Consider the following 72,089-nt stretch of genomic DNA (forward strand, 5'->3'; position numbering starts at 1 on the left):
ATATTTGATGATAGCTACTTTGTTGAATTTGCTCCCACTACAATTAATAAGAATGACTATGCTTATGTTGGGAGTAGTAATAATTTTATGCATGAGACTCATGATAAGAATGCTTTATGTGATAGTTATATAGTTGAGTTTGCTCATGATGCTACTGGACATTATTATGAGAGAGGAAAATATGGTTGTAGAAGTTTTCCTGTTACTAAAACACCTCTCTTTTTGCTGAAAATCTTGAAGCTGCACTTGTTTTATCTTTCTATGCTTGTTGCATTATGCTTCATGAACTTGTTTATTTACAAGATTCCCTTTCATAGGAAGCATGTTAGGCTTAAATTTGTTTTGAATTTGCCTCTTGATGCTCTCTTTTGCTTCAAATACTATTTCTTGCGAGTGCATCATTAAAACTGCTGAGCCCATCTTAATGGCAATAAAGAAAGAACTTCTTGGGAGATAACCCATGTTTTTATTTTGCTACAGTAATTTTGTTTTATATTTGTGTCTTGGAAGTTGTTACTACTGTAGCAACCTCTCCTTATCTTAGTTTTATTGCATTGTTGTGCCAAGTAAAATCTTTGATAGTAGAGTTGATACTAGATTTGGATTGCTGCGCAGTAACAGATTTCTTGCTGTCACGAATTTGGGTTGAATTCTCTGTAGGTAACTCAGAAAATTATGCAAATTTACGTGCGTGATCCTCAGATATGTACGCAACTTTCATTCAATTTGAGAATTTTCATCCGAGCAAGTCTGGTGCCTCTAAAAAATTCGTCTTTACGGACTGTTCTGTTTTGACAGATTCTGCCTTTTATTTCACATTGCCTCTTTTGCTGTGTTGGATGGATTTCTTTGTTCCATTGACTTTCAGTAGCTTTGTGCAATGTCCAGAAGTGTAAAGAATGATTGTGTCACCCCTGAATATGTAAATTTTGATTGTGCACTAACCCTCTAATGAGTTTGTTTTGAGTTTGGTGTGGAGGAAGTTTTCAAGGGTCAAGAGAGGAGGATGATATACTATGATCAAGAAGAGTGAAAAGTCTAAGCTTGGGGATGCCCCCGTGGTTCATCCCTGCATATTTCAAGAAGACTCAAGCATCTAAGCTTGGGGATGCCCAAGGCATCCCCTTCTTCATCGACAACTTATCAGGTCACTTCTCTTGAAACTATATTTTTATTCGATCACATCTTATGTACTTTACTTGGAGCGTCTGTTTGTTTTTGTTTTTGTTTTTGTTCGAATAAATGCTTGTGTGGGAGAGAGACACGCTCCGCTGTTGCATATGGACAAATATGTCCTTAGGCTTTACTCATAGTATTCATGGCGAAAGTTTCTTCTTCGTTAAATTGTTATATGGTTGGAATTGGAAAATGATACATGTAGTAATTGCTAAAATGTCTTGGATAATGTGATACTTGGCAATTGTTGTGCTCATGTTTAAGCTCTTGCATCATATACTTTGCACCTATTAATGAAGAAATACATAGAGCATGCTAAAATTTGGTTTGCATAATTGATCTCTCTAAGGTCTAGATAATTTCTAGTATTGAGTTTGAACAACAAGGAAGACGGTGTAGAGTCTTATAATGTTTACAATATGTATTTTATGTGAGTTTTGCTGCACCGCTTCATCCTTGTGTTTGTTTCAAATAAACCTTGCTAGCCTAAGCCTTGTATCGAGAGGGAATACTTCTCATGCATCCAAAATCCTTGAGCCAACCACTATGCCATTTGTGTCCACCATACCTACCTACTACATGGTATTTCTCCGCCATTCCAAAGTAAATTGCTTGAGTGCTAACTTTAAAATTTCCATTCTTCACCTTTACAATATATAGCTCATGGGACAAATAGCTTAAAAAACTATCGTGGTATTGAATATGTACTTATGCATCTTATCTCTTATAAGTTGCTTGTTGAGCGATAACCATGTTCCTGGGGACGCCATCAACTATTTCTTTGTTGAATATCATGTGAGTTGCTATGCATGTTCGTCTTGTCTGAAGTAAGGGTGATTTATCATGATCAAATGGTTTGAGTATGCATATTGTTAGAGAAGAACATTGGGCCGCTAACTAAAGCCATGATCCATGGTGGAAGTTTCAGTTTGGACAACAAACCTCAATCTCTTATGAGAATATTATTTGTTGCTGAATGCTTATGCATTAAAGAGGAGTCCATTATCTGTTGTCTATGTTGTCCCGGTATGGATGTCTAAGTTGAGAATAATCAAAAGCGAGAAATCCAATGCGAGCTTTCTCCTTAGACCTTTGTACATGCGGCATAGAGGTACCCCTTTGTGACACTTGGTTGAAACATGTGCTATGCTATGATAATCCATGTAAATCCAAGCTAATTAGGACAAGGTGCGGGCACTATTGGTATACTATGCATGAGGCTTGCAACTTGTAGGATATAATTTACATAATACATATACTTTATTACTACCGTTGACAAAATTGTTTCTTGTTTTCAAAATAAAAGCTCTAGCACAAATATAGCAATCGATGCTTTCCTCTTTGAAGGACCATTCTTTTACTTTTATGTTGAGTCAGTTCACCTATTTCTCTCCATCTCAAGAAGCAAACACTTGTGTGAACTGTGCATTGATTCCTACATATTTGCATATTGCACTTGTTATATTACTCTATGTTGACAATATCCATGAGATATACATGTTACAAGTTGAAAGCAACCGCTGAAACTTAATCTTCCTTTGTGTTGCTTCAATACCTTTACTTTGATTTATTGCTTTATGAGTTAACTCTTATGCAAGACTTATTGATGCTTGTCTTGAAAGTACTATTCATGAAAAGTCTTTGCTATATGATTCATTTGTTTACTCATGTCACTTACATTGTTTTGATCGCTGCATTCATTACATATGCTTTACAATAGTATGATCAAGGTTATGATGGCATGTCACTCCAGAAATTATCTTTGTTATCGTTTACCTACTCGGGACGAGCAGAAACTAAGCTTGGGGATGCTGATACGTCTCCGACGTATCGATAATTTCTTATGTTCCATGCCACATTATTGATGATATCTACATGTTTTATGCATACTTTATGTCATATTTATGCATTTTCCGGAACTAACCTATTGACGAGATGCCGAAGGGCCAGTTGCTATTTTCTGCTGTTTTTGGTTTCAGAAATCCTAGTAAGAAAAATATTCTCGGAATCGGACGAAATCAACGCCCAGCATCTTAGGATCACGCGAAGCTTCCAGAACACCCGAGAGAGGCCAGAGGGGGGCCACAGGCCCACCAGATGATACCCTGGCGCGGCCAAGGGGGGGCCCGCGCCCCCCTGTTGTGTCGTCGCCTCGTTGACCTTCTGACGCCGCCTCTTCGCCTATAAAAAGGTCCCTGACCTAAAACTTCGATACGAAAAGCCACGGTACGAGAAACCTTCCAGAGCCGCCGCCATCGCGAAGCCAAGATCTGGGGGACAGGAGTCTCTGTTCCGGCACGCCGCCGGGACGGGGAAGTGCCCCCGGAAGGCTTCTCCATCGACACCACCGCCATCTTCATCAACGCTGCTGTCTCCCATGAGGAGGGAGTAGTTCTCCATCGAGGCTCGGGGCTGTACCGGTGGCTATGTGGTTCATCTCTCTCCTATGTACTTCAATACAATAATATCATGAGCTGCCTTACATGATTGAGATTCATATGATGATGCTTGTAATCTACATGTCATTGTGCTAGTCAAGTGGATTTTACTTATGTGATCTCCGGAGACTCCTTGTCCCACGTGTGTAAAGGTGACAGTGTGTGCACCGTGTGGGTCTCTTAGGCTATATTTCACAGAATACTTATTCACTGTTATGAATGGCATAGTGAAGTGCTTATTTATATCCCTTTATGATTGCAATGTGTTTTGTATCACTATTCATCTATGTGCTACTCTAGTGATGTTATTAAAGTAGTTTATTCCTCCTGCACGGTGTAATGGTGACAGTGTGTGCATCGTGTAGTACTTGGCGTAGGCTATGATTGTGATCTCTTGTAGATTATGAAGTTAACTATTGCTATGATGGTATTGATGTGATCTATGCCTCCTTTCGTAGCGTGAAGGTGACAGTGTGCATGCTATGTTAGTACTTGGTTTGGTTATGTTGATCTGTCATGCACTCTAAGGTTATTTAAATATGAACATCGAATATTGTGGAGCTTGTTAACTCCGGCATTGAGGGTTCGTGTAATCCTACACAGTTAGTGGTGTTCATCATCCAACAAGAGGGTGTAGAGCCTAGCATCTATCTATTTATTCTGTTATATGATCAATGTTGAGAGTGTCCACTAGTGAAAGTATGATCCCTAGGCCTTGTTTCCAAATACTGCTATCGCTGCTTGTTTACTGTTTTACTGCATCTGTACTGCCTGCAATATTACCACCATCATCCACACGCCAGTCCTGGATAGCAAAGCACTTTTCTGGTGCCGTTGCTACTGCTCATATTTATTCATACCACCTGTATTTCACTATCTCTTCGCCGAACTAGTGCACCTATTAGGTGTGTTGGGGACACAAGAGACTTCTTGCTTTGTGTTTGCAGGGTTGCATGAGAGGGATATCTTTGACCTCTTCCTCCCTGAGTTCGATAAACCTTGGGTGATCCACTTAAGGGAAACTTGCTGCTGTTCTACAAACCTCTGCTCTTGGAGGCCCAACACTGTCTACAGGAAAAGGAGGGGGCGTAGACATCACCGGTCGAGCGACCGGCGGAGCAAAAAGTAAACCAATCTACGGATTGGAAAAAAAGACTCGAGGGCAGCGGATCAACGGATCGGCGGACGAACCCTCATACGGATTGCGCGGCCCCTGGAGTAGGCCATGGAGATTGACCTCCCCGGGGGCAGCGCGGGCGGAAGCGCGGGCGGCGGCTAGGTCAAGGAGCGTGCTGCTCTGATACCATGTAGAAGGATAGAGAGGGAGAGAGATATGCGGAATATATTGGATGTATTATTGAGCCTCATGGGCGAGTATATATAGGCGTACAGGGATCATCTTGGAGTGCAAGACAAGACACAAGATCTATCTCTATCCTAGACTACCTAAATCGTACGTATACCAAATATATCTCTAACACAAAGTATCGTTTAGGAACAAGTTCAGCAGTTGTTTAAGTAGCTTCGCACGAGCCCTTGTCATAGGTCCAATCCTAACTTCATTGGACTTGAGCTTCACAGCAGCTTCATCTTCATCTTGTAATGACAGAGGTAGTAGTGTGATAGGGATGTCCTCATCAGGTTACACTTACCGGTGCGATGATCTGCGTGACGACCGGTGCAACGACCGATACATATCTGAAGCTCAAAATGCCAGGCAACAATGGAACCACAATCACCATCCATGGAAGTTTCATACGATCCGAAAATTGTGATAGGGATTTCTAGAAGATCGCCTCCAAGTTCGGGATTAAGGAAGAGCCTAATGCACCAGATATACTCACCAACCACAAGCAGCCACCTACTGACAATCGGAACACAGAAACCGATGAGTCTGACGCCACCATAGAATCTAAGAAAAAGCAAGTGCATACCTTCAACCCGAAGGAGACAGTAAATAGATCGGCTGATCTCTCTATCGCATAAGATCTTTTTTGTTTTACTTCATTCAATAAGGCTTCTCATCCTAGCAAGACCACGTGTACGCTAGTTAAATTTTATCAATAAATTTATAGTTCGGCCATACTACTACTACTACTCTATTCACTAGGACACGCCCGAAGTTACTCAGGAGCGCCTGTAAAGGTCTTCGGCAACAACATTTACTCATATCAAAGCACCGATCTTCAGAATAAACATTGTACACACGATAAAGACATCAAGAAACTTTTGAAATTATTGATGCAGTAAGCACGCTCGAACACTCGGAGGCTGCAATGGATAAACTCCTATTCAAAGTGTATAGCTCCAAACGATATATCGTACTCACGATAAAACAAGCATAAAGAAGTCCGTCGAAGCGCACCCGATGCTTCGGGGTTGTTGCCGATGAAAAACACATAAAAAATACGTCTCCGTGCAAACACATCATTGGCACGATAACTGAGCCTCGAGTCCGTTGAAAGTTATAGCGCACCTCAACTCTCGGGGCCTATCTTCGATGAAACTTACATATAAATAACGTCTCATGCCAGAACATCGTTATCACGGTACTTGGGCTACGTGTCCGTCGCACATATCTTACCTGATAATTCAGAAGTTGTTGCCGATGTAATTACAAAAATAAAGTACGGCTCCACATGATATATCGTTCACACAATAAAAAAATTACGGGCCCGCCGAGCTCGCAACATGAATTGATCACTCAGAAGTTGCCGCTAATGTCATATAAACAAAACCACAACTCTGTGCCAAAAACATCGTTCTCACGGTACTTGAGCCACGAGCCCGTCGAGCCTATGGCTCGCTCGATCACTTGGGAGCGACTGCCGACACTTACAAGATATATCAAGAAACAACTCCATACATCGTCCACACGATAAGTTTTTACCACGAGTGAATCAATAGTACAATTTGTCCGTTTTCACGGGCATCGCCACCAACAAAGTTTTTCAACAAAAATATTAAGCTCATCGGCTACACGATGAAGATTGCTTTGAGTTTACGGCATACTCGAATATTGTGGCTACACAAGACGACGAAGTTCTATTACACACAAAAGATACATCACCTGCACGATCAATTGGTACCCTAAGTTGACCCTTCTTCTCTTTGGTTGGCTCGAGCCTCCAAATCAGCCCTGGTGTCCGCTTCTAGCCTGGCAATTATAATCGAAGCAGGGCATCTGGCAATAGGATAGTACTAATGCAATTCGACATCTTCCTTCGCGATCAACTCCAAATCAAGCTTCGGGTAACGAGCCAATACAAAGGCAAAAGCAAGCTCGGTCCCGGCAAGGAGTTGGTTTTTTTAGTAGAGTTCTAAAACTCGCGGCATTTCTGAATTTCACCATTAAACCAGGCAAAGTCAAAGGAACCGGATCGAGGGGAAACATGGTTTTCCATACCATAGCCAAATTCCTGCAGCACTTATTGAAGAATTGTGCACCTGCTCTACCCGATCCTGGAGCTTGGCAATAGATGCAGCCTTGGATCTACTAGTTCAGATCGTGCCATGTGGTTGTTGTTGGAGCTATGCCCAAGAGGCAATAATAAAGTGGTTATTAATATATCTTTGTGTTTATGATAAATTTTACATCCCATGCTATAATAGTATTAACCGGAAACAATAATACTTGTGTGTTTTGTAAACATAAAAGAGTCCCTAGTAAGCCTGTTGTTAAACTAGCTTGTTGATTAATAGATGATCATAGTTTAATGATCATGAACATTGGATGTTATTAACAACAATATCATATCATTAAGTGAATTATGTGATAGACACACACCCATAGTAAGCATAGCATATGATCAAGTCATTTAGTTTGTTTTGCTACAAGCTTTAAGATACATAGTAACCTAATCATTCGACCATGAAATCGTGTTAATCACCTACACCATATGAATACTTTGATGACACCAAACACTACTTCGTAAATGGATAGTTATAAAAGTGGCATCAAGTATTCGGAAAGTGTATGTTGAAGCACGTGGATCAATAGTGGGATTTGTTCATCCAAATGACGGATAGATATACTCTGGGTCCACTCAGTGGAATTCCATCCTATTAGCTTGCAAGCATGTTACTAGGTCACAGGGATCTCATATCACGGTACAAGTAAAGAGTACTTAACGGTGACGAGGTTGAACTAGGTATAGAGGTACCGATGATCATACCTTGGGTAAGTAAAGTATCGCGCGACAATGGGAATCGATATCGTATGTTAATGGTTCTTTTGATCACGAAGTCATTGTTGAATATATATGGGAGATATTATGGATCACCAGGTCCCACTATTATTTATTGATCGGAGAAGTGTCGCGATCATGTCCACATAGTTCGCGAACCTTAGGGTGACACACTTAAGGTTTTGATGTCGTTTTAAGTGGATATGGAATATGGAATGGAGTTTGAATATAGCTCGAAGTCTTAGATGGGATCCAAGACATCACGAGGAGTTCTGGAATGGTCTGGAAAATAAGAATCATATATGGGAAGTCATATTCCAAAATTGGGAATGATCCGGTGAACTTATGGAAGGTTCTAGAATCATCCAGAATATTTAAATATTTCAGGTGGAGTTCCGGAGGGACTCCACCAGCCCTAGCCGACCCAGCAAGAGGGAAGGTGGAGTCCATGGTGGACTCCACAACCTTGGACGGCCATAGCACATGGAAAGGGAGGAATCCCACCTTGACTAGGTTTCCCTATATGGTAGGTTTTCAATTGGACTCCCATGTGGAGTAGGATTGGACCCTAGGGTTTTCCACCTATATAAAGAGGAGGAGAGGGGAGGGGGCAGCCACCATACCAGCCGCACCACCCAGGGGAGGGGGTAGGAATTTTTTGTTTTCTATGCTACAAATCCCTACAGTTGTAACAGATCAGTCAGAGCATCAATCTTCTGGTGCACACGCTTGTTCTCTTCCACTATGTCGCAACACCTGTCAAAGAAAATAAAGATCAATTCGTGAAGCAACAACGCACCCGAAGGTTTGAGAAGACAAGAAATGTCGGTTGCTTATAGTTTAGGCTTTCAATGGCTTTCTGCAGATCATCCAGCGCATTCTATTCTGTTGTAGCTACTAGTTCTCCTTTCTTCTTCACTACTGCCGCCATGTCATGGTGCCTACCAAGTCTTTCTCCATCCAAGAAATTTTGCTTCGCATCTGCTGCACAAGACCAAATTCATCGCCAGTCACAGGACCTTAAGAACTTTCAGAATAAGGATTAATTGGTGCCACCTGCAATAAAATATCAAGAGGGCATATTCTGAAAATCAGAAGTAAACAATTCAAGGATTTAAAACTCCCATCGGGAGCCCCAATAAAGTGGCATTCTATTACAAAGTAAAATACTGGCAAATTACAAATAGGCAGTTCATGCCATTTAAAAAGTATCAACAAATTACAACTAAGAGATAGCAAAGTTAAAGGATATGGGTTTGCATGGAGGAGCTTGGGGCAATTTCGGTTGTTGTCAGCTCCTTGTGCGCTTCCACTAGTTCAAGAGGGTGGCGCGTGCACTTGAGTTCTGGTTTGTTGTAAACACTAAGATCAACAACAGCGCCATCATTCTCCTTTTTGGCAGCTCCTTCGTGAACCGTTCCATATCGGCTTCGAACCCGTATCCCATCAAAAGATGGAACACAAGGGCCGCCCCATAGAGACGCGAATTGCGTTTCAGTACCTCAATGGTGTTGTCGGTAGCTATGAAGAACACATTCACCAACTCCCCCAGGGCCTTGTTCTGATCCAGCTTTGGAAACATCAAGGAAAACAACCTTGCTAAAGCTGCCTTGGTCTTCGACACCAGCATCTGAACTTGCTCACTTGAGTCCACAACAAAGGAGATGGCATCAGACATGGAGTTGACCCAAAGCTTGTTCAAATGGTCGACAAGCATATCAGCAGCACCTAAGTCATGCGAAGATACAATCGACGAGCTAAAACAGTCTAAAGAGAAAAAGGATAATGAAGATGTCGAAGTAACCTACCAAACAGAGTCTCGGTGGATCTACGGAGGCTACCCTCCTTTTCATCTGCTTGAGTTTGAGCCTCTATTCTTTGGTTTTCCTCCTCTAGCTTCGCCTTCGCCTGGCCCGGCTCTTTCTTCAGCCTTTCGACTTCTCGTCGAGCATTGGTGGCCAGTTTGTTAGCCTTTTCAAGCTGATCGGTTGAAGACTTGGCGGCCTCCCGGAGTTGGGCATTTTTGGCTTCTAGGCTGATGAAATGGGCGACGAACTCCTTAACCATAGCCACCATGGCTTGGATAGGCTATAAAAAAATAACAAAAAACATCAACTAAAACATTCGAATGTCCATCAAGCCAACACTCGGCTGCAAACAGCCAAGTGCAGGCTTGGGGGCTACTCGGGTAAGGATCATCGTAAGAAGAAAAATGCAACGACACTTACGTGTCCTTCGGTAGTCGAGGGCGAGGGAGCAGTAGTCAAAGAATCTTTCTTCTTCAACGTCCTCTTCAGCAGCGGAGGGATAACTGGCGCCTCCTCTAGCGGAATTGGTTCTTCAGTCCTCGCTACCGCCACCTTCTCAGAGCTGATCTTCGCCTCTTCGAGGCTGCAACTTTAGTCCCTGCCTGAAGCCTTGCTTCGGCCAGTCACTCGGGGGCTACTGATGTAGGAATTACCCTTCGGCTAACCGACATTAGTGTACCTCCTCCGGCCCAACAAGGGGCCCACGAAGATCACCGCAACCCATAAAGGATCAACACGTAGGTTGAAGCGATGAGAATAAGGAAGGAGGCAGATTCTTGACGGACAAAGCAAGAGGATGTTGTCTAAGGAATAGATAGATTAGATCTTGTACTAATCTAGTCGAGCCCGTGTAGGACTCTCGGAACCTGGCCTCCTATATAAAGGCCAGGAGAGGGCGTACCGGGGACACACACAATCCTTCATACACCAAACCCTAGAAACCTTACCTCTCGACGAGACCACCACCACGCAGTCCATCGGCTGCCCCATTGTAACTTTTTTCGCCAATAATCAAGATCAGACAAGCAGGAGTAAGGGTTTTACTTTATCGAGGGCCCTGAACCTTTGTAAAATCTCGTCTTCTGTTCGTTTGGTATGCGATGTCTCGTGCTAATTTGCAGGATTTCATCAACCCTAAGCCCCTCATGGTGAGCATTGCCAAGGAGTCCCCTCGACAAGTAGCGCACCTCTCAAGTGTGTATAAAACATGTCTTGATACTCCTGTTATGGAAAAGAACCGCGATCACGGAGGAAAATGAACTCTGTGAACTTATCACAACCCGTGAAGGTAGACGTACATATATTTTCTAAACTAAAACATGATTTTTGGAAAATCAAGTTTCAAAAACTGCATAAGCATAGGATCCTTAAATCGACAATTGTAGATAGTGCATCAAACACCCGCAAAGTAAAACTTGATGAGTATGCCCGTATTAAGTCTATCTTCTTATCTCTTTCTATTCTCCAGAGAAGCCAAAATATATCCTCCAAACCCAACAAGACAACAAGGGGCACTACTAAGATGAGCTGAAGTTAGACAATGGGAGCACAATAGTCAGGAACTGCAATTGTAGACAATAGAAACAAAAATGGAGGGTAGGAGGGGACCAATTTCCATACCATAGAACCTATGTGCATAGAGTTTTTTGTAGCATCAATCACAAGACCATTAGTATCATGATCTTGTCATGGAGTAGTCAAGGAGTTGCTTCTTTTGGATCTTGATTTCATTAGAAACTTACCTAGCAAACCTACCAACAATGTTCCGAAGATCTTTTGTAAAAAAAATATTTGTTATGAAATACTATAGCTAGACATCTCTGGACATGCATGGTTTTTATTATACCACTCTACTAGGTGTAATATTCGTGGAACGGTGTTTCGTGAGTGTTATGCCAACAACTAGCGCAATGCAACATGCAATGGTGTGTTGGGCCAGAACATGGCCTCACCACGATATTACTCCTGACCACCATTGCCGACAACGAGAGTAGGGAGATTGCCAGCTGGCCATCGCTTCCACCTTCACCGACGACCACCAGGGCCGACCTACCCGTGTATGTCCTCCCTTGACAAACTTTGGTTTGCCTCTACCAAGGTCGATGGCGGTCAAAATCTACGCTGCTGAACTTTGCCACGGTCGATGATCCCGGTCATCCTCCGCCACCGCCTTAACCTCGTCTTCCCCCTCAACCTCACTGTTTCATCATCATGGGGAGATGCACTGCCAAGGTAGACCACATGCTAGTCCTACAAGGTTTCTATCGTTGCCAATGCTGCGACACTTTTCATGGCTGCTACTGTGTGACGCCCTAGAACCGGTACCATGAGGATCCCAGCGAATTTGCCAAAATCCGCACGATATCGATTCTGAGACGCCCTCCGACACAACATGCACGACGGATCACACACGTGATGCCAGAGGAATTAACACGAGCGGTAACATTACAACAGGATTACAATAGAGCCCACAAGAACATATATTACAACAACGACTCCAACGAGTCAAGATACAAATATACAATAAAAAGATCCAAATTATACGGAAGATCAAATACGTCCGAGTACGGACAAGATACAAATTGGACTAAGAGTCCTAAGGATAACCAGTGACGTGCATAACCCTGCCCAGGCCATGCCGGAAGGGTAACCTTGCTAGCGTCGTTCTTCTTCGTACCAATCTTCATACCTTCCCGGTTATGTCCCAAAGAAGCAGCAGTATGTACGGGTTCGTACTTAGCAAGACTTCAAGATGTATAAGCATTCGTCAACCAGTCGTCTTTTGTACTTGAGGCACGTAGGGGACTTAGAGGACGCAAGAGGAACGTCATAGGCAATACTGTGGGGTTTAGCGGCAGCACGCAAGCACTAAAAACCTATAGAGACACTCTATGCGTCTATAGAGAAGGTGAGAGAGCGTATAAACTAACAGTTCTATACTCTGCAAACAAAACACAGCCGATGTGATCCCCCTTCGCAAAAAAGTACTTACAAAGGCACTCACACGGTTGTCAAGTTTTAAACATTTATTATTTAAGTTGTGCTAACTTACTACGCAAGTTATTATTAATGAACAACAGGTGTAAGTTGTCTATGGTCGAGTCATACAGCTCCAAGTCGTCCATAACCGCGGACACGGCTTATCGATAAGATTTAACCCTGCAGGGATGCCCAAATGTGCCCACACGCACGCTCAACCCACTTGCAACAGGTGGATATCACGACTCGTACTCTCCTTCACTACAACAATGTCCAGGAAGCCACCTAACCAAGTTGAACCCATATCGAAGTCCAGCCGAATCTCCGAAGCGGACCTAGCTATTTGCGACCACGACTTCCAAGTGTCAAAACACACACTGGGGCGAATGACCCGCTTCAGCACGCGATAAACGCTCGTGCCGCACCTATACGTGCATACCAGAAAAAAGGGATACAAGGCACCCAGGGGCTTCCCAAGATAAATACGTAACAAGCTGGCATGCACGCAATAACCAAAGGAAAACATATAAACTAGTTGTGGCCACTGGACAAAGCTGTAGATTCCGGCAGTGGTCAAGGGGACACCCATAGGCATAACCACGTGTGGTTACAGCGCTCAGTTTCGGAACAGATAACAAGAACTCGGGGTCCTAAGATATTTAGGAAACACAAGTGAGCCCTCATAAAACAAACAGCTGACCCACCAATGCATCCGCTAACAACTACTAACAAGTAACCATGATACCCTCAACAGATATAACCACGTAGCATGATCCCCCAACAGATAACCCGATAAGATAGCGATAACGGTAACACGATATAAACACAACTAGCATGCACTACGACTCGCAAGGCAGACCCGATAACCAAACAACAGTTGTAGGAGGGTGGTGGAGGCAATATGGGCTGCTTGAGGTAACAGGTGGATAGGACACGTGACAAGAATGCAACTCAAGGATAGCATGAGGGAAAAGGCAAAATAAAATAGGTGAGCGACTCCTGCAGAGACAGGAGTTTAGGAAATGCTTGCCTGTTAAATCTTGCCGAGGAACATCCGGAGAACTCGTCGTATCTCGCAACACCACTTCGCGATCCTATCCGGGAAGAAGCAAATGCTGAACAAACAACGTATGCAAGTCTTACTACTACGGATAAAGAAGATCTAGCATGATCAAGCTGATATGCATGACATGGCATTTATGATGCGATGCAACTTATCCAATTTAAGCGGAGTCGGAACCCCGAACAAATAATTAAGGTTGGAGTTGCATTTGCTACCGACAAATTTAAACGTTGATTAGCATGGCATAACATGGCATGGGTGAGCTACGCAAAATTAAATGGAACCGGGATAAGAGGTATAGTCCTGCACAATTCCATATTTTATTTATTAGGTGAATCGCTATTTACCCGAACCCGCAAGATAAGCGATGCAATGCAACACATGTTGATATGATGAATGCAACAAGTTATAGATGGCACATTTATAAAATAGGATTGGCTTAGGATCGGGGTCTCATGGTATCAAAACAAGATGATCGCCGGGAAGAAGTGAAGTGGCGGAAGTCGCTGATGTCTTCGGGTGCGAAGAGTAAGAAGGCGCTTTCAGGAACGGGGACGGTCTTCGCATCCGTCAAGAAGAACATGAGGTTTTGGCTTCATTTGTCGGTGGCAAACTTGACCTTGCGCCGACGGTGCGGTCGAGGTCGCACTTGGTTTCGCGGGGAAGATGTCGAGAAGATCATTTTGCGTCGTGCAAGAGTACCACACCACAAGCATCGCAGCAACATCACCACATCGGAGTTGTAGCAACAGCTTCATCACTCCACACACCATCATGACATCACCAGCATCAGCACGTCACCAACTTCAACAGGAACTTCACCAGATCACATGAGCACTAACATGAGGCGTTGACAGCGCAGCATCAGACAAACATCGCCCGAGGCGCGTGCACTGGCGAGAGGCCAAACGGCGGGTCGATGCTTTCGATTACCAAAACAGAGGAGTGGCCAGGCTGCAGGACGGGGACAAGAAGAAACACGACCGGAGGAGGCGAGCAGGCGCACGGGGTGGCGTCGTTGAGGGAGGTAGCCAAGGCGGCGCAGAGAGGTGGAGGCCCGTACCCGTGGGGGCTCCTGGCGGCGCGGAGAGGCGACGGATGTAGCCACGGTCGAGCGGAGAGATGCGGGGCCGCTGGGTCGGGGTCGAGCGGCGCGCGACCAGAGGATGGGGCGGCGTGGAACATGGCGGCGGCAACCGACGTCGTTGGGAGGCGAGGCGCGCGGGGCGGCGGGGTGGAGGCGAGCTCGGGGCAAGGAGGAGCAAGGCGAGATGGAGTCATGGAGGCATCGGGTTCGGAGAGGAGAGACTGAGAGGAAGAGGTGGGAGGACCTAGGCAGCAAAAAAAAGACAGAGGGGGTTTTCTGCAAAGAGGGGTGGACTGCAAAAAAAACTGAGAGAGGCGGTGGGGCTTTTAGGTTTTGCCCAGGCTGGGCCAAGGTGGGCTGCGGCAGGTGGGCCGGTTGGGCTGAAGAAGGCCTGGCCGGTTGGGACTGTTATCTCTCCCTTTTGTTTTACTAAAACAGTTTTCTTTTTATTTATTTTCCTGTTTTGTTTTAAAACCATTTTCAAATAGTTTTTAGCAAAGAAAATTGAGCAGATAAAAGGAGGAGTTTAATTTGAAATAAAGAGAGTAAAGATTTTAGAACACAAAATAGTGTTTTAGTAAAGTAATTTTAGGGTTGAAAATATGCATGATGCCATGATTATGCACAAAAGGAAAATAATAAACAAATCTAATATGTGGATTTTCCTGGATCGCTACATACTGACCTTTGCCAACGGTGGTACAAAGGGCGGTTTTCGGTGCTACAAAGTTCTCGTCACTAGTCGATTGGTCTTTAACCACTTACTACAACCGTTGTGTGTTTCTCAACCCATGTTCTATGGATTTGCATCATAGGACTGAAGTTTTTGCTACAACCCTCCTATGGATATTACATCATAGCAAAAATGATTTGTTGTAGTTTTACGATATTGCGACAATACCTTTTTTTTTGCTACACTCGTTTCGTGGTTTTGTTACAATAATAAAAATTGTTGCTACGATATATTCGACACGAGTCTTCAGCAATGTCAGTTTTGCTAGAGTAACACAAATTTTTTTCTCCCGCAATCTTTTTTAAGAGATTGTTTTTGCTACCAAGGCTCCGGTGAGGAATTGGGACGATTCATCTTTTTCTTCTATTTCTCTGCAGGTGAACCTTTTTTTCCTAGATAGAAGGAAAAATAGGGATGTTTTCACGCTTCACTGAAGCAAACGCGGGATTTAGAGGAAATTGGTCACGTGTCAATAGGGAACCTGGAGGTCAGGAAATCAAATCCCCTGGGCAATGCTCAACAGTTATGGATGGATGAAGTAAGAAAATAGTCAATATTACAAAATTATCAAAATGTTTAGAAAATAGGCGAAAATGAATTGGGCTAGCTCTTCAGGCGCCCCCAATAACAGTCATCTATTGGAATTGATGGAGACCTATTAGAGGCGGCGATGGAGATGATTTTAGGGTCGACGCATCATCAATTGGCAGCTGAATGAGTACAGAGTATATGGAGCCAGTTCTACAGTGACTAAATAGGCTTGTCTCACACCATACACTACGGCACAACAGTGCTTTGCCGTGCAGCCGAAACGCACGGCAAAGGCCAAAATCTGCTCGGCAACGCCTTTGCCGTGCGGGCTTGCACGGCAAAGACTGCACGGCAACGAGCCGCCCGGCAAAGAGGACTTTGCCGTGCGCCGCGGGCAAGTGGCACGGCAAAGGCCTTTGCCGTGCAACCATGCTTTGCCGTGCGCTATCCCTACTTTGCCGTGCAGATTTCTTTGCCGTGCGTCTGAAATGGTTGCCGTGCGGCGTTCTTTGCCGTGCGCTCCGCCTCCAACCCGCACGGCACAGGGTCGGCTTTGCCGTGTGCTTCGCCAACACCCCGCACGGCAAAGAAACAGACCAGCACACAGGGCGCAGCGCAGTGCACAGCTGGAGGCTCTTTGCCGTGTGTGTGTGCACGGCAAAGAAGGCCTTTGCCGTGTGCCGTGTGTGTGTGCACGGCAAAGAAGGCCTTTGCCGTGTGCTTTTTTCTTTGCCGTGTGCATATGCACGGCAAAGATGCTGCCAAAATTCCAGAATTTCCCTGCTTCCCCATTAATCCCTGCATATGCAATTCACAAATAGCAATAATCATCCAGATACACATATAGCACAATATATAGAGTATTTGCATCATCAACAACAAAGTTCATACAAGAGTAGTCCATACAATAGTTCCAAATCACATAATTAGTTCATACAACAAGTAGTCCAACATCAACAACAAAGTCTCCAACATAGAATGCGGCAAGTCGCACAACAAGTTCATACACAAGCAACATCAACCTTCGCCACTTCCTTGTCCTTCTCCACTTCCTTGTCCTTCTCCACCTCCTTGTCCTCCTACAAGTTCATAGATGCATAAGTGGCATGGAATGGCTAAAATTGACATGTAAGAACTAGGATTGACATGGAAGAAGTAGAATTGACATGGAATGGCTAAAATTGACATGGAAGAACTAGAATTGACATGGAATGGCTAAAATTGACATGGAAGAACTAGAATTGACATGGAATGGCTAAAATTGAACATAATCGCTAGAATTTGGATGAAATGGCTAAAATTCAACATAATGGCTAAGGATGACATGGAATGGCTAAAATTAACATGGAATAGGTAAAATTGAACATACTGGCTAAAATTGACATGGTTGAATGGCTAAAATTCACAAGTGACATGGTATGGAAGAATTAGAAGTGTAGGAGAACTCACCTAGAAACTGCTGCAGGCTCCGGATGATGCCCGTATTGTTGACGGTCAAGCCAGGTGTCAGCGGGCTCTGACTTGGCGCTTGCTGGAGGAGCGCCATCACAGCCGGATCGGGCGTGGGGATCTGCAATATCCAAAGTTCGGTTAGACAACAAACAAGATTGAGACGGAGATATTAAGTTAACCACTTACAAAATGTGGGAACATAGGAGGACACGACGTGCTAGGACCACTACTCCCCGGTGGTGAAGTCAGCACGGTCTGGTTCATGAACATCTGCTGGAACATCTGCTGCTGTTGTTGCATCTGCTGCAACATCTGCTGCTGCATCTGCATGTTCTCCCTAAGCTGCTGCTGCATCTGCATCTGCTCCTCTTGGTGCCTCCGTTCCCTTTCTTCCATCTCCGCCTACGTTGTGTTGCCGCGATGTCAGTAACATTGCAATGGAAAACATGTAATGAAGCGTAGAGGATCGACGAAGAACTTACCCGTAACTTCTCGATAGCTAGGTCCGAAGCCCGTGGGCGGGTCTCTACCCGAGGCTGCTCGCTCGTACGCCCACGACGGATCTGGCGTAGAGATGGAATGGTACTTGGGTCGACTAACCCGTCAGCAATCCATAGGCGGCCACCCTTCTTGCCTTGTCCCGCAATTTGGACCTAGGATCGGGGGGGGGGGGAACGACCGCCGGAGCACCGGAATGCAACCAAAACTTGCATGTGGACCTAGGATATGTGTGGAAGTGTGGTGGAAGGTGTAAAGCTGCAAGAAATTGCACCAAATATGTGGGGGCGATAACACTTAGCAGACACCGAACCCCCGTTAATTTGCTCCGAAACCCTGATATGTTGGGGGGAGGGGTCGATGAAGATGTAGATTACTTGTTTTATCGGTATACAGATTGTATTAAGTAACACTAACAAACAGTCTACAAAAAGTAAAAACTAATTTTACTACAAATATAAGTACTAATATAAATATGAATACTACAAAAGAAGGAAAATAAATGAAACTGCCCTCTGTGCCGTGCAAAAACGCACGGCAAAGGGTTGCCACGCACGGCAAAGGCATCGTTGCCGTGCCCGCGGCTTTGCCGTGCGCCTTCGTGGCCTCTTTGCCGTGGGGGGTTACTTTGCCGTGCGCCGTCTGGCTGCTTTACCGTGCGGGTATGCTTTGCCGAGTGCCGAGCTGTATCTTTGCCGTGCGCCTTTTGTTTGCCGTGCGTCGTTCCCCTGCTGCACGGCAAAGCTGTCATTGCCGTGCGCGCGGCGCACGGCAAAGAGCTGCCACACGGCAAAGGGTCGAAGAGGCACACGGCAAAGAGGCGCGCACGGCAGTGAGACTTTTTCCTGTAGTGATACCCTAGTTAGCATAGAACGCCGGTTTTGATGGGGCAGAGAGAGATACGGTGTCGCTTCCCAGCATCACCACCACCGACGACATTAGAGGCCGGTCAGCAGGGTTTTCTTGAACGCACAGAAGTCCTACATGGATGCATCTTAGAACGCCACTCTTTGAGACGCTGGTGTTCAAGCACCGGTCCATCATGTCCAGCACTGTTCCAGCCGTCCAACGCTCCCATACCTGCGACATTTTGCAGTAGCCATGAGCGAAGCTGCACCCTGGCGTGCCCTCCTCCTCTAATGGGTTAATAATAGACTTAATAGTGACAGGATATCAATATATCATGCCTCACACATACCGCAGTCAAAAGATCTTGAGCTTCCCAGGATTTATGGTTGTTCTTCCTTCCTGTAACGATCTCCAAGACCAAGACGCCGAAGCTGAATGAGTCTGATTTCACAGAGTAGTTCCCACGTATCACATACTCCGGTGCCATGTACCCGCTGAAATAGAACATGATAAGGTCCTAGTTAGACTTAATAGAACCGATTGACTAGTTAAACTTGATTTGATTTGTGTGTGTTTCATGGTACTTACTTTGTGCCGACGACACGGTTTGTTATACCCTGGGTCTGGTCTTGCTCGAAGATTCTTGCGATTCCGAAGTCTGAAATCTTTGGGTTCATATCCATGTCAAGCAAAATGTTGGCAGCTTTGAGATCACGGTGGACAACTTTGAGCTCAGTGTTTTCATGGAGATATTCAAGACCTTGAGCGATTCCGTTAATGATCTGGTACCTCTTTACCCAATCCAGTTGTGTACTTTTCTCAGCTTCTGTTGTTTTGTTAAAAGAGAAACGAAAAATACTTACTATAGATCAATGTTGACGTGTAGAGAAAATGGAGATAACTGTGTTTAGCATGATTCCGTTATTACCGAAAAGGATGTTGTCAAGGCTCCCGTTAGAAACGAACTCGTAGACGAGCAGCCTCTCTTGTTGCTCCAAACAAACGCCAAGAAGTGTGACAAGGTTCTTGTGCTCAAGCTTTGCAACAGAAGCGAGTTCATTCTTAAGCTCCTCTACTCCTTGTCTCGAGCTCTTTGAGAGCCTTTTGACTGCTATTTCCTTGCCGTCTGGCAGAGTACCCTGACAAGTCCAACCAGATGAAAGCTCGGTTACGAAAATATCAAAGTGATAGGCAATTTGCTCCCAGATATGCTTGTTTAGTACCTTGTACACCGCACCAAATCCACCTTCACCAAGCTTGTTGCACTCTGCGAAATTCTCCGTCGCGGCCCGCAAAGTTGAAATGCCAATCAACATCGAGTCTATACCTTCAGTGACCTCTGCCGCACTTAAATAACTTGGATCTGTTTAAGAGTCGATTGATGTATTAACGACAAACAGATTAAGTTATGCCGAATAGGTCTTGTGAAATGTTCCATGATGTAAATTAGTGAACTCACTTGGCTGGTCTGCTTTAGCTTGTGGTTGCCGCCTCCTCCAGAAAAAGAAGCAAGCGACAAGGTTTATAGCAGCTATGGTAGGCAGCAGAACTATAAGAATCATGCCAGGAACGCTGTATTTTCTCCCTGTCAGTCCAACAAATGGAGTATGTGTTTGAAATAAGATTATGGCTGCTTAAATTTTTGCGGTTCCTCCGTGTGAAAGCGAAACTTCCATACCAAAAATCGCGAAGAGGAGCTAGGTGACTTACTCTATAGACGCCTAAAAGAAGAACCAATGAGGTTCATGTTTATGGGGCTTATTAAGTCGACAAATTGAGCCGAGTTCAAGAAGATATTCGCAAAAAATGAAGAGTTCAAGAAGATATGCAATTATATTTACAGTTATTTAACTCAGCTCGTCTACCAGAAACTCACCTCCTGTGGTTGTCGCCGCCGACGGTCTGACAACGGTGGGGACTGGCGCTGGCGCTGGTGCTCCAGTGCTCGGTAATGGTGCTGACCCTGGCAGCCGCACCAACGCAGGGCCATCAAAGAAGGAGTAGGTCTGGTAGCGGAAGCTGCATGTGACCCGAAGAGCTTTGCCCCCTGTACCGTCCGCGAACATCGGCAAGTATAACTTGGTGAGCTGGGCGAGGCAGTCCCGGCACCGCGCCGGCGTCAGGTCAGGCGTGCACTGCGCCCAGCTGTAGAGCTTGGGGAACTCCAGGTCGAAGTCGGCCTCCCCGGACGCGAACCGCCTCGCCGATTTGTACGCGGCGTAGTCGGCGGTGGCGTTCAGAAGCTTGGCCACCAAACTGTTGAATTGGCCGGTGTTGGAGGTGACATTCGTGTACTCCCAGTACCAGAACGTATTGTCCGGCACGTAGTCCTTGGAGGCGTTGGAGTAGTGGAGCATGCAGGAGCTGTAGTACATGGTGGCTTCCCTGGTGTCGTCGCAGACGTTGGGCAGGTCGCGGAAGGCCTGGGTGAGGCAGCTGAAGCAGGACGACGAGTTGGAGTCGCCGTGGCAGAGCGCTCGAGCCCAGACTTTGTCCGGGGCGGCGCCGGCCTCGGTAGTGGCGAAGAGGAACGGGGACGTCGAGGCGTTCTTCGGGAGGAAAGAAGCGATGAGGTTGATGTTGGCAAGGTAGTTGCTTCCTGGGGCCAAGGAGCTGTCGCTGCAAGCTTGCCATGGGTACCCCTCGGCGCAGGGGCCGAGCACGGCGGCGGCAACGGCGACGATGGCCACGTATAGGACGAGGTGGTGTTCCATCTTTGGGGCACGAGCAAGAGCAAGGTTGGAAGTGGTGTTTTGTGCGTTTAGATGGTTAAACTGGCTGATGACCCTTGTTGACCATGTCAATTGGCCGAGTAGGCCGTCCGTTTTTCAGTTGTGCAACTAGGTTTGCTACTTTTCTGCCATTTATTCATGGACAGTACTGGGCGTCCAGGGTATCTGATTTCTGAGCCCTCTCGTGACACGTGTCCATTTTCTGCCAGGCTTTTTTTTTTGTTTGCTTTAGTCTAGTAAAGGAGTGTTCACCCACGAAATAATAGAAAGATGCTGAGCTCGCCGGACAGATCCTAGAGACTCCTCGGAGAGCGTCGTAGCAAATAATTGTGCTATTGTAGCAAAAATGGATACGACGGAAACATCAATATGGAACTCGCCGGAGAACTCACCGAAGACCTTGCGAGAAACCCAGTAGCAAACATATTTTGCAATTGAAGCAAAACAGTAAAAATGTTGTAGCAAAAATTATTCACATGTTGCAAATCCACAGAATGGTCACCTCGTTGAGACATCGACGGAGACCTCGCCTACAGCCGACAGCAGCTGTGTCCAAAGGAAGCAACACCTAGAACCACTGGTAGCTACGTCGGACGACTAAGCTAACAAAGCCGGCGCCAACCTGTAGCAACACTGAACGCCTTAGGTAGCAAAACCGTCTGCCACCGGGAGCAACACCCGAGGAATAAGGTAGCAAAACCACCCTCCGTCGGTAGCAACATCGTGTGCCAAAGGTAGCAGCACCCTATAGCACCAACAGCCCCCTCCTTGGCAGCACCTCTGCCCACAAATGGCCGACGAGAAGATTGAGCATAACGACTGGCCGGCGGTGGAGGTTGAGGGGAGAGTACGGCGGTGCGGGCGTATTCACGAAGATGGATGTCATCGGCCGGGCGAGCTCACAGAGGTTGGGGCGAAGAGGATAGGTTCCCGTAGGGCGCGGCGGAGGAAGGCGAGGTTGAGGCGCCGTGGAGGCCTACGAGGTTGGGTGCACCGCGGCGGGGATCCATGGCACACTGGCAGGCGGCCGAGATGTGGAGCATCTGTGGAGAGCTCCGCTGTGGACGCGGTATGTCTCGTAGAACCTCCATTGACCACTGGCGTCAGCGGGTGCTCGGGATCCACTGTGCCGAGCACAATAAAGTCGTTTCTCTCCTTAATGGTAGGGACATATGCCACCAAATATTTGGCGCATGCGGCATTGCTTGGCAAAAGAGCACACTAGTACAAAAAATTGCCTTCACATAGTTAAAAGGCACGATTTACCCAACCGTCAATACGCTTAGGGTGGACGATGCACATATAGAAGCAAACACGGTTATTTTAGCAATGTGCACATGGTCTCTTTTTACCCTGTTTTGTTTCTATTTTTTTAAGACATAGGGTCATTACAAACAATTTGTTATACTTAGCAGTCAGTGGATTGTAAAAGCACATACAATGAATGTTTAACCAGGTGTATGTTTTAACTCAGGTGGCACACATTTGTTTCAAACCACTATATGCTCTTTGCATGCATCACTGATGTTTTATCTATGCAACAACATGCAATAAACCAGATGTAACCATCAACCCATAACTCAACATTGCATCCAAATATATTTAAAAACTTATTTTCATTTGATTTTACATTTCATACACAACACGTATACATGTATCTCAACATAGATTTAATTTCTAGCTATACAAATGAGAGAGCTGCAGATTTAGTTTTTTTTGTTACATCATCCTCTCCATGATAAGGTTCTGTTGGTAATCATGTTCCCCACTGCATCTGGTAATAGCCCTTGTTGAACCTTTGTTGAGATTCTCATCATCTGTGTGAAATTTTAGAAACACTCCATATGGCACACTTAAAAAAACGAATGATTTATACATTTACCCAAAACGTCACAACAACGATGGTTGGAGGCATATCCCGTGGATTCGAATCTAGCTCACACGATTTACACAGAAAAAAGGAAGTGAAGAATCGGTGACACGCTTTAAAAAAATTATCAATTTTGGTGTCTAAGCATAGATACTTATTGGCATCCTTATGGTTGTTGCATGTTAGAATATCAACCAATAAAAGCTAAAACTAAATAAATGCAAGTTCAAATGACTTGTATTCTTAATCGGAAGTGATTTCGCAAGGACCTCGCGGATGTCAAATTCTTATGCAATGTCACCAAAATGACATCCCTATTATAAGGTGATAACTAGAGTTAACTATGTGAAATAAATGGAGAAACTTGAAATGTATAGATAAAGCCATCATCAAGCTATACACAAGAAGATATAGATCTAACAATACAAAAAAAAAATCAAGCTATGTACAATAACATATATACACAACATCTATCATCATAACAATCAAATCATGTCATTCAACATAACATATAGATCAAGATAGATTATGTATCAAATAAGAACACACCCTTCCCTAACAATATTCTAATGAATCTGGGCTTCCTAATTAGTGTGTAAATTAATATAAAAATAGAACACACTGATCCTAATACAATATTATAATAGATCCAGCCTTGGTAATTGATTTTCAAAATAGATCCATACTATATTTAAGCTAAAATATATGGTAACAACGTACAATTTTGGCTAAGAGTAGCGTCACTACTAGGAAAACAACTACCGATGGCGCACCATTTTTCGCTATCACCGGAGCACCAGCGTATGCATGTGGGAACATGCCGGTGGTAACGGCAAAAAGCCAGATCTAGATATAGACCAGGTATGTAGGTCTGGTCATTGGGTTGTAAGTTTGGTCGTTGGGAACCATGGCCGGGTTGGCATCACATAGGAGTTGGTCGCCGAAGCATGGAGGAGGTAGTCACCGGAGCATGGAGGTAATGGTCGTTGGAGCATGGAGGAGGTGTTCGCCGGTGCAGGAGCATGGAGGACGTGGTTGGTTGATGTCTGAGTTCTTGTGATCTATAATAGTTATTGCAGAACTTGTAGCAGTAAATATTATTTATATAAGTTTGTCCCTTGGAAGCTGTAATATCCCAGGTTTAGAGGCTACAAAATGAGAGAACACCAAAGTGTGCATTGCATTCATGCATAGAAAATTCAGGAAAATTTCGCGCTTTCAAATAAAACTTGTCGCAGTAACTGAAGTTTCACTTGACTTGCTGGAATTGAAGTAGATCATCAAGTCAAGCGCTATAAACCTCAATGTGACCTTTCCTAAAATCTTGTTTTGGGTAGATATAATTTGATCCATAGGTTGGATCAAATGGAACTAGAACTATTACACAACATTTTAAATGAGGATCAAATACCAAATCCTTTAAAGGATCATAACATGGTAATCCTTACAACAACACATTCTTTAAGAATAAAACTCTAACTTATTAACACTTAAAAGTTAGCAACTACCTTTGTGTGTAATTTAATTCACTTCTAAACTTATTACCAAATAAGGTAAACCACATGGTCTAAAGTGCATAAAAGCCACACATTCTTATTTAAATCATAGCTTATTAAATATATGGGATATCATAAAACTAAATCCGTTTACACTACGAATTATAGTTCAAACTATTTGAATAAAATTAACTATGAGTATTTTGAAACTCATATGATCATGCCTTGGTGAAATCAAACACCAACTATCCAAAATTGAGAAATAACCCTAAACCTTGATCTTTTGACCAATATTATAATATAAATCCAATCATATATGATATGGTGCATTATTCACAAGTATAAAAGCATTCACAAGACATCTAGTTACAAATGCCACCTGGCTATCCAAAAACAAATCATATGAGAGGATAATATACATGCCAAATAGGATGAAAATATCTACATGACTTGCATTCCAAGCTATGCCACCTGGGAGTCCCATCTTTCACCCAGTCAACTTCTTGGTGAAAGTTCAGAGATGGTAAACCTAGAGGAGGGTGAATAGGTTTCTAAAAAATTTAATTCTTTCTTTGCAATATTAGGATTTGCAGAATATAAAGGTGAGCCTAATGCACACTAGGTGAGGCAACCTATATGATGATACAAGTAACTCAAGCACGAAGCCTCTCACAGGCAATTATATCACAAGTAAGGAGTTCGGTTAGAATAACCGATAGCACGCGGAGACGAGGATTTATTCCCATGTTCCCTTCCTTTGCAAGAAGGTATGTCACGTTTGGAGGGGTGGAGGTCCCACGAAGGATTCCCCAATGCCACGAAGGCTCACCCTATTCTCCAGAGCCTATCCCACGAAGGAATATCTCACTCACTTGTGGTAGACTTTGAGGTAGCCTCCAAACCTTCACAATCTTGTCAGGGGCAAATCCACAGCCCGGATGCTTCCGGACCAATCTTGCCCACCTAGGGTTTCTAAGGAACCCTAGATGGCAAGTATCTTGATGAATACAAGGGGAAACAAGATTTTGCTTGGTGGAACTATAGATCAAGACCTCCTCTAGCTTTTCCCCGGAGGGATTTGAGTTTGGGTGGAGGAGGAGGGAGATCCAAAGGATTTGGATATCAACAATGAAATATGAGAGAGAGAGAAATGTCTTGAGCTTTTGCACTGGTCTCCTTACCCCTTCAAGGAAGAAGAAGGGGCTTATATAGTCGTCCTGGAAAAGTAGCCGTTTTTCACTTCAGAGTCGAGCCACCCGGTGGTACCGTGCCACATACCGTACAGCCCGGCAAGCAGCACCCGGTGGACCGGGCTGACTGCCGGAATCTCCTGTGCTCTAGTTCCTCTTCGCAGTCCGGTAGCAGCACCCGGTACACCGGGCTGGCTGCCAACCTTGCCGGCAGCAGCACCCGGTGGACCGGGCTGTGTGCCGGGTTCTTCTGAGTTTCGGCTGGTTTCGGCAGTCCGGCAGTAGCACCCGGCGGATCGGGCTAGCTGCCCGACAGCAGCACTCGGTCCGCCGGGCTGTGTGCCGATTTTTCCTGGAGCTTCTTCGGAACATCCTCTTCTCCTCGGCATTTCTTCCTCTCAGCATTTTTGGTGTGAAGTTTATGTGTACATGTGACTTTGGCGAACTCCTCTCTAGACACCAATGGCCAACACAACGTCACAGGTTGAGAACAACAATTGGGGGTCTCTCATCACCTCATATCCTTGTATCCCGAGTGAAACCTTTGTCACCGCCTTGCATTCTCATATGTGGACTAAAACCTGTGTATATGCTCATAGATAACATTAGTCCACATAATAGCAACGGTGTAATTGTTAACCAAAACAATGGTTAAGGGTAAAATACCCTTACAATCTCCCCCTTTTTGGTTAACGATGACAAACCGAGCTAGAGTCATACAAAGATATGATGATGAATTTAAACAAGAGTTATCATAAAAGATATTAAGCAAGCTCCCCCATAATGTATGCACTCTGAGAATTTGCATTTGAATACAAAGTGCAACAATAGAGTATATGAGAAGCTCCCCCAATATCTTTAGAAAACAAGCATGGCATGGACAAGATAAAGCTAGGATATCTACGACATAAAGATATAGCATAGCATAGATAGCATAGATAGATATCCAAGATACATAGCATAATACATATTTGTCCATCACAAAAATTTAAAGCAAATTGTTCCAACTGAAAGCAAATAGTAGCATAAGCCAATAACAATCATGTGGAAAAGCCAAGGCTTGTGCATACGGAGAACCCCAGAACCCGGCGAGGAACCCGTAAACCTACTAAGACTCTACTCCCTTCTCCCCCTTTGGAATCGGAACACCAAAAAGGAGAGACGGGGTGAGATGGGTAAAAGCGCATCCCAAGTGATGAACAGCTACGTCGACGACCAAGGCAAAGACTAGGACTCCTCGGAAGTTTCCTCCTCTTCTTCTTCAATGTCAGCACCACTATATCCAGCAAACATGGCATCATCGAGAGGTAGCATATGATAGTTGAAGTGAGCAAGAGGGGCCATCTCAGGTGGATCCTCTGGCACTTCGAGCCCACGAGCACGGAAGTCCTCAACAATGAGCTCACGGTTGCTTTGAGCCAACCGAAGAGCCTTGGAATTCACATCATAGGAATGCTTGCACATCTGAAAGAGACTCTCAAAGAACTTGGCAGCCCCCTTCTTGGGCTTCACAGAGCTGGAGCTAGAGGCCATCAAGGGGTCATGAAAGCGCTTCTTGGCGGCCTCCGAGTAACCTGCAGTCGGGCGCATAGATGGAACCTCAGGAGTATCACGACGAAGTGGCAAGTCAAGAAGTGCATGCCGCTCACGAGCCCAGCCAACGCAGTGGCAGGAGCGGCCAGACCAAGCAAGCGCTGGACATAGGCAGCATAGCTGCGTAACATCATTTTCTCTACTGCCCTCTTCAGCTCATGGTAGATAAAATCTGGCACATCAATCTTCTGCTGATTATTTGGATGGGTGTAAAACATGAGATTCTTGGCATACCTACGGCAAGCCCCAAAGTCACCCCCTTGCTGACAATAGTGCAATGGTAAATCTTGGCCATGGTGTTGTAGAAGTAGTACATAGCAGTGATCTGTGGTATAGCAGAAACTGGAGCGGCTGATGGGTAGCAGAAGGCAATGGAGGCATCTTGCATAGACCCTTCACTATGAATGCGAAAGCCGCCACACAGATCTCCTGTGTATCCAAGGGCAGTCTGAAACTGGTCATAGGAGATAGAGAACTGATGTGTACCGGTCATCCAAGTAATGTGCCTCTGAGGTGTGGGGTGGAAGAAGGCTGTGCAGAAAAACTGGCTGACAAGGTCTGGTATATAATCTTGCTCCATGGTGACAAGCGTCCATAGATTCATCTTCTTCAGAGCCATTTGAACATACTTGAATTCATCATTCTTATGCATAACATGAAATGCAACATTGAGGCGTCTAGGCTTCACAGATGGTTTTGGCACAGCTGGCTCATAAAACTGTTCCCACATGGAAAATTGGGCTCTTTTCCAAAAACGTTTATCTTTGGTGAACGGTTGATCGTCATTCACATATGGGTTATCCTGCCGCAGGTTGGTCCAAATGTGCAGCTCACATGTCTTTAGATCAACCTAGGGAGCATAGTTGGGATCATACCGCTCAACTTCTTCAGCAAACTCTTCATATGCATCTTCCCCGGAACTAGCTCTAGGAGTCTCTGGAGGAACAAAGTCCGAGTCATTTGCCTCATCACCTGTGAACAAGAGACCATAGAGGAGCAGCAAGGATAAGTCTACATGCCCGAAAAACGGAGTCCAAAGACGAAGAAAGTTTGGCAAAAGTGAACGTTTGGAGATAATAGAGAAACTCGGCACGGGGTCCGGTAGGGCCGGACCAGATACTGGGTTACCCGGTAGCAGCACCCGGCAGGCCGGGTCAGGTACCGGGTAACTCGGCAGGTAGTCCGGTCCACCGGGTCACCTACCGAAAATTTCGAGGAAAAATCCCCAACTTGTATTTTCTCTTGTTTGCTCCAAATTTTTTTCAATACTTTTGCAAAACTAGCTCATGATGAAGTGGGGGTCATGAATAGAAGTGGTTGACTCCCTAATGGCATAAGTTCTAACCCTAAATCCTCAAGTTCATATGTTGGGTAACAAAAATAAGAACACTTGAGGAGGGGGATGAAGACAAGATGAAGTTACCCGAAGACATGCTCTCCTTGCCCTAAGTTGGCGGAGAAGAGCTTCTAATGGAGGAAGCTTTGGTGGGTGGAAATCCAAATTCCTCCCAAATGGCTTGACCAATCGTGAATCCCTTCGGTGGAGATGCTCCAAATGATGAGGGGAGCAAGGGGGGTGGCTAGATCTAGAGTTCCAAGGGTTGAATCAACCACTTGGAGAGGAGGGAGGTGTGGTAATGGTGGCTATGGTGGCTATGGTGGAGAGATGAGATGGGGAAGAAAGGGGGTCCAAGGGGTATCCCTAACTTTCCGGGGAGTAAGTACCCCCCTTTCCCGAACGAACCCGGTACTCAACCCGGTACCACCAGAACAGCTGCTGACCCACCCGGTACACAGCCCGGTGGACCGGTCTGGCTACCGGAAATTATGGTAACAGCACCCGGTCTGCCAGGCCAGATATCAAAATTTCAAAATTGACCTTTTTTTGCTAAAGTTTCAAGACGGGCATGCACATTCATAGATGAAGGATAAAGTAGGTTTGATTAGAGACAGTTTGGATTCTATACATGCTCATTGGTAGGAAAAAGAAGATCAAATTGCAACAATGAGCATGGCTTCGAATTAAGCATAAACCAAAGAGATAAGATATGTCACTTAAGATCATGTGACCTCAAAAGATGAGTAGGCTAAATAGCATAAGAGGCAAATAAAAGGGCGGGGGATTTATCCCCCTTATGTGAAAGCGCAAATGTCATGAGACCTCGAAGAGACATGCTTGGGTCCATATTTTGACATTGGTTCTATTAATGTTGCACACATAGGTATGCATCATACCAAGACATGGTAAGATGTATATCCCCATATGTGATGCACAACTAAGCTAAATAGCAAGTTAAATGCAAGAATATAGTGTAAGAAGTTATTCAATCTAAGTTTTTAGGATCAAGAATACCAAGTTCTCCTCTCAAGTTTACAAACCGGGCTTCATCCAAAGGCTTAGTGAAAATATCCGCTAATTGGTACGATGTTCCCACATGAGTGAGATCAATGTCCTCATTGGCAACATGGTCACGTAGGAAGTGATGGCGAATGTCAATGTGTTTGGTGCGACAGTGTTGAACTGGGTTATTGGCGATCTTTATTGCACTTTCATTGTCACATAGAACAGGCAACGTACCAAGAGACACACCATAGTCTTTCAAGGTTTGCTTCATCCATAACAACTGAGTGCAACAAGATGACACATATATGTATTCGGCTTCGGCGGTGGATAGGGCAGTGGAGTTTTGCTTCTTGGATGACCAACTCACCAATGACCGGCCAACAAATTGGCAATCCCCGGAGGTAGACTTCGGTCAACCTTATCACAGGCCCAATCGGAATCCGAATAGCCTATGAGTTCAAAGGTTGATCCCTTTGGAAACCACAGCCCGAGAGTAGGAGTAAGAACGAGGTATCTTAGAATCCGTTTGTCCGCCATCAAATGGCTCTCCTTAGGAGCAGATTGAAAATGATCACACATCCCTACACTTAATATGATATCCGGCCTAGAAGCCCAAATGTAGAGCAAGGATCCTATCATGGAACGGTATACCTTTATATCCACATCCTTCTCACCATCACATGAGCCAAGCTGCCCCTTCACGGCATGGGTGTCTTCATTGGGCTTGCATTGGTCATGTTAAACTTCTTGAGCATGTCCTTCACATACTTTTCTTGAGAGATGAAGGTGCCTTTTGCAAGTTGCCTCACTTGGAAGCCTAGGAAGAACTTCAACTCTCCCATCATGGACATCTCAAATTTCCTAGTCATCAATAGCTCAAAAGCTTTGTTATGATTGGGGTAAGTTCCACCAAACTTAATATCATCAACATATATTTGACATATAAATAAGCCACCCCCTTTAACCCGCTTGGTGAAATGGGTCGAATCGACCGTACCCATGCAAAACCCATCATGTAGTAAGAAATCCCTAAGGAACTCATACCAAGCACGTGGAGCTTGCTTGAGATTGTAGAGTGCCTTATGGAGTAAATACACATGGTTGGGTCGGCGTGGGTCTTCAAAACCAGGGGGTTGAGCCACATATGCTGTTTCTTTTAGGGGACCATTCAAAAATGCACTTTTCACATCCATTTGATATAGTTTGAAATTGTGAAAGATGCAAATGCAAGCAAAAGACGAATAGCTTCAAGACGGGCTACCGGCGCAAAGGTATCCTCAAAATCCATATCTTCTATTTGGGCAAACCCTTGCGCCACTAACCTTTCTTTATTTCTTATGACAATGCCATTATCATCTTGCTTGTTCTTGAATACCCATTTGGTCCCAATGACATTGATGCGATGATCCTTGGGTCTCTCAACTAGAGACCATACTTCATTACGAGTGAAACACTCCAATTATTCTTGCATGGCAATTACCCAATCCGGATCAACCAAGGCTTCATGTACCTTGAGTGGCTCAAAACTATACACAAAAGCATGGTGTTGATAATAAGTGATAAGTAATGCATGGTGTCTACGAGTTACCACTCCTTTTGAGATACTACCAAGGACTTGATCTACTTTCAGGTCACTTGCCCTTGTAGCAGCCTGATAACCCACAAGTATAGGGGATCGCGATAGTCTTCGAGGGAAGTAAAACCCAAATTTATTGATTCGACACAAGGGGAGGTAAAGAATACTTATAAGCCTTAACAACTGAGTTGTCAATTCAGCTGCACCTGGAAAAGCACTAGTAACAGGGGTGATGTGAAAGTAGCAGTGATATGAGAGCAATAGTAACAGTAACACAGCAGCAGTAATAGTAACACAGTGGCAATGGCACGAGAAAATAGTTGATACTACTTCCAATGACATAGAGAACAAGTATATGATAATGAGAGATGGACCGGGGTTCCCAGCTATCTTCACTAGTGGTAACTCTCCAATAACAAGTGTTGGGTGAACAAATTACAGTCGGGCAATTGATAGGATTGATAAAGCATTAAGAAAGAACATCAATTCATTCATCATGTAGGCATGTTTTCCAATTATAGTCGTACGTGCTCGCAATGAGAAACTTGCACAACATCTATTGTCCTACCAGCCGGTGGCAGCCGGGCCTCAAGGGAAACTACTGGATATTAAGGTACTCCTTTTAATAGAGTACCGGAGCAAAGCATTAACACTCCATGAAAACATGTGTCCCTCACATCACCGCCATCCCCTCCGGTTGTCCCGATTTCTGTCACTTCAGGGCCTTTGGTTCTGGACAGTGACATGTGCATACAACTTGTAGATACAATCTAAGCAATAAGTATAGAGCTCAAATCTAAGATCATGCCACTCGGGCCCTAGTGACAAGCATTAAACACAACAAGATTGCAGCAACAATAACTTCACAAACTTTATAGATAGACTAATCATAATGTAACAATCCATCGGATCCCGACAAACACAACACCGATTACATCAGATGAATCTCAATCATGTAAGGCAGCTCATGAGATCATTGTATTGAAGTACATGGGGGAGAGAATACCAACTAGCTACAGCTAGAACCCGTAGTCCATGGGGGAACTACTCACGGAGCATGATGGAGGCGATGGCGTTGATGGAGATGGCTTCCGGGGGCACTTCCCCGTCCCGGCAGGGTGCCGGGACAGAGACTTCTGTCCCCCGAATTGGAGTTTCGCGATGGCGGCGGCGCCTCAGTAACTTTTCTGGAGTTTCGTCAATTGGTACTGCGTTTTTAGGTCGAAAGGAGTTTTATAGGCGAAGAGGCGGCGCAGGAGGGTCGACAGGGTGGCCTCCCCCTAGGCCGGCGCGGCCAGGGTCTGGCCCGCGCGGCCCTATGGTGTGGGGGCCCCCTGGCTCTCCTCCGACTCCCCTTCGGTGTTCTGGAGCCTTCCGGGAAAAATAAGATATTTGGCGTTGATTTCGTCCAATTCCGAGAATATTGCCCGAACAGCCTTTCTGGAACCAAAAACAGCAGAAAAACAGGAACTGGCACTGTGGCATCTTGTTAATAGGTTAGTTCTGGAAAATGCATAAAAACATTATAAAGTGCAAGCAAAACATGTAAGTATTGTCATAAAACAAGCATGGAACGACAGAAATTATGGATACGTCGGGGACGTATCAGCATCCCCAAGCTTAGTTCCTGCTCGTCCCGAGCAGGTAAACGATAAAAAGAATAATTTCTGTAGTGACATGCTACTTACATAACCTTTGATCATACTATTATAAAGCATATGAGATGAATGAAGTGACTCAAGGCAATGATCTATAGTTGCTAACAAATAGATAACATATAGCAAAATTTTTCATGAATAGTACTTTCAAGACAAGCATCAAAAGTCTTGCATAAGAGTTAACTCATAAAGCAATAAATTCAGAGTAAAGGCATCGAAGCAACACAAAGGAAGATATAAGTTTCAGCAGTTGCTTTCAACTTTCAACATGTATATCTCATGGATAATTGTCAACACAAAGTAATATGATGAATGCAAATAAGCAAGTATGTAAGAATCAATGCACAGTTGACACAAGTGTTTGCTTCTAAGATGGAAGGAAGTAGGTAAACTGACTCAACATAAAGTAAAAGAATGGCCCTTCGCAGAGGGAAGCAGGGATTAAATCATGTGCTAGAGCTTTTTAAGTTTTGAAATCATATAGAGAGCATAAAAGTAAAGTTTTGAGAGGTGTTTGTTGTTGTCAACGAATGGTAGTGGGCACTCTAACCCCCTTGCTAAACAGACTTTCAAAGAGCGGCTCCCATGATGGACGTTATCTCTACCAGCAAGGTAGATCATCCCTCTTCTCTTTTGTTTACACATGTACTTTAGTTTTTATTTATGGGTGACACTCCTCCCAACCTTTGCTTACACAAGCCATGGCTAACCGAATCCTCGGTTGCCTTCCAACAATCTCATACCATGGAGGAGTGTCTATTTGCAAAATTAAGTTGCTTACTGATGAATCAGAGCAAAACATGTGAAGAGAATTATTAATGAAGTTAATTAATTGGGGGCTGGGAACCCCGCGCCAGCTCTTTTTGCAAAATTATTGGATAAGCGGATGAAGCCACTAGTCCATTGGTGAAAGCTGCCCAACAAGATTGAAAGATAAAACACCATATACTTCCTCATGAGCTATAAAACATTGACACAAATAAGAGATAGTAAATTTTGAATTGTTTAAAGGTAGCACATGAAGTATTTACTTGGAATGGTAGAAAATACCACATAGTAGGTAGGTATGGTGGACACAAATGGCATAGTGGTTGGCTCAAGTATTTTGGATGCATGAGAAGTATTCCTTCTCGATACAAGGTTTAGGCTAGCAAGGTTGTTTGAAGCAAACACAAGTATGAACCGGTACAGCAAAACTTACATAAGAACATATTGCAAGCATTATAATACTCTACACTGTCTTCCTTGTTGCTCAAACACTTTTACCAGAAAATATCTAGACCTTAAGAGAGATCAATTATGCAAACCAATTTTAACAAGCTTTACGGTAGTTCTCCACTAATAGGTTTAAACTACATGAAAAAACTTAATCTACTTGAGAGCTCAAAACAATTGCCAAGTGTCAAATTATCCAATACATATGAGGCATTTTCTTTTTCCAACCAAATAACCATAAGTATTGTAGCTTCCAACTTTTATCATTGAACATTAAAAGTAAAACGAAGAACAAGTGTTCATATGCAAAAGCGGAGCGTGTCTCTCTCCCAAACAAGGATTGCTAGGATCCGATCTTATTCAAACAAAAACAAACGAAAATAAAAGCACACAGACGCTCCAAGTAAAACACATATGATGTGACCGAATAAAAATATAGTTTCAGGGGAGGAACCTGATAAGTTGATGAAGAAGGGGATGCCTTGGGCATCCCCAAGCTTAGATGCTTGACTCTTCTTAAAATATGCAGGGATGAACCACGGGGGCATCCCCAAGCTTAGACTTTTCACTCTTCTTGATCATATATCATCCTCCTCTCTTGACCCTTGAAAACTTCCTTCACACCAAACTTCTCATAAACTTCATTAGAGGGTTAGTACTCAAAAAATTTGAATCCACCTTGGTCCTGTAGTGGCACATTGCAAGAACTCAATAAAACATTAGCTACAGCTCTCTATGTCTAGAAAAGCTCGCTTAAAGTCCACAAGAGACAATGCAAAAAACAGAGACAGAATCTGCCAAAACAGAACAGCCAGTAAAGACGAATTTTAATAAAATACTTCCGTTGCTCAAATCAGAAAACTCAAAACTAATGAAAGTTGCGTACATATCTGAGGAACACGCACGTAAATTGGCATATTTTTCTGAGTTACCTACAGATAAAACAGCCCAGATTCGTGACAGATAGAAATCTGTTTCTGCGCAGAAATCCAAATCTAGTATCAACCTTCGATTTGAGGCTTCACTTGGCACAACAAAACACAAAACTAAGATAAGGAGAGGTTGCTACAGTATTAAACAACTTCCAAGACACAAATATAAAACAAAGTACTGTAGCAAAATAACACATGGGTTATCTCCCAAGAAGTTCTTTCTTTATAGCCATTAAGATGGGCTCAGCAGTTTTAATGATGCACTCACAAGAAACAAGAGTAGAGGTAAAAGAGAGCATCAAAAAGCAAATACAAAACACATTTAAACCTAACATGCTTCCTATGTAAAGGAATCTTGTAAATAAACAAGTTCATGAAAAGCAAAGTAACAAGCATAGGAAGATAAAACAAGTGTAACTTCAAAATTTTAAGCATATAGAGAGGTGTTTTAGTACCATGCAAAATTTCTACAACCATATTTTCCTCTCTCATAATAATTTTCAGTAGCTTCATGAACAAACTCAACAATATAACTATCACATGCAGCATACTTTTCATGATTCCCAAACACATAATTTTTATCAAACTCAAAAATAGTGGGATCCAAACTTCCAAACTCACTTTTATCAATAATATAACAAGGTGATCGATCAATCTCAAGAGATATGGGACTCTTAAATAAAGTCAATACTTTTCCAATCCCATTTTCATTAGTAGTACAATTAATATTATCAAGTAACATAGGACCATCATCTAGAGCTTTATCATAAACATTTGCCAAGCAAAATTCTTTAGTACCATGCATTTCGACATCAGGCACAAACAAAGCATTATCATAAGATTTATCAAAGTAGCATGGATTATCATATATAACAGTAGCATAATTATTCTCACAAGTTTTACTCATAGGTAATATTTCAAGAGAATCCACAGGAACATAACATTCAACCTCTTTCGGTAAGCATGGAGGACAATCAAATAGTGTAAGAGATAAAGAGTTACTCTCATTAGAAGGTTGGCATGGGTAGCTAATCCATTCTTCCCCTTTTTGTTCGTCGCTCTCCTCTTCTTTTTCATCCAATGAGCTTTCAGGTTCGTCAATTTCCTCCTCTTTTTCATCCAATGAGCTTTCAGGTTCATCAATTTCTTCTTCCACCGGTTCCTGCAAATTGTGAGTGCATTCTTGTGCATTAATGTGTCTCTCTTTATAATCAAGGATATAAGGATTCCTACTGTAGCATTCTATGCAAGAATTAAGGATAGTAGAGACATAATATTTAAGGTCCTTACAAATAGCACAAGTTTCATAATTCTCAACCATGAAGGATTCTATCTCGGAGGCTCCCATAAATAAGACAAATTGTTCTACCTCTTCGAACCCATAATGAATATAGCAATTCCGATTATAGCTCTTAATAAAAAATTCCTCACTAAAGCCACATTGAAATTTAAGATGTTTAGTATCCTGTTGAGAGCAACAGTTTATATCATGGCGTCTAAGCAAGATTTTAGCAATTGTATTCAATTTTTCTATCATAGCACTCATTAATTTACCAGTTCTTGATTCTCTATAACAATTATAACATTCCATAAGCTCCAAGTAGGTTGTTGGTTCTCCCATGACAGCAGTTTTTAATTTTTCGGTTTTTCAAATTTTTATGGATTTTTGGGTATATGAGGAAAATAAAACAAAACTGAAATAAACTAGACAAAAGCAAACTAAGCAAAGTAATACTAGACAGAAATAAACTAAGCACGAGTAAACTAGGAAAAAGTAAACTATGCAAAACAAAATAAAACAAAATAAAAGCAGAGAGAGAGGTAGAGTGTGCTCCCCAGGTGAACTTATGAGTAGAGCTATGCCTCCCCGGCAACGGCGCCAGAAAACAGTCTTGATAACCCACAAGTATAGGGGATCGCGATAGTCTTCGAGGGAAGTAAAACCCAAATTTATTGATTCGACACAAGGGGAGGTAAAGAATACTTATAAGCCTTAACAACTGAGTTGTCAATTCAGCTGCACCTGGAAAAGCACTAGTAACAGGGGTGATGTGAAAGTAGCAGTGATATGAGAGCAATAGTAACAAGAATAACAAGAAAGAATAGTAACACAGTGGCAATGGCACGAGAAAATAGTTGATACTACTTCCAATGACATAGGGAACAAGTATATGATAATGAGAGATGGACCAGGGTTCCCAGCTATCTTCACTAGTGGTAACTCTCCAATAACAAGTGTTGGGTGAACAAATTATAGTCGGGCAATTGATAGGATTGATAAAGCATTAAGAAAGAACATCAATTCATTCATCATGTAGGGATGTTTTCCAATTATAGTCGTACGTGCTCGCAATGAGAAACTTGCACAGCATCTATTGTCCTACCAGCCGGTGGCAGCCGGGCCTCAAGGTAAACTACTGGATATTAAGGTACTCCTTTTAATAGAGTACCGGAGCAAAGCATTAACACTCCGTGAAAACATGTGTCCCTCACATCACCGCCATCCCCTCCGGTTGTCCCGATTTCTGTCACTTCGGGGCCTTTGGTTCCGGACAGTGACATGTGCATACAACTTGTAGATACAATCTAAGCAATAAGTATAGAGCTCAAATCTAAGATCATGCCACTCGGGCCCTAGTGACAAGCATTAAACACAACAAGATTGCAGCAACAATAACTTCACAAACTTTATAGATAGACTAATCATAATGTAACAATCCATTGGATCCCGACAAACACAACACCGATTACATCAGATGAATCTCAATCATGTAAGGCAGCTCATGAGATCATTGTATTGAAGTACATGGGGGAGAGAATACCAACTAGCTACAGCTAGAACCCGTAGTCCATGGGGGAACTACTCACGGAGCATGATGGAGGCGATGGCGTTGATGGAGATGGCTTCCGGGGGCACTTCCCCGTCCCGGCAGGGTGCCGGGACAGAGACTTCTGTCCCCCGAATTGGAGTTTCGCGATGGCGGCGGCGCCTCAGTAACTTTTCTGGAGTTTCGTCAATTGGTACTGCGTTTTTAGGTCGAAAGGGGTTTTATAGGCGAAGAGGCGGCGCAGGAGGGTCGACAGGGTGGCCTCCCCCTAGGCCGGCGCGGCCAGGGTCTGGCCCGCGCGGCCCTATGGTGTGGGGGCCCCCTGGCTCTCCTCCGACTCCCCTTCGGTGTTCTGGAGCCTTCCGGGAAAAATAAGATCTTTGGCGTTGATTTCGTCCAATTCCGAGAATATTGCCCGAACAGCCTTTCTGGAACCAAAAACAGCAGAAAACAGGAACTGGCACTGTGGCATCTTGTTAATAGGTTAGTTCCGGAAAATGCATAAAAACATTATAAAGTGCAAGCAAAACATGTAAGTATTGTCGTAAAACAAGCATGGAACGACAGAAATTATGGATACGTCGGGGACGTATCACAGCCTTGATCTTCCGAATGGTTCCTTCATGTTCAACAATTTCATCTCTTGCTAGTACTCGATCATGAGGGACAACTTGAGCTTAAACATGAGTTGGGGATGTTTCTTGATCACCATCATGGTCTTGCTCAGTGGGTTGAGGGCTTTCTTCTTGTTCTTCGGAATGTGGCTCATATTGAGTAGAGGATAAGTCACTTGATGGTTCAACTTGAGTTGACCTAGGCTCCACTTGGGCTGAGCTTGACACTTCTATTCCATCACTTTGATCATCAGTATGAACTTTTGTGGGCCTAATGTGTCCAATGACCATAAGCTTGATGGCCGTAGAAGGATCATCATCACATGCAGCACATGGAACAAGTTGCTCCACTTGGGAGCGATTATCCTCCAAGAACACCACGTCACAAGATACTTCAATAGCCCCAGTGGACTTGTTGTAGTATCTATAGGCGTGGTTGTTCTCCGCATATCCAACAAATAAAAATTGACGAAGGCAGAGATGCGGTACTATCGAGAGTAACGGCGTATCGGCAGAAACTTAAAAACTACCACAGCTGACGTTTACGGCCCAGATCATTTGAAGTCGGCGATCTAGTCCTTCAACTCAAGCAAGATGGACACGAGAAATTCGAGTCTCCATGGGTGGTACCATATATTATTACTGAAGTTATTCCAGGAGGAGCTTATCAACTAAAGGACAAGAAAACGTGCAAGGACGAACCGAACCCGTGGAACGTTGGTACAAACCATGTAAACATACATTGTATCTGAAGAGCTCGATAGTTTTCAGACGCACTCTTTTCCTTTCAGGGCACCGAGGGGAACTGAAAGGTTTTTAATGAGGCGGGCATGCGATGCTGCAATATAGCATGGTTGAAATAAAAATAGTGATGACATATACTTCTCTTTTTTCGGGCAACGCTCAGGGTCTTGAACCCGATAAACTTACAATATATTCGACTTTGGTACACTCATCAAATATACACGCCTTGGTTACACAAAAACCTCGCGAAAAATAAACATATTATGCCAAACAAGATACTCGAGGGTTCAAGGAAAGATCGTAACACAACAAGAAAAACTTGCCTTGACATCATACATGTCTCGCAAGAAATTTACAATATATACATACACAACTCTTCGTGTTGGTGCAAACCCAACGCATTGATAAAAAAGAAAAGGACTCATATATCAACTTGTCTATGTTCATGTTTTCTCTTGCAGCACGAACATTCTGTGTGGAATCGTCGTATCGATACTCCCTGAAGAAAGCGGTGTCTACCCTAAGAAGCTCATCAATCATTTTTTTGGCGACAGGAGTCACAGCCGAATTATGCTTTTCAATGTTTATCCTTCTCTTCGACGCTTTCAGGTAAAAAGTGTCAACAACCTTGCCAAAATGCAACTTTGAGTGGCAAATCTTCAACCAGATCAAGGGCAATTTGGCACCATCCACCATCTGAGCTTTCACAAAATCATGGATGTTACGTAAATCCTTAAACTTGCCCATAAGCTCGGTGAGATTATCGGGTTGAGGATTCCGAGGAAACATGGCATTATACACCATGGCCAAGGTACTATCGCAGTAGTCAAGAAATCCCCGAGTTTGCGTAGCTCGATCTTGAAATTGAATAATACGGCGAGTGCGACCTTCATCTGCCCAAAAATCAATTCCATGGGCCTTGGCAAGACAAAGAAGATTTTCAACTCGTGAATTTGCCCTCTGTTCTTCAGCGGCAACATCCACAAAGGCACCTATGAAAAGCAAATGAGAAAAGCATCAGAGTACAAGGAGAGGCACATAAAAGATAACAAAGAAGTAGTAGGACAGAAATAACATACCAGCCATATCTTGGCTTGCATCAATCATCAAATCGAGCATATAATTCTCGCGTTGTGCATATCGAGAGGAATTGGCAGTGGCGCTTTCTTTCAACTCAAGAGCCTCCTGCGCCTGCCGAAGGGCAGCCTATTCCTGATCCGTGGATTTGTAGACTGATCCAGAACCGTCATGATTTGTTTTTCAACGACTGCAACTGTTGTCGCAAATCAGCCATCTCTTGGTTAACTGATTCAGGACACGACGAAACATCCAAGGAAGCGTCGACATGTACTCTCGCGGAATGGGAAGTAGCAGGAGAAGCATGGGAAGGGCCAACCCCAATATAGTTGTCAAAAACCAACTGGAAGACAAGAAAATATCGATATCAATCATTCGGCAAGACACATTTTTTCATTCATAATTAGAGCATATTACATCAGCGCGTCTTTACAAAACATGGCTTATAAGAAGCCCACACAAATGAAAGTGAGCAGAAAAAGGCGGGACTATCTACAAAAGAGAAAAACAAAGGAAGTGCAAGTTGGTCTACTTGACCTCCGGTTGGGCAGCGCTAGCAGAGGCCGAAGACTTCGGGTCGAGGAAGGAGATAAGCTTCTTCGAGTAAAACTTGGCACCCTTCACAAAAGCCTTCGACTTATGAGCGTTCAAACCCTTGGGAGCAGCAGCTTTCACCCAGTTGACTGTTTGGCCGCTAGCCGCCACTAAAGCGATGGTCTCTTCGACTCCAATCTTCAAGCTGGCTTGACGATAGGCCAAAGCTGGATCATCTTCTGCCAGAAAATGATGGGTAAGCTGAGAGAAAACCTTGGGTTGAGCATCCTTCGGAAAGAAGCGGGGGAAGACGCGCTTCAACGAATTTCACGGGGAAGTTATGCATTTGCGCGCCAAGTCGTAGTTCAGCTCAAGAATCTCGAGAGTGTCTAGAAGACGGTCCTCCGATTCTTGGCTCAAAGTGTACTGCTCACCCATCTTACCTGCTGGGGAAAATCAGGATTTCGTCAACATCAAAGATAATGTTAGCACAAGGAAAAGCAGAAGGACAAAAGGAAAGATAGTAGTACTTGAGAATCTTCGAGATTGCGTCTCGAGGCGAGTGATTATATCAATGTCGCGCTCGACCTGCTTGGCCTCCTTGTCACCCAAAGTGTCTTCAGTGGCTTGAAGCCGTCGGTGCAGATCCTCGAGAGCAGAAGCATCCTTCTCAGCTTTCTTGCGAGCCTCCTCGCTGGCTTTGAGCTTGGCCTCCAGATCATCGACTTTGAGCTTGGCCTCCTCGCTAGCCTTGAGCTTGGCCTCCAGATCGTCAGCGCGTTCCTCAGCATGACGCAACACCTCTGGAACGTAAAGGTAAGAGAAGATGCAAAAATAATATAGGAACACACAAGATGCAAAGAGAGTTAAAAGCCTCACCTTTCAAAGTTGCAGCCTCGTCACGGAACCAGATGAAATGGGAAGCTAAGTCGACCATCTTCTTCATCAAGGGCTGCAGAAAAGTTGATAAGGAAAAATGTAGTCTCAAGAAGTACAAAATATTTCGAGTTAAACAAAACAAAAAGGGGCGACAACCAGGAAAAGAAAACTTACATCTTCAAGGAGAGGAATCGACATGCTCCCACTAACAAGCTCATGTTTGCCAGCAGCCTCGGTTCTAGCCTTTTCGGCTTCAGTGCTCGGGGGCTAGGCACTGGAGTCAGCACTTCCGGATTAACTTGCGGGGGACGCGACGCTTCAGGTGCGGCACGTCGATCCTCAGAGAGAACCAACATGTTGGACGTGCTCGTATTAGCTGGCCCATGAGTTTCGGGCTCTGTTTCTTCTTCGTCACCTCTTCCAATATAGCAGCAAGATAAGTATAAGGATATATATCTATTATATACTAAAAGCAAAATACGGATGCTTAAAATAGTGACACCACGTTAATTCACGTCATCATAATTATTTTAGTGGTTAGATCTAATTTTAATGGTTAAGATTTAAAGATTTTACATAACACGGCGGAGACGATATGTCATATTTAACACGTATGTGCCACCTCCCGTAGCAAAGAAAAAATAAAAATAAAGTGAGTCCGAAGGTTTACCCGGTCTAGAAAAACACAAATCTATTATATACTAAAAGCAAAATATGGATGCTTAAAATAGAGACACCACGTTAATTCACATCATCATAATTATTTTACTGGTTAGATCTAATGTTAATGGTTAAGATTTAAAGATTTTACATAACACGGCGGAGACGATTTGTCACATTTAACACGTATGTGCCACCTCCCGTAGCAAGGAAAAAATAAAAATAAAGTGAGTCCGAAGGTTTACCCGGTCTAGAAAAACACAAACGTGAATACTTTTTAAGAGAAAGAAACGTGGTAGAACCGAACGAATTTTTTTTTTCCGGAAGGTGAAGATATTATTAGACCATCGTTCTTACAGAAAGACCCAGAACAAAAAGGAAAATACAAGGAAACCCTCCTAGATCCCAACTCCGGCGACGAACTGGAGCCATCGGTGGCGCGCCGCTGCCGCTGCTCCGCCTCAAGCCTTGGATTAGAGCCAGCCCCGTGGCAGCCGGGAAGTCGCCGATCGCCGGATCCGTAGATCCTACTCGCTGGAATGCCGTCTTCGTCGCGATGGAGCCCAACACCATCTTCACCGTCATCTTCAACCTCCAGATCCTCCACCACGCCGGATCCGGCCGGGGCACGATGGGCGCGCCAAATCCGTAGATCAGCAGGCTCGGGGAAGTCAGCCGCCGCACGAAGGAGCTCTGGGGAGCGCCGCCGTGAAAGGGGAAGCAAGCCGACAACACAACCCGCACCGATGCCACCTTCTCCTCCATGGCGCCGCCGGCCGGGAACCTACCAAGCCCTACACTATATACAAGCCTGGATCCACGGTTTTCCCAACCTCCAGCCGCCGGAGCGGCCGCCGGAGGCGGAGGGAACCGCGGATCGCCGGTGAGTGAGGTGGGTTGACGGGAGGGTTCAGAAATCGCCTCTCTTCACTACAGAGGTGGGAGAGAGGAGGCATCCAAGTTGCGTATGTAAGTACTCGGCCAGAACCGAACGAAATTTTCTGGCAAAGAAGTCCATATTCTATACGGCACTTAGGCCACCTCTATTTGTAGGCTCTTTTATATTGTCCTGAGTCATTATCTTCTGTGTGGCCGCAAGATTTGTTAGCCGGTGCCGCCTACTAGCATGACGTGATAAGAATCCATGCTCCGATTGAGCAAGGGAAAACGGCCAGCAGCTGGATGGATGCATGACTGCACTTGATCGAGCGAGGGAAGCTAGCTCAGCTAGACGTGCAGGATAGAAATTTTCAATGTTGAGACTCTTGATAAATAACCTATGTAGAACATGGTCAGGTACGTATTGATTTTTTTTTTTTGACAGAAGGCACGTATTGATTATGAGTGCATAAAGCTACACCAAGCAATTTAAGTATTATCAACGGGGCATGATATTTTAAAATTTTGTATGTACATTTACATATATACTAATTACTCGCATTTTAGATCTACGTGAAGTCATGCTATTTTGATCCTACAAGAATATATTTTAAGTTTTTAATTTAGAAATAACAAAAGGATCGCGTGAAGCAATCATTTGCTATTTGGATGAGGAAAATATTTGGAAATAGATAAAAAAAACGGCGGACATGGATTTGGCTCAAAATATGATTGATTGTTATCAGAACATAATTAATTTCTATAATAACTTTTTCTACACACAAGTGGTATCATTACAAATAATTTTGGAAGATAGAGTTTGGTAGGCGAAGCCGATATCTGAAGTGATGAGTATCTGAAAACTTAAGAGTACCTATTTTCAGAGCAAATAAAATTAGTTGTCTGAAAAAATTACACGTTTGAAGGTGATTAAAGATACATTCCAATTTGATCCTGAGAAAATATACATGTGTGATTTTCGACGTATCCATTCTGAAGTATTGTTAAATAAATATTGGTAGTCCCAGCTTTTGTTCATGTTCCCAACAACATCTTCATTACGAAACAAAGAGAGTAGTTTGATACCAGAAAAACATTTGAGTTTGAAAAATTAAAGATGGATATACATGTTTCCTAGCCTAAGCGACAATATAATTTCTCTGAACGAATAATTCAGAAAAATGAAATGATCGATTAATTCCACATAATGGCAATACATATATCAGCTAAGTTTTAAATTTGAGCCTATATCTACATAGTACTTCTTCAAGCTTAAAGTCGAATAAAATGAAGAGGCTGCCCTCGCATTTGCGAGGGCCATGCTGCTAGTTAAAAGAAAGAAGATAGGAAGAAACAAATAAGAACAACTTATGAGCTAACAACGCCAGTCATAGCGTAGGGGTCGAAATTCTCTTGATCTTCGAAAGAAGATTCTTCGGCGGCTGGTTCAGCAAGTTTGGAGGCGCCGGAATCTTCTTCGTCATCGTCTCTTTTCCTCTTTCGTTTATGTGGAGAAGCAACAAGAGGAGGAGGAACGGATTGAGCAGAGTCAGAGCGCTGCTCTGATTCTGTTTCTTGATCAGTGTAACCCGCAGTTTTTTAAGATTCTGCGGGTTCGCTCTCAAGAACGGAGGACTCTTGCGAGTCGTCGTGAACAACGGCTCGCTCATCCACTTCACCACCTTCAGGCAGCGGAGGGAGAGAGGAAAGAATCTGATGGTTCTGCAGGCAAAAAAGTACGATAAGGAAAAATAAGGCTATCAAAACACGAAAGCACATGTGCAGTCAAAAAACGTGAATGCAACTCGAAGGAAAGTACTTACTTCGGGAAGGGCGTGGCTGCCACTAAATGGCTCCACCCGGCACGAAGAAGGGACTTCATGATTCTTGCTCAATGAAGTGAAGCGGCGGACAAGCTTCTCCAAGTCTTTCAAAGGAAGCTCGGTAGAGACCCTGTCGAATACATCCACATGTGATTTTTTTGGGCTTGGAGAGGCTGGATTCGGATGCGCAAGAAGTGGGCAATAATCTGCACACCCAACAATTCTGCCCCATCTGTGTTCTGAAGTTCTTGGATGCGCGCAATTAGAGCATTAGTGGCTGCCTTTTCTTCGGCTGAAGCCTCTGCATCCCAAGACTGGAGCCTCTGAATATCTCCGGAAGCGTCTAAAGGGGCAAGCCCGTATTCTTGAGCATCCGTAGATTCGTACTTGACATAAACCCACTTCCTGCGCCACCCTTGGACGGAGTCGGCGAATTTCACATCAAAATAGTCGACTTCTGGACGGACGCAGATGCAAATGCCACCTACATTGTAGATGACATTCTTCGAGTTGTTGCGCCGGAGATAAAAATATGTGTTTCCATAGGCCCCAGTGAGGGTGGATGCCTAGGAAACACTCGCAAAGAGTGATGAAAATGGAGATGTGAAGGAGAGAGTTGGGGTCAGCTGATGCAGCTAGATCCCGTAGATAAAGAGAAGGCCACGAACAAATTCGTGAACAGGAACAGAGAGGCCGCGAATGAGGAAATTGACAAAGGTTACCGGGAAACCGATAGGAGGATGAGGAGAACTCTCGTCTCCGAGCATCTTCATGGCCTCCTTATTGACCAGGCCCATCTTCTTCAGCATCTTGTGATCTTGCGCGCAGAGCTTCGACCTCTCCCAGCCAGAGATCTTGGCCTTCTCCACGTGCTCTTCGGTGCCTTGGGCACGGTTCTTGCACTGCTTGGAGCGTGGAGCCATGGTGTAAGGCTTAATGGAGCAGAGAGGGAGAGAAAGCAGAGCGCGGGCGCGAGGTGCTCGAGGAGGAAGAAGGGCAGAGAGAGAGGAATTGTGCGGCGTAGCGAAGGGGATAACTAAGGACAGGAGACCCACTTATAGGAAGAAGACGATGCGTTCAACCGGCGGATGAAGAGAGAAGGCTTCTGAACCCTACGTGTGTCCAAGGGTAGGATGGTCTTAGTGCTCCAATTTTACTGGAGGGAAGTTACCGCGCGTGTGCCGGGAATTCTGGAGGACGTGGGCGCCCCACTTATGCAACGTGTCGGAGGTGCAGAAATTTGGAACCATGGAACAGTAGTTTGCCAGGAGTCGTGGCTTCACAAGGTGGCTATACGTGGGTGTCGTCAGCAGCGACATCATTTTCAACAAAGCTTCGAGTGGTGAAGCAAAATATAGTGGGAAGAAAATTGCGAGATCTAAAGAAATGAACGGTCAAAAAGGAAAATTTGGGATCCTGTGTTCAGATGCAAGCACCTGTTCATATGCTCGGGGGCTACTCTTATCAAAAGTATTGCCTATACTTCTGATAAGATGATCAAAATAACAAAATTTGAGCCTACAACCAAGTGCAAACACTCGGCTGTAGCCTCGGGGGCTACTCCTATTGAGAGCGCTGGTCGTGCACCCGATGAAATATCAGGAAGAAGAAAGAAGAGAAAATAACAAGACAATATAGAATTGCAGACGAAGAATTTTTATCGTACATTTTCGAGTTACATATAACTCGTCATGTACTCCCATCAGGAGATCAAGATATTTTTTCACGAGTCAACTCAAATAAATACACAATTCCAGTAGCCGACAAAGGCACTCGACAATATATAATCAGAGCGCATCCGATGCAATAAAGAACTCTGAATGTCGTAATTCCAAAGAGATTACGAAGGTAAGTGACATAGGCATCCCCAATGGGCCTGCCAATGATAGTACCCGGGGTTTACTGAAGGCCCAACACCCGAAGAATAAGAAGACTCGGAAGCCCATAGATGCTGTTAAGGAAAGTTAGAGTTGTAATAAGAAGTGTTGTATGTAATCTTGCGGGACGGGTTAGAAACCTTCCCGGACTCTGTAACTTGTACAATACGAATCCCTCGGCTCCGCCTCATATATAAGGGGGAGTCGAGGGACGAGAAAGAGGATCGAATCATTGTTGAGCAAACCCTAGTTTTATTTCGTCGAGTATTATTCGGCTGATAACCTTCGAGATCTACTTGCCCTCTACATTACACGAAACCCTAGTCTACTATTCGTAGGCATTGACTAGTTAATACCTTGTCAATTGGCGCCGACCGTGGGGAAAAGAGGCAACAAGGAGCTGATCTCGATGGCACGTTCAGGATCGTCGACTTCATCGGCAGCAAGCAACATCTTGGACAGAGGTAAACAGATCGAAACTGGTCTCGTTGATTTTGTGCCTCACCCGCCCTCCCGTTTGGATGCATATACATATCCGGAGGAGCCCATGGAGATGACGTTCGGGGGGTTCCACTTTCGCGTCGGGAAGGAAGGAAGTTATCGTCTCCAAATTCCGACCTTCCCGAAGTTTTCTGTGGAACATACTGAATCTTCGAGCTCGGCATCATCGGTCGAGTCAGGCGACGGAGAAACATCTTCGCCACGCTTCGTCAGCATCAAGGCAAGCGAAAAACTCGCCAAGATCTTCAGCGACATGTCTTTCGAGTCGTCTGCGGACTCCTATATAAGCAGCGATTCTGAAAGCGTCGACAGCTTCGACTTCATCGACAAATCTATCACCATTGGAAAGGTCTTCACCAATCTCTATGATGGTGTCACCGAATCCAGCAAGACGCAGAATTCTAACTATCACCAAATCTACGTCATCGGAGAAGCAAGTCGTGAACAGGAGCAAACATCGGAGGCTTTCGACGATGTGGGAAATCCATACGTCGATCCTTCTGATTTAAGGCGAGGGTTAGGCAACAAATACGTCGGGCCTATACCACGTCTAAGGGTTCAGCTGCCGCAAGCAGCATGGGACAGAGCCGCAAGAGCCATGGATGGTTCAGAACCAATGGCGACGACGGCCACGGTCGAGGAATTGCAGGCATACCAATATAGACTTGCTCGAGCTGGAAGGGAATTAGAAAAACAAACAGAGGTTTTGAACAAAAGAAGGGAGGCAGCTTCCGCGTCAAGCAGGCGAAGGGCAGACCTTAGTCGACACTCAGGAACTTCGGGAGATAGTCACAGAGAAGCTCGGAACAGGGCAATGTCAAGGCTGCAAAATATACCAGAAGCAGAAAGAGAGAATCTAGTTCAAAACCTCGACATGTCCTTTATGTCAATAGATACGAGAGGAAACATTATTCCCAAAACACCGGAAGCTGGGTACATGGCGACACAAGCCTTTATCCTCGCATCCAGGCCACCTCCCGGAGATCCAAGAGAAGCATTATATAACATGGCCATGGCAGGAGTTGGAGCCATGGGAACAGCGTTCGCGTCGACGCCTCCCGAAGGATCAGCACGGCAAGATAGTCCACGACCTGCGGTTGCAGCAGCAGCTCCCGAGAGAACAGGCGAAGCAAGAGATGCAGAAACCCAGGCAAGGGTAGACAGGGCACGACAACATAGAAGGGAACATCGACACTCTCCAGACTTAGCCGAAGAGGATATGTGTGGACTACCATGCTTCACTAGAAGGGTCCGAAAAACTCGGGTGCCTTCAGGGTTTAAGCTACCCGATAATTTTAAGAAATTCGACGGACTGCAGGATCCTGAGGATTGGCTGGTAGATTACCTCGAGACAGTGAAACTAATAGGCGGCACAAGGGCAACGGCAATGCAGAGCATTCAAGTGCACTTGAGTGGAGCCGCAAGATCTTGGATAAAGAAGCTTCCAGTAGGCTCCATCGACAACTGGACTGATTTCGAGGAGATATTCATCAAGAATTTTCGGTCCACCTGCAAAAAGCCTGCAACACTCGAGGAGTTGAGATCATGCCGACAGAAACATGATGAATCAATGAGGAAGTATATCCAAAGATGGAATATTATCAAAAACTTGGCAGAAAACATATCTGACGAGAGAGCCATAGACGCGTTCGTTGCAGGAGTCCGGCGAGGAGATTTCGTGGAGGATCTGGGAAGAACCAACCCAAGAACAGTATCAGCATTGATGGAGATAGCAAACAAGTGGGCAGATGGTGAAGACGCTGTGCACAATAAGCGACACAGGTCACCAGAGGAGGACCGCAGCCGAAACTATCAGGGCAGGCGACGATTCTCTCGATTTTCGAGTTATGATCCACCTGGTCAAATTTCGGCTGGGTTTCGATCGGGTGCTGGAGGAAGCAACAGAGACAATTACCAACGAAGCAGTGAGCAGCGAAGTGACAACAGAGATGACCCACGAAATAATAGACCAAACAATGGACCTAGGAGGCCCTTTGTGACCCCTGAGGATATGATGAACGGCCCATGCCAGATGCACTTCTTCGTCGACAACAACGGAGTAAGGCAGTCAGGACATCTACAGAAGGACTGTTGAAATTTTCAAGCAATGATGAGGGTTGCCGCGCAAGCCCACGCTCAGGCAGCAAGTCGAAACCCCCAAGGACCTAGGAGTGAGATCCACCTACCACCTCCTCCCGCAATTACGGAAGAAAATCGGCACCAGCTCAGGATTGCGGCAGCACCAGCACCACCACCATATGTTGATCCCAACTCACATGGAGCGGTCTCGATGATTCAGAAAGGAAGACCATCCAATAGAGCTCAGAAAGTAATCTCGCGACAGGTGTTCATGGCAGAGAAGATGCCTCCACCAACAGTCGAGTATCTCAATTGGTCGGGACAGGACATCGGTTTCACAATTGCGGATCACCCGCAGCAAGTTCCTCGACCAGGGCAGTCAGCACTCATCTTGCCCGCAGTAATTGCAGGATTCGACGTGTCTCGAGTTTTCATCGACGGAGGAAGCAGTCTAAACCTTATGTATGCAGATACACTAAGGAAGATGAACATATCCTTGGCAAACCTCAAGCCAACGGACACACGTTTTCACGGCCTCACACCAGACAAGCCAAGTTACCCATTGGGGAAGATCAATCTCGACGTTCAGTTTGGCACCCGAGAAAACTATAGGATCGAGAGGTTGGAGTTCGAAGTCGTGGATTTCCCATCACAGTACCATGCTCTGTTGGGACGCCCAGCATACACTAGGTTCATGGCAGTACCACACTACACATACCTGTTGTGGAGGATGCCTGGACCAAAGGGGCCAATCACGATTAAAGGAAGCTTTTCGCTTGCCGATAAATGCGATAAGGATTTCCATCGACTATCAGAAACCTTCGGGATGCAAGCAGAATATATGGAGTCAAAGCTCACGACAGACTACGACGTACTACCAGATGTGGGGAGGCATAGCAAAGAGCCAACCTTCAACACAGCAAAGGATTCCAAGGAAGTACAGATCCACCCGACAGACCCGAAGAAAACGACATCCATCGCAAATAACATGGACCTCGCATAGGAAAGCGCGCTCGTCGAGTTCCTCCGTGAGCACTGGAAAATCTTCGCATGGTGTCCAGCTGACATGCCAGGAGTACCCTGGGAACTTGCCGAGCACCACCTACACTTGGATCCAATCGCGAAACCAATCAGACAACCTTTGCGGCGTTTTTCGGAACCAAACCGCAAGGCTATGCTGTCGGAAATTAACAGACTCGGAGAAGCAGGTTTCATCAAAGAAATACATACAGAGGCCACATGGGTAGCTAACCCAGTGTTGGTGCCGAAGAAAAACACGAAGGTACTTCGCATGTGCGTCGACTTCACGTGTCTTAATAAACACTGTCCAAAGGATCACTTTCCCCTCCCAAGGATCGATCAAATCATCGACTCCACGGCAGGATGTGAACGTCTTTCCTTCCTGGATGCTTATTCTGGTTATAACCAGATCAGATTGAAAGAAGATGATGAGGTGAAAACAGCGTTCATCACCCCTTACGGCGTGTTCTGCTATCGAACAATGCCCTTCGGGTTGAAAAACGCGGGAGCAACGTATCAGCGGATGATGCAGAAGTGCCTAGCAGAACAGATAGGGAAAAACGTACAAGTATACATCGACGATGTCGTCATAACATCCAAAAAAGGCGACACCTTAATTGAGGACCTGAAGGAAACCTTCGATAACCTCGACAAATTCTGCCTTAAGCTGAACCCGACAAATTGTTCTTTCGGCGTTCCTGCAGGGGAACTTCTCGGGTTCCTAGTATCAGCAAGAGGGATTGAAGCAAACCCCGAGAAAATACAGGCCATAGTAACAATGAGGAAGCCAACAAAGTTGAAAGAAGTACAGCAGCTAACCGGGCGAGTCGCAGCTTTAAGCAGATTCATTGCCAGGCTGGGAGAAAAGGCGTTACCATTTTACGCCTTGATCAAACAGGGAGACAAGTTCCAATGGAACGAAGAAGCAGACAGAGCTTTTGAGGACCTCAAGCGCAAAATCTCAACACCACCAATCTTGGTGGCGCCAAAAGAGAAGGAGCCTCTGTTGCTATATATCGCGGCCACACCTCAGGTGGTGAGCACGGTACTTGTCGTCGAAAGGGAGGAAGAAGGAAAACTCCACGGAGTGCAAAGGCCAGTATACTTCGTCAGCGAAGTTTTATCGCCTTCAAAACAAAGGTACCCTCAGTACCAAAAGCTAGCATATGGAGTATTCACAACAGCACGAAAATTGCGCCACTACTTTTCGGCACACCCGATCGTGGTGGTAAATGAAGCTCCCTTGTCAAATATACTAAATAATCCAGAAGCTACGGGTCGTGTCTCCCTTTGGGGAATATAACTTTCCCCTCGGGACATCACGTATGAAAAAAGAAAAGCAATCAAGTCGCAGATTTTGCCAGACTTCATCGCAGAGTGGATGGAGCTGCAAAACACAGGACCACCAGACCTATCGAGAATTTGGACCATGAACTTCGATGGATCCAAGAGATTGGAAGGAGCTGGTGCAGGTGTAATACTAGTATCACCAGAAGGTGACAAGTTAAAGTACGTTCTGAGGATGACGTTCCCAAACGCGTCTAACAATGAGGCAGAATATGAAGCCCTCATACACGGGATGAAGATAGCAAAAGCGTGCGGCGCTACTCGACTAAAAATCTTTGGCGACTCGCAATTGGTGGCTCAACAAGTCATGAACCAGTGCGACGCAGTCAACGATAGTATGATAGCATACAAGGAAGTCTACAACGAGCTCGAAAAGCTGTTCGATGGATGCGAAGTAAATCATATCAGCAGATTGAGCAATGACGAAGCCGATGTTCTTGCAAACATCGGATCGCAATGCCTTGCAGTCCCGCCAGGCGTGTTTTGGGAAGAAATAGCAGAGAGATCTACGAGGTCGACAAAACCAAAAAAGAAGGAGAAGAAACCCACAGGGGCTACCAAGGAAGAGCAAGAGGAAGAAGAAGAGGATCAGGAATTGGTCATGATGATACAGGTACCATGGATGCAGACGTACATAGCATACATCATGAAGAAGGAAATACCCGACGATCCAGTTGAAGCAAGGCGAGTTATTAGACGATCAAAAGCTTTTACTGTGGTCAAAGGGGAGCTATACAAGCGAAGTATTTCGGGAGTATTACAAAGGTGCGTCACACCCGAGGAAGGAAGGATGATTTTGAAGGATGTACATGAAGGAATTTGCGGTCACCACGCGAGTAGCAGAGCTATTGCCGCAAAAGTCTTTCGAGCTGGATTTTACTGGTTGACAGCGATAGAGAACGCAAAGGAGATAGTACGAACCTGTGATGCGTGCCAGAGGTTTGCCGCAAAACCTCACTCCCCAGCAGCAGAGCTGATGCCAATACCTCTGTCCTGGCCCTTTGCTCAATGGGGCCTCGATATGGTGGGCAAGCTACACAAGTCTTGGCCAGGAGGGAAGGAGTATATGTTGGTAGCTGTCGACAAATTTACAAAGAGGATAGAAGCGAAGCCGATAAACTCACCAGACGGGGCATCTGCAGTCAAATTCGTGAAAAGTCTCGTCTTCAGGTTTGGAGTACCTCACAGCATCGTCACGGATAACGGCAGTAACTTCACATCCAATGAGTTCAAAGGGTATTGCGAAGAAGTGGGGATCAAGCTAAACTTTGCGTCAGTTGCACACCCGCAAACGAACGGTCAAGTCGAGAAAGCCAACGGAATAATTTGCAACGGCATCAAGAAACGTTTACTAGGGCCGCTGGAGAAAGCTCGATATACCTGGCCAGAGGAGCTGCCCAGTGTATTATGGAGCATACGAACAACACCAAACACAGCGACACAAGAAACTCCGTTCTTCTTAGTTCATGGAGCAGAAGCAGTGTTACCAATTGAGGTAGAGCACGATTCTCCACGAGTCGTAGAATATGATGAAGAGGTGTCGAGAAAAGCGTTAGAAGATGACGTCGATGCACTCGACGAGGCTAGAGATGAAGTCCTCTCTCGAGTAACTAAGTATCAGCAGGACCTGAAGAATTATCATAGTCGACGTTTACGGCCAAGATCCTTTCAGGTGGGAGATCTAGTCCTTCGGCTCACGCAGAAAAGCCATGAAAAGCTCGAGTCACCATGGCTTGGGCCTTACATCGTCACAGAAGTAATCGGAGGAGGAGCATACAGGATAAAGGACAAGAAGACAGGGGTGGAGGAGCCAAACCCCTGGAACGTGGCGCAACTCAGGCGGTTCTACGCCTAGAGTCGAAATATCGTCCTTGTAAAACTTCAATGTACTGAAACGCCCGCGAGTTTTCAGACGCACTCTTTTCCTTTTTCGGGGCACCGAGTGGGGCCGGGAAAGGTTTTTAATGAGGCGGGCTCGCGGTGTTGCAATATAGTAAAGATAGTTGAGACATACGCTTCTTCGGCAGGCTCGGGGGCTTACGCCTCAGACTTGCGAAATATATTCTTGACAATATTTTCACCTTGGTATAAAATACCTCGCGAAATAAACAAAGACAAAAATAGCAATCAAAAAAGGCACGGGGGCTAACACCCGCAAACATAGCATGCTCATTACAAATTCCGACGCTCTGGTTTACAAACCTCGCGCATACAATAAATAAAGTCGACACCAAGACACTTGAGGTATCAACGAAGAAAAAATAGTTTATCCGCTATACATTACAGAAAGTGATCACAATATACAAGAAAGTTCTGATAAAAAATCAAGGAAAAAATTAATGATGGCCCAGTATGTTGTCTATGGTCATCCGATTTACAGGACGAGTACTATGTTCAGCATAACTGCCCTTAACGAAGAATTCGGAGTCCATCCGAAGAAGCTCGTCCATCATATCTTCGGCAACGGGAGTCACATGATCATCAATTTTACCGACATCCCGTTTCTTCTTCGCCATCTTGGCCAAACACTTGGAAACAATTTGGCTCATGTCAAATTTGGGATGGCAGATCTTGATCATCATCATAGCAAATCTAGCACCAGCAGAAAGCTGCGCCCGAACAAATCCATGGATTTTAGGAGCATCTCGAAATTTCTCCATCAAACCAAGAAGTGTATCAGGCGCTTCGTTGCGAGGAAACATTGTCTTGTAAACAAGAGACAAGGTCCTAGTGCAGAAGTCCAAGAAATCGCGAATCTGAGAGGCGCGGTCCTGAAACCTGACAATTTGTCGAGTCCGTTCTGGGGTAGCCCAGAACAGAGAACCATGGTCAAGGGAAAGGTTAACAAGGAGGTTCGTCCTAGCATTTACCCTTTCTTCTTCAGCAGCAGAATCAAGAAAGGAACCTATCAAGAAACAGTGCACGAGTTTTAAAGACAAAAACAGGAGAAACGGCGAGAAGACAGAAGGCGTCATGAACGTCTAAAAAGTTGCGGCAAGCATACCCGACATATCTGCGCTGGCCTCATTCATCAACTCGAGCATAAGATTTTCTCGAGCGGTCGCTTTTTCAACTTCAGCAAGGGCGGCTTCCTTAGCATCCAGGGCCTCTTGAGCTTGTCGAAGTGCAATCTTCTCGGCTTCTAATGCCTTGCGAGACTGTTCCATCATTCCAAGCGTTTGTCTCTTCGCATACTGAAGTTGTTGCCGAAGCTCATCCAACTCTTGCGACAAGGACTCTTCAACAGATTCAATATTAGTAGGATTTTTTCTCGAGCAAGAAGGAGAAGGCAAAACATCGGGAGGAGCAGAAGACGGAGTATAGTTATCAAATATCAACTGAAATTAAAAGAAGGCGAGATCAATCATCAAGCAAGATAGAAGTTCATTGATCTTTCGGAGTAATTACAAAATAGTACAGAGCTAGCGGGATAAGTGTCGCCAATAACTACTTTGGCGACACCATCAAAAAGAAGAAAGAAAAATAATAAAAAAAAGAAGAAAGGGGAAGGAAAGAAAAGCGTCTACTTGACCTCCGGCTTAGATGAGCTTGGAGCAGGAGTAGGTTTGAAGCCAAGAAAAGCAAGGATTTTCTTTGAGTTAGGCTTGGCAGCCTTAATCAAAGAAACCCATGTTTTGGTCTCCATCTTCAGTACATCTCCAACCTTAGCCCAGTCGACGTTTTGCTGGCTGCTAGCAACCAAAGCAATAGTACCTTCGATGCCAACCTTCAACCCTTCTTGGCGAAGATTGTGCCCAAGATCCTCTGCAGCATTGAAGCACTTGGCCAGCTCGCTGAATGTCTTCGGCTCTTCTTTCTTCGGGAAGAAAAACGGAAATAGCTTCGCCAGCGCTGAGTCAGCCTCTTCCATGCCTTGGCGTGCTTCATCTCCATGAATCTCGAGAAGAGAGAGCGTATCAAGAAGAGCGTCGTTCTCGGGATTTTCAAGATCATAAGGTTGACGCGTCTTCCCTAAAAGCGACAAGTATAGATCGTCAAAAAAGAGAAAACACGGCAGCAATAAATTAAAGAAAGGTCGAGATACTTACTGACGAAACGGCGGCATTGCGACGATAAGCGAGTAATAATTTCATTCTCGCGCGCAGTTTGCTGAGTGATATGGTCACTCAGAGAAGTTTCCGCGTCGTGAAGCCTCTTTCAAAGTTCTTCGACAACAGCGGCGCTGGATTCAGCTTTCTTGCGAGCTTTTTCGCTCTGCTCCAACTTTAGAGCAAGAGCACCAGCACGTTTGTTGGCTTCTGCAAGACTAGCTGAAAAATAATCAATACAAAAAAAAATTGTCAATACAAAAAAAAAAATTGTCGCGTTAGTGGAGATAGCACAGAAGGTGTACTCAAGAGAAAAAGGGGGAACAGCATAGTACCTTTCAGCGAGTCCGAAAGATCACGATACCCGACGAATTGGGTACCAAGCCGAAAGAACTCTTTCATTAAAGGCTAAGGAGAAAACCAGACAAAAGGGAAATCAGACAAAGGGAAATAAAAAGGAGGATGAAAGATACAAGTCAAAATATAAATGTGAAGAAGAACAGGGAAGAGACTTACGTCATTTAACGAAGAAGTCGTGAAACCACCTTCAAGTTGGGTGGGTCCTTCGACTGGTTCAACCCTTGCTCTTTTTGGTGAAGGAGCTCGGGGGCTTGCAGCTGGAGTGGTAAGCTCGACACCCCTTTGAGGCGTCGAAGTTTCATCTCCATCTGGTTGCGCCTCCAAAACAACCAAAGTGCGAGACGTGCTCGTTCGAGCAGTCACATCAATGGCGGGATCATCCCCTTCTTCATCACTGCAACAAGCAAGTTATAGCATAAAGAGACAGTATAAGTAAAAATCTTGAGAGTAAATAGAAAAAGGAAACTCACGAGCTGACAAGAGCAGCGTCATAAGGATTCAAACTTAACCCCTCTTGAGTAGGGGCAACTTCTTCGGTAGCCTTGGAGGTACCAGTATCGACAGCTTCAGACCTTTTCCTTTTGTTCCCTGGGGAAACAGCAGGAAGAAGGGATTGCGTCGACTCGCTGGCATCAGACTCGATTTCTTTTTCAGAGGAAGCCGCAGATTTGTGAGAACCCGCAACTTCACTCTCAGGGAGAGAAGAACCCTGGTTGTATTCAGCGACAACAGCTTGTTCTTCGACCTCTCCATCCTCGGGAAGAGGAGGAAGAGAAGCCAAAGTGGGGTGGTTCTGCAGGAAAATAGCGATAACGGTTATAGAGATATCAGTAAAATTAGACAAGTCGAAAAAAGCAGGAAAAGTTCGGAAAAGAAAAAAGCAGGAAAAAGCAGGAATACCTGAGGGAGAGGATTGGCGGCACTGTATGGTTCCACGCGACAAGAGGAAGGAATAGGATCCTTTTTGCTGAGCGAGGAAATTCTTCGAATAAGCTTCTCCAAGTCCTTTACAGAAAGATCCTTGGAGAGCCTATTGGCGTCATTTGCACCGGCATACGTCCAAAGGGGATTTTTGCGAGCTTGAAGAGGCTGCACCCTAATCCTAAGGAAGTAGGCGGTGATTTGGACACCAGACAGCTCCCTGCCTCGAGTATTTTGAAGATGATGAATACGGGACATAAGGGCTTCTGTCGCCGTTTTCTCTTCTTCGGAAGCTTCAGCATCCCAGGAACGGCGGCGCAGAATTTTAGCACTTCCGTTAAAAGGGACTATGTTGTGCTCAACAGAGTTGGCACTTTCTTCGTGTATGTAGAGCCACCTTTTGCGCCATCCTTGGACAGAGTCGGGGAATTTGACGTCGAAATAATCAACGTCAGTACGGACACAGATAACAACGCCGCCTATGTTGTAAGCGGCGTTGTGGGAGCCATTGCGGCGGAGGCAGAAAATGCGCTTCCACAGAGCCCAGTTAGGAGGGACTCCGAGGAAGCACTCGCAAAGAGTGATGAAAATGGCGACATGGAGGATGGAATTAGGGGTCAGCTGGTGCAGCTGAATCCCGTAAACAAAAAGAAGGCCGCGGAGGAAATCATGAATGGGGGCAGAAAGCCCGCGGATGAGGTGATCAACGAAACTAACCCGGTACTCCATTGGAGGGTTTGGGTAGCTTTCTTCGCTAGGAAAGCGGATGGCGCCTTCTTTCTTCATCAGGCCCAGCCTCTTCAGCATGTTGACGTCCTGGTTGGAGATCTTCGATCTTTCCCACTCAACGCCTTCAGCAGCCATCTTGGATTCCGGAGTACTGTGGCGAGTGAGGCGGCCGCGTGGTGGCATCAACAGCACCAGAGGAGTTGAGGTCGTGCGTAGGTGAAGCTCAGAGAAAATTGGGCGCAAAGGGAAGTTTTTGCAAAGGGGAGTAGAGGTGCGGCGCAAACGAAGGTGCGAACAGAGGTTGAAGAAAGGTTTATATAGGAATTCGGCGAAGCGGCGCACCGTTGGATGAAGAAATCGTGTGGTGAAAGAAAGATTCTGTACAAGAAGGGTAAAAAAGTATTTTTACTGGGATGGAACGGAACAGGCGTTACAGTACGTGCGCCAGGAAAAGCGTAGGACGTGTGTCCCCCACTTGCACGACGTGTCAACGTGGTGGAGATATTGGACCCACAAGGCAGGAAAAATTGCGATTATTAACAGCAATGACATAACTTCGTTTAAGGGAGAAAATTTCGACAAGTAAAGTAAAAGAAGATTCGCGACAGGAGAAGTTATTGGATACTTCGGGAGCCTTTAATCAAATACAAGTTTTTGCCCAAATGCTCGGGGGCTACTTTGAAAGAAATAAAATTCGAGGGTGACAATATAGAAATTGCGGGAGCCTATGATCAAACGCAAGCTTTTGTTCATAGCCTCGGGGGCTACTCCCATCGGGAGCGCTGTTCGCGCACCCGAGAGATAAAAAGGAGAGAATATCGAGAAAGAATGGCAAAATAGCGACAAGGTGCACTAGAATGTTGAGCCTACAACCAAGCACAAGTCCTTGGCTGTAGCCTCGGGGGCTACTCCCATCGGGAACGCTGTTCGCGTGCCCGATGAAAATTATCAAAAAGGAAAAAAAAAAAAAAAGAAGGAGCATATTTCGAGTTATAAAGATAACTCTACATATACTCCCATCGGGAGAGCAACATAAGTCAGAAATTGACTCGATAAAATGTGCTATTCCAACAGCCGAATAAGCACTCGACAATATATTCTCAGAACACCAAAAGTTGCGACTAAATTCTGAATGCCGCAAAACATTGCGAAGGTAAGACCCCAGATCCGTTCTGTGCGGCATGGCATCGCCGAAGACTGCGCTCTGCTACTTTTTTCCACATCAACAGATGTGAAGAAATATCCCAGCGGACGCGCTGTGGACTCGATAAAAATGACTGGGACTCGACAGAATGGTAAAACCTTAAGCGGCACCTGTCGAAGTTTACACCAGTATCACCGAGATCATGTCCAGGGACGTGATCTTGAAGTAGGTTTTTGCGGATTGCCACTAGAGCAGTTAACTAGTACCTGATCCGTCAGATGAACTAGCCCCAACTACCGTTATCCCTGTACAATATAGAAATTCATGTGAAGAAATATGGACAAGTTAGAGTTGTCGAGGAAAAATAAACAGGGGAGATTTTCCCTGACTCTACGGTTCAAGCAAAATCTCGGGGGCTACTGACATAGGCATCCCCAATGGGCCTGCCAATGATAGTACCCGGGGTTTACTGAAGGCCCAACACCCGAAGAATAAGAAGACTCGGAAGCCCATAGATGCTGTTAAGGAAAGTTAGAGTTGTAATAAGAAGTGTTGTATGTAATCTTGCGGGACGGGTTAGAAACCTTCCCGGACTCTGTAACTTGTACAATACGAATCCCTCGGCTCCGCCTCATATATAAGGGGGAGTCGAGGGACGAGAAAGAGGATCGAATCATTGTTGAGCAAACCCTAGTTTTATTTCATCGAGTATTATTCGGCTGATAACCTTCGAGATCTACTTGCCCTCTACATTACACGAAACCCTAGTCTACTATTCGTAGGCATTGACTAGTTAATACCTTGTCAGTAAGACCCCAGGATATGTCCTGTGTGGCGTGGTATCGCACCCGAATGCGCTCTCCCACTTTATCCGTATCAGCAGATACGAAGAAAAATCCTAACGGACGCGTTAGGTACTCGATAAAACATAGTTGTGATTCGGTTGACGGTAAGTTCTTAAGCGGCGCATGTCGAATTACGCCAGTATTCCGAGTTCGAGTCCGGGGACTCGAGCTTGAAGTATGTTTATGCTGGTTTGCCACAAGAGAAGTTAACTGCTGCCTGATCCGTCAGATGAACTAGCCCCATTTACTATTATCCTTGTACAAAATAGATATTGAGCAAAATATTCGTTATGATCCGAAGGTTTTATAAATATGCGACTCAGTTTTACGATGGAGAGTTTACTCGACTCTACGATTCAAGCAAAATCTCGGGGGCTACTGACATAGGCATGCAAAATAAGCATGCCGAATAAAGCACCCGGGTTATCTGGCAAGGATGTGAGGCCCACGACCCGAAGCTTTGAAGGCTCAGAAGCCCAGAGAACTTCAGATAAGGAATATAGAATTGTATTAGGAACTATGTAACGATACGCAGTTTGTAACTTATACATCACGAAATCCCTCGGCTCCACCTCCTATATAAATGGGAGTCGAGGGAAGAGGAAAGGATCGAATCCATTGTCAACACACCACCCTAATTTCTAAGTCGAGCACCTTTTCGGCTGAACCTTCGAGATCTACTTGCCCTCTACTTCCTACAAAACCCTAAGTCTACAATCCGTAGGCATTGACAAGTTAATCCCTTGTCAACTGGTACCTGATCCGTCAGATGAAAACCCCCATTTACCATTATCCCTGTATAAAATAGACATTGAGCAAAATATTCATTATGATTCGAAAGTTTATCTGAATAAATATGTGACTCAGTTTTACGATGGAGATTTTACTCGACTCTACGATTCAAGCGAAATCCCAGGGGCTACTGACATAGGTATGCCGAATAGGCATGCCTAATAAAGTCCCCGGGTTATCTGGAGAGGACGTAAAGCCCATGGACCCAAAGCTTTGGAGGCCCAGAAGCCCAGAGATCTTCTGATAAGGAACATAAGAGTTGTAGTAGGAATGTTGTATCAAAATAGGAAAGGTCCAATATGTGTCGTTGCCTATTCGACGGTACCTCGGAGGAGGGATCCTCACGAGGGGGAGAAGAAGTAGGGGCCATAGGGCGGAGATCACTCGGGACGGTGGTACGCGATTTACCCAGCTTCGGAACACCTGCTCTATGACAGGGCCTACTGCTGCTTGTCTGGTATTATCTGGGCGCTTTCGCATTGTTACAATGAGTTGTTGTTCTGCCTCTAGGGCTCCCAGGATCCGGCTTATAAAGGCGCACGGATCTAGGGTTTACATGGAGAGTCCTAGCCGGATACAGGTTGCCTAACTACGATACAATGTCTTGCCGTGCACGTCAAGGATCCGCCTTCCCTTATGCTTCGTACTGGATCCGGGTTCCTTATGGGCCTCCATGGATCCGGGTAAATCCTCAAGGTCGGTCGGATCTGGCTCCCTTTTCCTGGGCCAGACTTCATCCTTCAGGATCAACAGCAACTGGGCCGCCCGACGGGCCACATGCCTCATCACCATCTGTGGGCCACCCGGGCTTGCCGGATCTAGGCACTGTCGATGGTATACCCATGAATTATACCCACAACAGTAGCCCCCAGAGTTCTCCGAGTTTCATCTTCTGTTTCCGCCTTGTTAGTGCCTTATGGTCTCTGACAATTTCGGTAACGCGGAGAAACTTGAAGAACTCCAACTTCACCTTTTCTTGTTTTCCAACGTTTAGCCGGAAAATCTTCTCATCCCGCGGGACTTCATCCATCGACAGTCCAAGACACGTCTCCGGGTTACTCCCCTGCTTGCAAACGAGATTTGCTTACCTTCACGCGGTTACCCGGAATCTTAAAAGACTCGAACGGTTCCGCCAATCCTGGCGCCATCTTCGCGCGATTTGAGCGGTAAATTATCCTTAGCCATTTTTACTGTTCTAGGGTTTCGACACGTGTCATGCATTCAACGGTGCGACGCTTGCGTTCTGACCACAGGATGCGGAGCATGAATCTCCTCCCCGCAGCCTATAAATATCCGCCGTCAACCCTAATCCTCCCATTCACCCCCTCTTTCACCTCTCTGCGAAGCGCCGCCCGCGAGCTCCTCCTCCGCCGTGCCGGAGTCTGCCGGAAAACTCGCCGGAACTTCGCCGGAGCGACTGATACGTCTCCGACGTAACGATAATTTCTTATGTTCCATGCCACATTATTGATGATATCTACATGTTTTATGCATACTTTATGTCATATTTATGCATTTTCCGGCACTAACCTATTAACGAGATGCCGAAGAGCCAGTTGCTATTTTCTACTGTTTTTGGTTTCAGAAATCCTAGTAAGGAAATATTCTCGAAATTGGACGAAATCAACGCCCAGGGGCCTATTTTTCCACGAAGCTTCTAGAAGACCGGAGGACTAACGAAGTGGGGCCACGAGGCGGCGCCACAGTAGGGCGGCGCGGCCCAAGCCCTGGCCGCGCCGACCTAGTGTGTGGGCCCCTCGTGTGGCCCCCGACTCTGCCCTTCCGCCTACTTAAAGCCTTCGTCGCGAAACCCCCAGTACCGAGAGCCACGATATGGAAAACCTTCCAGAGACGCCGCCGCCGCCAATCCCATCTCGGGGGATTCAGGAGATCGCCTCCGGCACCCTGCCGGAGAGGGGAATCATCTCCCGGAGGACTCTACACCGCCATCACTAGTAGGAAAAGCCTCATCAGTGGCGCACCAAAAATGGATTCTGTGGCGCATGGGAGGTGCGCCACAGAAACGTCGCCACAAAAATAAGGTTTCTGTGGCGCACCTGCCCATGCGCCACAGAATTAAGGTTTCTGTGGCGCACTTGTTCTTAGGTGCGCCACAGAAAAGCGTGCGCCACAGAATTGGTTTTTAGTGCGCCACAGAATTTGCTTGTATTATACACGATTTTGTGCTGCCTGCTATACACATGCAGTTTATAGACAGCAATACAGATACACAGGTTATATACAGCAACATTTAGATATAATATAAATATCATGTACATTGCACAGATATAATATAGACATCATCATCACATTACTTAGAGCCCGATCGAGATACATATATAGTGGCAAGTGTCAAATGTTTTGCATACAACTCTTAATTCATACAAAATTCACAATTTCGAGATACGAAGTAGTCATCATCCGGTTCCTCCTTTGCTCCGTCATTTCTACCCACCAGGCTCGCTTGCATCGGGGTCCTTCATCCAGTTCCTACTATGATGAAAATGGAAGAAAGTGAGACCAACAAGTCCGATGCACAAGAGAAATGGAATAAATGCCTCATACATTGTTGGTCAACACAAATATTAACATTCAGGGACGGTGTAAGTGAGACCAAGTACGATGCACAAGAGATTGATATTTGTGCTATCTTACCAGGCTCACTTACGCCGCCCCCGAGTGTACGGTGACCAAACATTTTAATCATCGGCATTTTGAAAATCTCAAAGCAAATGGAATGACAAAATAGAATATGTGCCTCATACATTGTTGGTCAACACAAATACTATGGTCAGAAACCATAGTTGCAGTATACACCGCCGTATACTTTGCAGAAGGGCCCCCTTTCCCCGGTCGGCGTTCCGTCAACGGGTGCTTGACGACACAACAACGCCGATCTGCATCTTCGGCGCAGAACCACGCCAGTCCCTCGCTGTCCAGTGAACGAGTCCTTGATGCAAAGACCGTGCCGGCCTGCCCAGCATTATGCCGGGCCGTGTTGCCGCGCTTCAAGCCGTGTGTCTCGCGCCCTGCACTGTTCGCCTTCTTGCCCGGTGAACCAATAGGCTGATCGTTGGAATAAGGAAACCGATGACAGCCGGTCGCAAGATTAAATTGCGATCGGCCGTCATCGGCTTCCTTATTCCAACGATTAGTCTATTCGTTCACCGGGCAAAAAGGCGAAGAATGCAGGGCGCGTGATCGACACGGCCTGAAGCACGACAACAGGGGTCGGCATGATGCTAGGGAGGCTGGCACCGTCTTGGCATTAAGGACTCGTTCACGTACTGGACGGCGAGAGAAGAAAAGTGGTGCTGCGCCAGAGAGGCATGTCGGCGTTGTTGTCTCGTCAAGGACTCGTTCACGTAACGGCGGCCAGGGAAAGGGGGGCTCGTCTACAAAGTATATTGCGGCGTATAGGTGACCAAACATTCTAATCATCGGCACTAAAATGGAAGAAAGAGCCAAGTGGTATCTCAACTAGATATCATATGCCTCATACTTTGTTGGTCGAAACAAATATTAACATCCAGGGATGGAGTAAGTGAGGCCAGGTAGGATGCACAAGTTGATATTTGTGCCATCACACCAAGCCTCACTTGCTCCACCCCCGAGTGTACGAGTGATTGACCAACCATCTAATCATCGGCAAGTACAAAAACACCAACAAACCAGCAACCATGGTGACATAAGTCAAGATGCTCAAACACACATAGCATGCATGGAGCAGATGCTCCAAAGGGATTATTCATCACTTGGTATATAGACCAAGTGATGCTGGCAAAAGAGAGGCCAATCAAGAACCAGTAAATCCAGTAAGTGATAGATATGCCTAAATAAGCAACAACACATAGCATATCCCAGCTAACCAGATGAGACAAGTCTTGGTAGCCAACTGAATCACCTAGCACCACCTAGCCTTTTAAAACCATCAGAAACAGTACATTTTCTTCAAAGGATACCACAGTGGCATTCATTTACATGATCCCCTACTGTGGATATCTCTATTTTCATCAAAGCCAACAAGAAATAGAAATTTATCATTACTCAGTTGAGTTCAAAACAAAGCTGGGGTACCATAAGGGATTACTCATCACTTGGTAGTAACCAGGGACATTAACCAGGGTACCATAGTAATTTGGATCATAAGGCATCAATTAAGGAGGCAATTAACCAGGGACAAAGGGAAACATTTGATGATCCAGTAAGTGCATGACACTTTGAGCTACCAAGAATAAAGGCCAACAGTGGATAAACATCTGCAAGCAGCTCACACACACATGCAAACACATGTGTTGACAATAACTAAACAGCAGAAGAACACCACCAGATATTCATGGGTACTTAGGATCAGTAGGGAATTGATAAAGTACAGTGAGGAGCAAGCATACCATCAGAAATTGTCCATTTGAGAGAAATAACATTGGGGTAATGTTAAAATGTTTGTCTCCATATTTGGGAGACATTTATAATATTGGAGTCTAGCTAATGGAAATCAAGAACTAGTCTTGATCTCCAAATGGTGATTAGAGGGAATTTATTCATCTTAAGCAACATTAGGGACAAATGGGATCATGCAAGGGACTTGGGTCATTTGGATCATAAGGCATCAATTAAGGAGGTAACCAGGGACAAAGGGAAACATTTGATGATCCATTATCATAGGCAACAAAGCAGCAACTTTTTCCCCTCTAATCTAGCTAGAGTCCTTAGAAAAATCCATCCTAAGCATGGTTAAATACACATATATAGCATGGGGCAGATGCTCCAAAGGGATTATATATTCATCACTTGGTAATTTGGAGAGCAAACAAGCAGTAGCCATATCACTCAATCCAATAATATAGTAATTTGGATCATAATGCATCAATTAAGGAGGCAATTAACTAGGGACAAAGGGAAACATTTGATGATCCAGTAAGTGCATGACACTTTGAGCTACCAAGAATAAAGGCCAACAGTGGATAAACATCTGCAAGCAGCTCACACACACATGCAAACACATGTGTTGATAGTAACTAAACAATAGAAGAACACCACCAGATATTCATGGGTACTTAGGATCAGTAGGGAATTGATAAAGTACAGTGAGGAGCAAGCATACCATCAGAAACTGTCCATTTGAGAGAAATAACATTGGGGTAATGTTAAAATGTTTGTCTCCATATTTGGGAGACATTTTTAATATTGGAGTCTAGCTAATGGAAATCAAGAACTAGTCTTGATCTCCAAATGGTGATTAGAGGGAATTTATTCATCTTAAGCAACATTAGGGACAAATAGGATCATGCAAGGGACTTGGGTCATTTGGATCATAAGGCATCAATTAAGGAGGCAACCAGGGGACAAAGGGAAACATTTGATGATCCATTATCATAGGCAACAAAGCAGCAACTTTTTCCCCTCTAATCTAGCTAGAGTCCTTAAAAGAAATCCATCATAAGCATGGTCAAATACACATATATAGCATGTGGCAGATGCTCCAAAGGGATTATATATTCATCACTTGGTAATTTGGAGAGAAAACAAGCAGTAGCCATATCACTCCATCCAATAATATAGTAATTTGGATCATAAGGCATCAATTAAGGAGGCAAACAGGGACAAAGAGACAAAGTAATTTCGTCGAGCACTTTGTGCCCGCACGGGAGAGGAAGAGGGAGGGGAGGGGAGAGGTGGAGCTCACCGACGATGCTGTTGGAGGAGGGGCCGGGTAGAGGAAGAGGGAGGGGCCGGGTAGGGGTGGAGGAGGAGGTTGACGATGATGGCAGGGGTGGAGGAGGAGGTTGACGATGATGGCAGGGGTGGAGGAGGAGGAAGACGCGGCGGCTCCTCCTCCTTGACGCGGAGCCGGCCCCTCCTCCTCCATGCGGCGGCCGCCCCTCCCCCTCCACGCCGCAGCGGCTTGTGCTGCTGGTGGCGGGGATGGGTGGAGCGTGGCGGCATGCGGCCCTCACGGAGGAAGGAGGCGGCGGCGGCGACGACGGCGACGGCGACGCTCACCATGGAAGGCGGCGGAGTGCGGCGGTAGGGAGAGGAAGAGGGGTGGAGGAGGAAGTACGGGCGGGGGGGAGGGGGTACGGTTGGATATAGAAGGCGCTATTCCTGTGGCGCACCAGCACAAGTGCGCCACAGAATCAACTACTTCTGTGGCGCACCAGAACCAGTGCGCCACAGAAACACTTATTTCTGTGGCGCAGCACGCCATGTGCGCCACAGAAATACCTACACTAATAATTGGTGGTGGCAGGATGCGGGCCCCACATAATTTCTGTGGCGCATGGTTCGGTAGTGCGCCACAAAAATAGCTTATTTTTGTGGCGCATTCTTTCTCGTGCGCCACAAAAAAACTTTCTGTGGCGCATTTCTGCTGGTGCGCCACAGAACTAAGCTCCACCTATAAGCATTTCCCTACTAGTGCATGGTCGCCTCCGGATTGATGTGTGAGTAGTTCACCCCTGGACTATGGGTCCATAGCAGTAGCTAGATGGTTGTCTTCTCCTTATGTGCTCCATTGTCGGATCTTGTGAGCTTCCTAACATGATCAAGATCATCTATTTGTAATGCTATATGTTGTGTTTGTTGGGATCCGATGGATAGAGAATACTATGTTATGTTGATTATCAATCTATTACCTATGTGTTGTTTATGATCTTGCATGCTCTCCGTTATTAGTAGAGGCTCTGGCCAAGTTTTTACTCTTAACTCCAAGAGGGAGTATTTATGCTCGATAGTGGGTTCATGCCTCCATTAAATCTGGGACAGTGACAGAAAGTTCTAAGGTTGTGGATGTGCTGTTGCCACTAGGGATAAAACATTGATGCTATGTCCGAGGATGTAGTTATTGATTACATTACGCACCATACTTAATGCAATTGTCTGTTGTTTGCAACTTAATACTGGAAGGGGTTCGGATGATAACCTGAAAGTGGACTTTTTAGGCATAGATGCATGCTGGATAGCGGTCTATGTACTTTGTCGTAATGCCCAATTAAATCTCACAATACTCATCATGTCATGTATGTGCATTGTCATGCCCTCTCTATTTGTCAATTGCCCAACTATAATTTGTTCACCCAACATGCTATTTATCTTATGGGAGTGACACCTCTAGTGAACTGTGGACCCCGGTCCATTCTTTTAATCGAATACAATCTACTGCAATACTTGTTCTACTGTTCTCTGCAAACAATCATCATCCACACTATACATCTAATCCTTTGTTACAGCAAGCCGGTGAGATTGACAACCTCACTGTTTCGTTGGGGCCAAGTACTTTGGTTGTGTTGTGCAGGTTCCACGTTGGCGCCGGAATCCCTGGTGTTACGCCGCACTACATCTTGCCGCCATCAACCTTCAACGTGCTTCTTGGCTCCTACTGGTTCGATAAACCTTGGTTTCTTACTGAGGGAAACTTACTGCTGTACGCATCACACCTTCCTCTTGGGGTTCCCAACGGACGCGTGTTGAACGGAAAGACAATACGTCATCTACGCGCATCAAGCAGAATTTCTGGCGCCGTTGTCGGGGAGATCAAGACACGCTGCAAGGGGAGTCTCCACCTCCAATCTCTTTACTTTGTTTTTGTCTTGCTTTACTTTTACTTATTACTTTGTTTGCTGCACTAAAACAAAACACAAAAAAATTAGTTGCTAGCTTTACTTTATTTACTGTCTTGTTTGCAATCTCCATATCAAAATACAAAAAAATTAGTTACTTGTTTTACTTTACTTAATTCGATGCATGTTTTTATTTCACTAGTTAGGCTTAATGGAAAACAACAAAATATTAGAGATCTTTATAGTATTTATCTTGAGTTAGTACATGAGGTGTTTGAAGAGAAAATTAAAAAACCCATGGAACTTTGTCTGCAAAATAGCTGTAGCAATGTTATTAGCATGAACTCTTTGAACACTATTATTGCTAATGCTATGGAAGAATTTAAGCTTGGGGAAGCTGGTTTTGATGAGCATGATATCTTTAGTCCCCCAAGCATGGAGGAGAAAATTTACTATGATTATACTATGCCTCCTATATTTGATGATGAGGATAATAATGATATCTACTTTGTTGAATTTGCTCCCACTACTACTAATAAAATTGATTATGCTTACGTGGAGAGTAATGATACTTTTATGCATGTAGCTCATGATAAGAATATTTTATGTGATAGTTATATTGTTGAGTTTGTTCATGATGCTACTGGACATTATTATGAGAGAGGAAAATATGGTTGTAGAAGTTTTCCTGTTACTAAAACACCTCTCTATATGCTGAAATTTTTGAAGCTACACTTGTTTTATCTTCCTATGCTTGTCACTTTGCTATTCATGAACTTGTTTATTTACAAGATTCTTTTTCATAGGAAGCATGTTAGGCTTAAATTTGTTTTGAATTTACCTCTTGATGCTCTCTTTTGCCTCAAATACTATTTCTTGCGAGTGCATCATTAAAACTGCTGAGCCCATCTTAATGGCTATAAAGAAAGAACTTCCTGGGAGATAACCCATGTGTTTATTTTACTACAGTATTTTTATTTTATATTTGAGTCTTGGAAGTTGTTACTACTGTAGCAACCTCTCCTTATCTTAGTTTTATTGCATTGTTGTGCCAAGTAAAGTCTCTAATCGAAGGATGATACTAGATTTGGATTACTGCGCAGAAATAGATTTCTTTGCTGTCACGAATCTGGGTCTAATTCTCTGTAGGTAACTCAGAAAATTATGCCAATTTACGTGAGCGATCCTCAGATATGTACGCAACTTTCATTAGTTTTAAGTTTTCTCATCTGAGCAAGTCTGGTGCCTCTTAAAAATACGTCTTTACGAACTGTTCTGTTTTGACAGATTCTGCCTTTTATTTCGCATTGCCTGTTTTGCCATGCCTGATGGATTTTTCGATTCCATTGACTTTCAGTAGCTTTGTGCAATGTCCAGAAGTGTAAAGAATGATTGTGTCACCTCTGAATATGTAAATTTTTATTGTGAACTAACCCTCTAATGAGTTTGTTTCGAGTTTGGTGTGGAGGAAGTTTTCAAGGATCAAGAGAGGAGGATGATACAACATGATCAAGGAGAGTGAAAGCTCTAAGCTTGGGGATGCCCCGGTGGTTCACCCCTGCATATATCAAGAAGACTCAAGCGTCTAAGCTTGGGGATGCCCAAGGCATCCCCTTCGTCATCGACAACATTATCAGGTTCCTCCCCTGAAACTATATTTTTATTCTGTCACATCTTATGTACTTTGCTTGGAGCGTCTGTTTGTTTTTGTTTTTGTTTTGTTTGAATAAAATGGATCCTAGCATTCATTGTGTGGGAGAGAGACATGCTCCGCTGTTGCATATGGACAAATATGTCCTTAGGCTTTACTCATAGTATTCATGGCGAAAGTTTCTTCTTCGTTAAATTGTTATATGGTTGGAATTGGAAAATGATACATGTAGTAATTGCTAAAATGTCTTGGATAATGTGATACTTGGCAAATGTTGTGCTCATGTTTAAGCTCTTGCATCATATACTTTGCACCTATTAATGAAGAAATACATAGAGCATGCTAAAATTTGGTTTGCATAATTGATCTCTCTAAGGTCTAGATAATTTCTAGTATTGAGTTTGAACAACAAGGAAGACGGTGTAGAGTCTTATAATGTTTACAATATGTCTTTTATGTGAGTTTTGCTGCACCGCTTCATCCTTGTGTTTGTTTCAAATAAACCTTGCTAGCCTAAGCCTTGTATCGAGAGGGAATACTTCTCATGCATCCAAAATCCTTGAGCCAACCACTATGCCATTTGTGTCCACCATACCTACCTACTACATGGTATTTCTCCGCCATTCCAAAGTAAATTGCTTGAGTGCTACCTTTAAAATTTCCATTCTTCACCTTTACAATATATAGCTCATGGGACAAATAGCTTAAAAACTATCGTGGTATTGAATATGTACTTATGCATCTTATCTCTTATAAGTTGCTTGTTGAGCGATAACCATGTTCCTGGGGACGCCATCAACTATTTCTTTGTTGAATATCATGTGAGTTGCTATGCATGTTCGTCTTGTCTGAAGTAAGAGTGATTTATCATGATCAAATGGTTTGAGTATGCATATTGTTAGAGAAGAACATTGGGCCGCTAACTAAAGCCATGATCCATGGTGGAAGTTTCAGTTTGGACAACAAACCTCAATCTCTTATGAGAATATTATCTATTGATGAATGCTTATGCATTAAAGAGGAGTCCATTATCTGTTGTCTATGTTGTCCCGGTATGGATGTCTAAGTTGAGAATAATCAAAAGCAAGAAATCCAATGCGAGCTTTCTCCTTAGACCTTTGTACAGGCGGCATAGAGGTACCCCTTTGTGACACTTCGTTGAAACATATGTTATGCAATGATAATCCATGTAAATCCAATCTAATTAGGACAAGGTGCGGGCACTATTAGTATACTATGCATGAGGCTTGCAACTTGTAAGATATAATTTACATAACACATATGCTTTATTACTACCGTTGACAAAATTGTTTCTTGTTTTCAAAACCAAAGCTCTAGCACAAATATAGCAATCGATGCTTTCCTCTTTGAAGGACCATTCTTTTACTTTTATGTTGAGTCAGTTCACCTATTTCTCTCCATCTCAAGAAGCAAACACCTGTGTGAACTGTGCATTGATTCCTACATACTTGCATATTGCACTTATTATATTACTTTACATTGACAATATCCATGAGATATACATGTTACAAGTTGAAAGCAACCGCTGAAACTTCATCTTCCTTTGTGTTGCTTCAATACCTTTACTTTGAATTATTGCTTTATGAGTTAACTCTTATGCAAGACTTATTGATGCTTGTCTTGAAAGTACTGTTCATGAAAAGTCTTTGCTTTATGATTCAATTGTTTACTCATGTCATTTACATTGTTCTGATCGCTGCATTCATTACATATGCTTACAATAGTATGATCAAGGTTATGATGGCATGC

At 44.6% G+C, this 72,089-nt stretch overlaps 2 protein-coding genes across 2 annotated transcripts; both read right to left on the reverse strand.

Moving 5' to 3' along the window:
* Nucleotides 1-16,010: 16,010 nt before the first annotated feature.
* On the reverse strand, nt 16,011-21,629 carry LOC127318117 (cysteine-rich receptor-like protein kinase 6). The gene is made up of 8 exons (XM_071823548.1): nt 20,678-21,629; nt 20,261-20,386; nt 20,025-20,164; nt 19,730-19,940; nt 19,390-19,627; nt 19,151-19,295; nt 18,806-19,032; nt 16,011-16,243 (listed from the first exon to the last, which is right to left on the reverse strand). Exons 1-7 carry the CDS (start codon nt 21,513-21,515, stop codon nt 18,811-18,813), a joined length of 1,920 nt encoding a protein of 639 aa, XP_071679649.1. The 5' UTR covers nt 21,516-21,629; the 3' UTR covers nt 16,011-16,243; nt 18,806-18,810.
* LOC139833291 (uncharacterized) lies at nt 16,909-18,092 on the reverse strand. The gene is made up of 4 exons (XM_071823526.1): nt 17,937-18,092; nt 17,641-17,856; nt 17,452-17,572; nt 16,909-17,081 (listed from the first exon to the last, which is right to left on the reverse strand). Exons 2-4 carry the CDS (start codon nt 17,848-17,850, stop codon nt 17,020-17,022), a joined length of 393 nt encoding a protein of 130 aa, XP_071679627.1. The 5' UTR covers nt 17,851-17,856; nt 17,937-18,092; the 3' UTR covers nt 16,909-17,019.
* Nucleotides 21,630-72,089: the final 50,460 nt, after the last annotated feature.

This window comes from Lolium perenne, chromosome 7 (assembly GCF_019359855.2).
Source record: "Lolium perenne isolate Kyuss_39 chromosome 7, Kyuss_2.0, whole genome shotgun sequence".
Lineage (NCBI taxonomy): Eukaryota > Viridiplantae > Streptophyta > Magnoliopsida > Poales > Poaceae > Lolium > Lolium perenne.

Bases quoted from the DNA above. Each gene is read 5' to 3' on its own strand.
- LOC127318117 (XM_071823548.1), bottom strand. From the start codon at position 21,515: ATGGAACACCACCTCGTCCTATACGTGGCCATCGTCGCCGTTGCCGCC. The intron at 20,165-20,260 runs GTGAGTTCACTA...ACTCTTAAACAG, and splicing joins AGCTAAAGCAGACCAGCCAA to ATCCAAGTTATTTAAGTGCG. The intron at 19,941-20,024 runs GTACTAAACAAG...TGGACTTGTCAG, and splicing joins GATTTGGTGCGGTGTACAAG to GGTACTCTGCCAGACGGCAA.
- LOC139833291 (XM_071823526.1), bottom strand. From the start codon at position 17,850: ATGGAAGAAAGGGAACGGAGGCACCAAGAGGAGCAGATGCAGATGCAG. The intron at 17,573-17,640 runs GTAAGTGGTTAA...TGGATATTGCAG, and splicing joins CTCCTATGTTCCCACATTTT to ATCCCCACGCCCGATCCGGC. The intron at 17,082-17,451 runs GTGAGTTCTCCT...ATGAACTTGTAG, and splicing joins GAGCCTGCAGCAGTTTCTAG to GAGGACAAGGAGGTGGAGAA.